General features: G+C 60.8%; 3 protein-coding genes across 5 annotated transcripts; 1 reads left to right on the forward strand and 2 right to left on the reverse strand.

The window, feature by feature from the left end:
* Positions 1–1,757: 1,757 nt before the first annotated feature.
* Positions 1,758–14,872, reverse strand: L1CAM (L1 cell adhesion molecule; the record flags this gene model as incomplete). Its single annotated transcript, XM_080795378.1, has 26 exons — positions 1,758–1,989; positions 2,547–2,619; positions 3,066–3,200; positions 3,613–3,765; positions 3,855–3,974; positions 4,076–4,249; positions 4,344–4,466; positions 4,549–4,750; positions 4,976–5,091; positions 5,562–5,784; positions 5,975–6,045; positions 6,189–6,386; positions 6,624–6,734; positions 6,844–6,968; positions 7,151–7,307; positions 7,397–7,563; positions 7,672–7,783; positions 8,384–8,527; positions 8,656–8,787; positions 8,957–9,141; positions 9,270–9,381; positions 9,630–9,800; positions 9,907–10,029; positions 11,019–11,221; positions 11,448–11,553; positions 14,797–14,872. 26 exons carry the CDS (start codon positions 14,870–14,872, stop codon positions 1,758–1,760), a joined length of 3,744 nt encoding a protein of 1,247 aa, XP_080651504.1.
* A 25,915-nt stretch (positions 14,873–40,787) lies between these two features.
* Positions 40,788–43,411, forward strand: AVPR2 (arginine vasopressin receptor 2). Of its 2 annotated transcripts, none has more exons than XM_080795412.1 (5): positions 40,788–40,934; positions 41,147–41,287; positions 41,387–41,440; positions 41,829–42,710; positions 42,915–43,411. In XM_080795412.1, exons 3-5 carry the CDS (start codon positions 41,416–41,418, stop codon positions 43,118–43,120), a joined length of 1,113 nt encoding a protein of 370 aa, XP_080651538.1. In that variant the 5' UTR covers positions 40,788–40,934; positions 41,147–41,287; positions 41,387–41,415; the 3' UTR covers positions 43,121–43,411. The 2 variants fall into 2 exon arrangements, with proteins under 2 accessions (XP_080651538.1, XP_080651539.1); XM_080795413.1 differs by having other exon boundaries at positions 40,856–40,934; positions 41,126–41,287.
* Positions 43,412–43,605: 194 nt separating this feature from the next.
* Positions 43,606–60,036, reverse strand: ARHGAP4 (Rho GTPase activating protein 4). Of its 2 annotated transcripts, XM_080794699.1 has the most exons (22): positions 59,872–60,036; positions 55,284–55,491; positions 55,042–55,204; positions 54,845–54,907; positions 54,393–54,575; positions 53,565–53,693; positions 53,260–53,481; positions 49,031–49,132; positions 48,735–48,926; positions 48,555–48,639; positions 48,365–48,392; positions 48,021–48,123; positions 47,206–47,266; positions 47,026–47,103; positions 46,800–46,934; positions 46,590–46,695; positions 46,264–46,497; positions 46,104–46,177; positions 45,833–46,016; positions 45,611–45,703; positions 45,225–45,339; positions 43,606–44,148 (listed from the first exon to the last, which is right to left on the reverse strand). In XM_080794699.1, exons 1-22 carry the CDS (start codon positions 59,936–59,938, stop codon positions 43,918–43,920), a joined length of 2,856 nt encoding a protein of 951 aa, XP_080650825.1. In that variant the 5' UTR covers positions 59,939–60,036; the 3' UTR covers positions 43,606–43,917. The 2 variants fall into 2 exon arrangements, with proteins under 2 accessions (XP_080650825.1, XP_080650826.1); XM_080794700.1 differs by lacking the exon at positions 45,225–45,339 and having other exon boundaries at positions 43,608–44,148.
* Positions 60,037–60,948: the final 912 nt, after the last annotated feature.

Below are 60,948 nucleotides of genomic sequence, written 5' to 3' on the forward strand. Positions count from 1 at the left end.
TCAAGGCTCCCCATCCGCTCACTTTCCACCGGCCCCCACCTCGGTGCAAAAGAGGCCGGGAGATGGACCTTCAGCTGAGCGAGACATCTTCTTTGTTATGTCACAAAAAGCCCTGATCCTGGGGACAAGAAGCAGACGTTGACCGCTACGGCTGGAGGTTAAGCCGGGCTGAGTGTGGAGGAGCCTTGAAGGGATTCGCTGTCTACCGGAGCGCGGAACCGGGGCAGGGGCCGGAGGGGCCTGTGCTGGGAGGGCCGGGGTTTTTAGTGACGGCAGCTGGGACAACAGGTTCGTCGGCCCACAGGACTGATCAACGGCGACGGGAAAATGAGACATGCAGAAAAGAGGGCGAGCCCTGAGCGGCCACGACCTGGGAGCCAGGGCCGGGGGAAGGCCGGTGACCTCGACGACCGGCAGCTCAGCCTTGGGGGCCGGGAGGGCCAAGGGCTTGGGTTCAGCGCCAGGGGCTGATCTGGCAGTGGGAAGAGGGCAAATGGGGGAAAGAAATTGTCTTCAGATGCTTTTCGCGCTCAGTTGCAGATGAAACACGGCCGGCCCCTGAGCTGTGTGGAAGGAACCGGACCTCCCCTCGGGGAGCCGGGGGCCGGCCCTGCGGGTCCACTTAAGGCCAGTGTGCCTGGTAAAATGACACAGCTCGTCTTCAGTCACAGGGTTTTATTTTCCTGTCATAATTCTGATATTTATGTACATATATATATATTTCTTTTGTTTTTTTTTTGTAAAGGGCTCATCAACAGACCAAGCAAAGGCATACAGGGAGACCGCAGCTGCCAGGCGGGAGCACAGCAGAGCTGGGACAACCAATCTTTCCTTTTTCCTGTGTGTGTGTGTGTGTGTGTGTGTGTGTTTTTATTTTTCCTAGGATGGGATCATCAAAGCTAATTGCTATAAAACCTAGAAACCACCTAGAGACTCAGACATCTGCCTACACTAGTGGCATATGGGGAAAGGCGAGGGCACAAACTTTCAAGGTCACGGTGTATTTACATTCCCAAGGCTGAGGGGGAGGGGAGGCTGAGGAGGGGCTCTACTCAGACCGGGCGGGGTGGCTAGAGGGTCCTGGGCTGCAGGCAGTGGCAGGGGCAGCGGGGAAACGTGCCTGCCCCACGCCCTGGCAGTGACAGAGGCCACTTGGATGTTGTCTGGTGGGCACCGAAGGCAGCGTGTGTGCAGAGCTCCGGGAAGCCGGCCGCGGGGTGGACGGGCAGCGGGAGGAAGGTGGCGATCAGCTTGATACTGCGAGGTGGGGACTCTGGGCCCTCCAGATGGTCTCCTCCGCCCCCGCGGCCAGCTTGCCCAGCTCCCGTCCTGATTGGAGCAGATGGTGGGGACACCGAGTCCCGTCCCCAACCCCAGCCAGGCTGTCCGAAGAGTGGCCACCCCTACTTCCTCTCTGCCCAGAGGCTGGCAGCACCTGCAGGCTCTTGGTGGGCGGGTGATTGGTCCCCGAGCTGGAACAAAGCAGTGCGTGCCCAAGAAGGGGTGCAGCTGGGTTTTGGCAATAAAGTGGGGACCGGGTAGTCAGAAGGGGTTCAGAGGCAGTGAGCTCCTCTCCTCTGCCCCCAACTTCAAGCCTCCCGCAGGCCCAGGGCCAGGAGGGTGGGGCCGAGGCCTGGAAGGGATTGGATGGAGCCTCAGTCCCAAGGTCAGCACTGGGCTCGGGGGTCTTGGCCTCTGACTCCCCTGTAGCCCGGCCCCAGACTTGGCCCTGCCTGGCCTTGCCTGGCTGGAACGCGCTACTCTAGCGCCCCGGCAGGGTTGATGGGGGAGGCGGCCCCTGAGCTGTCATTGCCTCCTGTGGTCTCCTTCTCCTTCTTGCCGCTGTACTGGCCGATGAAGGAGCCGTCCTCGTTAAACTGGACGTCCACGCTGCCCCCGTAGTCGGCCAGGCTGTCATCGCTGCCCAGGGGCTTGATGTCTCCATTGAGGGATGGCTGGCTGCTGCCAAAGGCCTTCTCCTCATTGTCACTGTGAGGACAGAGGGCGGGAGGGAGTGGGAGGCTGCCCGGGGGAGCCCAGCAGGAGCGGGCAGGTGCTAGCCTGAGGGAGGAGGCCCGGCCGGAGGGCAGGGCCCAGGTTCCACCTGCCTTTCATTTGAGGAAGAAGTCCTCATCCTTGCCCCACGCCCGGGAGGGCAGGTGGGGCGCACACCACCAGAGGGGCGCGATTTGGGCATGCCCAGGATCCAGGGGCCGAGAGGAAGGAAGGGGGTGCTCAGCCTACAGGTGACAGCAGGCCCATAAACTGGGCATCAGTGTGGGGATGGGTTGGGGCATGTCGGCTTCTCCCCGAAACACGGAGCTGCTGGGCCAGAAGGCTGGGGGAAGGCAGAACCCTGGGGTACTGTCCGCGGAACAGCCCCCGCCATCAGGTTGTGCTGCTATCTTCCCACCACCCCCCGTCTTACCTCTCCAGGGACCTGACATCGCCCAGCAGCACAGAGGAGAGAGAGAGACAGGGTGAGATATGAAAGCAAGGGTGGTGCCGGGTGGCCAGCCAGGCCCCGCTCTTGTCCCTGGGCTCACCTGTACTCGCCGAAGGTCTCGTCCTTCATTGGCCGGGCCTCGGAGTCCACCTGGGTGTCCTCCTTATCCTTCACTGGAGACACAGACACCGAGAAGGCCCGGCTTCCTCTCCCACCCCTGCCTGCCTCTGGGCACTGGGCCCCATCCCCAGGCTGGAGACCCTCTGTGCCCCGAGTGCCCCCGTGCTCTCTCGGCAGTGCTCAGAAGCTGGGAAGCCTTCGAGGCAGACCCCTCACCCCACGTGGGCCCGAGCGCCACGTGCTGCCGGTGTGCACAGAAGCTCCTGTGGGGCCCCTTGCCTGTCCCCAGGCAGCCACGCCATCCCGCCAGAGGCTCGGGTGCCCATCACCACCACCAGCGCCGTCCTGGGAGACCTGCGGCCCTACAGCTCCTACCGTCCGGAGGTGCAGGCCTCCCATGGCCGGGGACTGGGGCCCGCCAGCGAGGTGGCCTTCAAGACCCCCAAGGGAGGTGAGCCTGGGCCCCGCCCCCCACCCGGAGGCTGCTGGCCTCACTTACCAGAGTACTTGCCGCCTTTGCTGCGCTTGATAAAGCAGAGGATGAGCAAGACAAGAAGCAGGAGGATGACGGCGCTGATGAAGCCGATGAACCAGCCCTCAGTGGCGAAGCCGGCGGGAGGGAGCCTCACACGGCCTGGGGGGAGGTTCCCAAGACACTGAGCCTGGGCCCCAGCGAGACCCGCGCTCCCAGCCCTCTGTCCTTGGGGACCCGGCAGGGCTGGGGGAAGGCCAGGCCCGCAGACACCCCAGGGCCTGGGGGCAGGGGAGGGGGACAGTGATGACTTGGCGTTGAATCGTGCTTGAAACTGACACTTGACGGGGCGCGGGGCGGGGGGACCCGTTGGGGGCGCGGGGTGGGGAGGAGGACCTTCTGCAAAGATGACTGCCCCGGAAACGGTTAAAAGAGAAGGACAGTGAAAGAGGCCATTTCGGGGGCCCGGACTTCTCAATGCGGGCCAAGCGGCCCCCGGATTCCAGGAGGACAGCAGAGCCACGGCCTGGGGCCTGGGGCAGCGGTGGGCGCGCGGGGCCGACAGAAGCCTCACCGGTGCCGTTGGTCTTCACGGCCATCTTAAGGAGCACCCTCTCCTTGAGCAGGTGGATCTCGTAGTCGGTGTCGGGCTGCAGGTCCCACTGTGTGTAGGAGCTCTGGTTGTAGCTGACATACTGCGGGGGCAGATGGGGGCTCATCTTCTCGTCTGCAGGGGTGAGGGCGGCAGGGATGAGCAGGAGCGCCAGGCAGCAGCCCGGGTTGTGCCAGCCCCGGGGTGCCCCTCTTCGTGCTCACCCCCCAGGGCTTTGAACCAGATCTGGAACCCAAAGTTGCACTGGCCCTCCTTGGGGACCCAGGAGACCACGCTGTAATTCTCGCCGGCCATGGCCGAGATGTTGCCAAAATCCGGGGTCCCTGGGGAGCAAGAGGAGGTTGTGGGTCCTCAAGGCAGCCCAAGGCTGGCCCTCCTGGGGCCTGGCTGCGGGTCGGGGGCCTCCTCAGCCCCTGCCGCTCACCAGATAAGGCCATGGTGCCTCCCTCCCGCACGATGGCCTCCCCGGGGCCCTCCTTGGTGGTGGCCTGCAGCCGGAAGCGGTACCGCAGGTGCGGGCTGAGGTTGGTCAGGTTGTGCGTCCGCAGCTCGGGGTCCGGAAGGTCAAAGGACAGCTGCTCCTTGTCCCCGTCGTCCACTGTGGGGAGAGGCGGGGAGTCGGCCGCGGCTGCTGGCTCTGCCCCCCTCCCCGCGCCCCAAGCCCCCCCCACGCCTGGGCCGCGCCCACGCACGAGGGCGGTAGGAGAGCACGTAGCCGGTGAGCACGCCGTTGCGGCTGAGCGGCGGCTGCCAGCGTAGCAGCAGGCTGGTGTCCGACTGGCACTCCAGGTGCAGCGCCTCGGGGTGGCCTGGCACTGTGGGGCACAGAGAAGAGCGGCAGGGCCTCCCCTGGGGCTGCCAGGGGGAGGACGGGCCGGGGGCGGGGCCCAGGCTCACCTCCCTCGGGGGTCTTGAAGGCCATCTCGCTGGCGGGCCCCAGCCCCCGGCCATTGAAGGCCTGCACCTCCAGGCGGTAGGAGCTGTAGGGCCGCAGGCCTCCCAGGACGGCGCTGGTGGCGTTGGCGGGCACCACCACGTGGCCTCTGTGGACATGCCTCTTGCTGTGCTTCCTCTGACTGCCCTCCCACCAGTATGTCACCTGCGGAGAGCGGCAGGAGACCCCGTAGGGTGGAAGGCGGCGGGTAGCGCCCCTCCTCGGGCCTGCTTCCCACTGCCCTCAATGGGGACCCTTTCGTCCCACCCCAGGGACTCCTGGGAGAGCAGCTGGCAGGTGGCAGGGGCCCACCCCAGTGCTGCTACTCCTGGTGGCCTCATGCGTCACCCGGGGGATCCCGCCGCCCCCACACCTTGAACCCTTCCTTACATTGTATCCTCGGAGGTGGCCCTTGACCTGGGCGGGGTCCACCGGCCACCACCGGACCAGCACGGTGCTAGAGTTGAGGATCTTGACGCCTTCCAGCTCAGGGCTTGCCTGGGGGTCTGCAAGCAGCCGGCGACAGGGATGAGGGCCTGCGGCATCCGGGGGCCAGCCCCGAACCCCCCCGCAGAAGGAAGATGGGTCTGGCTGCTCTATGGGGCGGGTGCCTGGTGTCGGGCTCTCCCGGCAGGCCGTCTATTAGTTGCAAGGGAGGAAGGATCTTGACCAGGTGACCGCAATCAGTGCCTAGTAACGTTCCAGATGCAAGGAAAGGAAAAGCGCAGGACAACTAGACCTCACGGGGGGTCTGGACTGGATCCTGGACTGGGCGGAAGACAGCACGGATGGGTACACCCGGGATGTCGGCTGCCGACTAGCAAAACAGTGTCTCGATGATCAATGATAAACTTCTGTACTTGTGAGGGCACTCTGGTTAGGGAAGAAAATGTCCCTGCTCCTAGGAAATGCTCTATTGAGAGCCCCAGCATGGAGGGAGGGCTGGGGACCTGGCCAGCATTTGCCCAATACTCACAGTCTTCCCCCGAGTAGCCAATGGTAATCTGCGGCTCAGGGCCCTTGCCCTGGCTGTTGACGGCCTGGACTTTGATCTCATAAGGCACAAAGGTGGACGTGTTGGACACAACCAGCAAGGGCTCGCTCACGATCTGTTCCTGCCAAGCACCCCGTGTCCCCTGAGGGCGCCACTGGACACGGTACTGAACCTGGGGGGCATTCCAGTCCATCCATCTAAGGGGCTAGAGAGGGGTGAGCAGAAGCGGAGCTGGTCAGCCAACAGCACCCCCCCCCCACGCGCTGACCCACTCCGGAGCCCAGCCTCATGTCCTGTTGTCTTCTGATCCTTCGCACAGTCGGGGGAGCAGCCGACACCCGCATCCCGCATCCCGGCCTGATGTCCTGGGCATGCTCAGCCCAGGGGCCCCTCACCTTCCAAGTGATGACCATGTTGCTGGTCTCGTTCCCTTCCCCCTTCACGTCCACAGGGTTCTTCTCCGGGGCTAGAAAATAACATGGTAAGACATCAGAGCTGTGGGCTCCCACCGAGGCTGCGAAGGCTTAGGCCCAAGGAAGGAGGGGGCCCTTTGTGGCGCTTGGAAGCCAGGAGCCAGAAGCTCTTCCCCTTGGACCCCAGGTAGCTCACCTGCCTCAGGTGTGACCACGGTCTCGGAGGCCGGGCTGGGCTCTCCAGGCCCGTACTTGTTGATGGCAGTAACTCGGAAGGAGTAGCGCACGTAGGGCGAGAGCTTGAGGGTGGTGGAGGTCTGGTTCCCGGGCACCTTGCCCAGACTGTACCATTCCTGAGGCGCCATCTCCTTGTCTTCAAATTCAATGTCATACTCTGGCAAGAAGTGAACCGGTGACTTGGCGTGGGGTGTATGGGGGAGGGGCAGACAGGGGTATAAGCCCGACTCTCCCTGAATGGGAAAGGGAGTGCCCGAGGCCGGGGAGGAACCCCGAGCCCCACGGAGGGGGGCCCCGTCATGGAGCCGTGGTCCCAGGAGGAGGAGTCCCACCAGGAGGGAAGGCGACCAGGGGCGACCTGGCAGGGGAGAGGGGCCACGCTCAGCCCTCTTACTCTCGATGGGGGCGTTATGGTCCTCGGCGGGTCTCCAAGACAGGCGCACCTGGCTCTGCTCCAGCAGGTGGCGGTCGGACAGCTCCAGCTGGGGCACCGGCCCGGGGCTCCCTGTGGGTCACGGAGAGTGGATCCTCCGGCCCGAAGGCCAGCCGGCCACCCCCTCCCCAGCTGGAGGGGGGCTCCCAGGCCAACAGCCCAGTACCATCCTGGGACTCACCCACTACCAGGAGCTGGGCCCGGCTCTCCACCACGTCCAGCTCGGTGCTGGCCACGCAGCTGTAGTTGCCCTGGTCACTGTAGTCCAGGCTGTGGATGACCAGGCGCCCCTCCTCTATGAAGTACCTGCCGGGGGCAGGGGGCACATGCTTGTCCCTTTGTTCTGCTCCCCTCCCCTCCCTCGCTTGCCAGAACCTCCCTGCTCAAGGCAGGAGCGCTCCCCCGCGGATGAGGCCAGGAGGTCTGGACGTCCTGCTTTCCCCACTCTGCCCCCTTCCACCAGGCCGAGGTTGGGGCCGGGCCCGCACTTGTCACTGTCCCCAGACTCCTGAAGGTTTCGACCGTCCCCTCGCCAAGTGATGGTGTGCTGCAAGGAGGGGTCAAAGAAGGCCTGGCACGTGAAAGTCACTTTTGAGCCTTTCTTCTCGATCGCACTCTGCGGCCCCTGCGTGATCCGAGTGGCATCTGAGGGCAAGGAAGGAAAGCGGGGTCACGTCGGTGGTCTCCGGAGACCCTAACCCTCCCTCCTGGAGGTGTTGCTGATCACATCAGACCTTTGACCTGCAGGTTAGCCACAATGGTCACATTGTTCTGGTCGTTGGCAGCCTGGCAGAAGTAGTGGCCAGTGTCATTGGCCTGGAGGTCCCGGATGCCCAGGGTCCCGTTGGTGTAGGGGAAGAAACGTTCGTCCCGCAGCACGGTCTTCCCTTCCTTGTCCAGCCTGGAGTGAGCAGGGCAGGCCCGGCTCAGAGCCTGGCCGGTTGGGGGCCCTGCCCTCCCTGGGCCAGAAGGTGGCTTGGAGGCACCCCCCTGGGGAGGGGTCACTCACCACTGGACACTGGGCACAGGGGCTCCAAAGGCCTTGCACAGAAGATAGGCGGTGCTGCCCTCGACTGCCATGTAGGTCTCGTTGTCTGGGGTCAGGATCTTGGCAGGAAGCTCTGGGGGAGAAGTAGTTACAGGGGACAGGCAGGGCTCAGGGTAGGGCGAGGGTCTGTAAGTCATCAGCGTAGGCGAGGGCTCAGCAGGCCAGCCTCTCCCGGATGGGCTCAGGGGCCATTCTCAGGTCCCCAAGAGCCCTGCCCGTCTTGCTTCCCTGTACCCAGGCTGAGCCTCTGCCTTCCAGTAGGCCTCAGATATGCCTCCCATCCCAAGCACCCAAGTTTGGCCAATTACATGAGGCCCCCACGAGAGCCCACCTCTTCCTGAAAGCCTTCCTGGCCCATCCCTGCCTTTCCAGAGGCTCTGAGAGAGGAGACACCGGGCTGGCCTCAGAGACACGGCCTCCGCTCAGTGACACGTGGCGGGCCAGCGCACTGTCTGAAGCCACCGTGTCAGCTGTAAATGGCAGCCAGGCCCTGCCCTCCCTCCACAGCGCCGCCCCCACCCCCACCCCACGCTGCTGACGAAGGTGGGAGAGAGATGGGGTGAAGGATCCCGGGGAGGAGAGAGGCAGCCACGGCAAACAAAGCAGCCGTTGGCCGAGTCAGTCTGGTGGCCTCGCCGGGTGGGCCGCGGGGTCAGACAGACGGGTTACTCACGAACGACATAGATGTAGGCATTGGCCAGCAGGAGCCCGTGCCGGTTGCGGGCCTCGCACTGTGTCACCATCGTGTCGCTGGGCTGCACGTGGCTCAGAATCAAGGCCCCACGCTGGATCCGGTACTTCTGGTCCTTAGCCAGCTCTGCATGAGCAGCAGGTGTGCCCGGGGGTCAGGGGCCGAGCCGTGAGGCACGCTGAGGCCCCCCTCACCCTCCCCTCCCACCCCAGGGCTCCCCCGGGCTGCCCGCCCCTGCCCGAGGCCCCGCTCACCCTGCACAGGAATGCCATTGATTCTCCAGGTGACTTCGGGCTGGGGCCTCCCCTGCACCTGGCAGTCTAGGCGGGCGGTCTCGCCGGGCCCGTACAGATGACTCTGCGGCTTGTGCAGCCAGTAGGGGGCAGCTGCGGGGGTGGGGGGAGGGGGAGAGCTGCCCTGAGCCCGCAGCCACCGCCCTGCCCCAGCAACTACCCCCCCCCCGCCCCGCCCGGCCCCGCCACCACCTTGGGCACTGCAGGCTCCTGTCCCTGGAGGTCACCCCAGGAGCTGGTGCGGCCCAGGGAGGCACCTTACCCTCCACAGTGACGTAGTAGGTGTGCCGGGCGCTGCCCAGCGAGTTCTCGGCCAGGCACCGGTACTCGCCGTCGTCCTCCTCCGCCACGTTTAGCAGCTGCAGCGTCTTGTTGTGGTTCTGGTAGGCGACTCGGTCAGCCGGCATGGGGCCACTGGGGCGCAGCCACTTGATGGTGGGCGTAGGGCTGCCCGGGGCCAAGCGGGGCGGGGGGTGGGGGCAGAGCACATCGGAGAGAGCACAAGGCTGCTCAGCCTGGGCCAGAGACAGAGCCCCCCCCATCTGCCCGCCCCCGCCCAGGGCCCCCAGACTCACAAGCCCTCGGCGATGCACTCGAGGACCAGCGGCTGCCCCTGCAGGGCCACCAGGTGGCTGCTGGAGTTGGTGGGGAAGAGCAGGCGCGGCTTCCGGTCGATCATGCTGTTGGCTGGGAGGAGAAAGGAAGCACCCACGAAGTTACCAGGGTAGATGACTCCCCTGCGAGGTCCTGGGTGGGGCCTGTTTCCTCCTCTGTTCTAAAGGGAGGACCCCGTCTCTGGTCTGGCCTCCCAGGACGGGGTCTGGCCAGGGTCCAAGTGGGGGTTGAGCAGTCCTGGCGGAACACTGAAGCCGTCTGGTCTTTGGGCTGGGTCGTGCCTGGGGGCGGGGGCGGGTGTCCGAGTCTTTGGGACTCACTGGCCTTGACCCGGAGGTCAATGGGTTCCTTCTGGATGATGGTCCGGGTGCCGGGGAAGTGGGCGTGGCAGATGTAGTCCGAGTGGTTGTCCGAGGTGAGGACGTTGGCAAAGTAGAGATTGCCGTTCTGACCCATCGTTACCCGCTCATCCTGCTTGATGTGCAAGATCTCTGCGGGGGCGGGCGGGGGGCAAGGAAGCAAAGGTCAGGCCCCCCCCCAGGGAGAGGTACCCGCGGCCACCTTCACCCCAGCCAGCAGCCCCTCGCGGGCACCCACTGCTGTTCATCCAGTAGATTCGGAGCGGCTCGGCGCTGGGCGGAGGGTGGCACGGCAGGACCACCGACTCCCCCTCCTCCACCTCTACAGGCTTCACTGTCTCTTTCGGCCACTTGGGGGCACCTAGAGGGGACAGACGGGCTGGCGCTATGGGTCCCAACTCTCGTCCTGGTCAAGGCAGGGCAGGGCAGGGCAGGGGAAAGGAGGACAGACGCCCCGTGGGAGGGCCTTTCTGGGCTCAAGGCTGAGACCCTCCGCGTGCAGAGGAGAGGCTGGGCAGAAGAGCAGAGGACTGCGAAGGGTTAACCCTTCGCAATTCTCAGCTCCCACCCAGAGGCCTAAGATGGGGGGGAGGCTGTGGTGCAGTGATGGGGGAGGGGAGCTGTGGAAGGATGTGGGAGTCACAGACCCTTCCATCATCCTGACACAGAAACCATGGCAACAGTCGCCAAGGTAACCAGAGGGGTGGAGAGGCGGCAAGCTCAGGGCGGAAGGGATGCAGAGGGAAAACCCCAGGGAGAGGAAGGCACAGATAGGAACAGGGCTGGAGAGCGAGCGCCTCGAGGAGGGAGACAGAGGGCCAGGTCAGAGGTGGCGAGGGAGGCAGCAGGGAGGAGGGAAAGCAGAGGAAAGGGGCAAGACGTGACCCAGCAGCCGCGGAGAATGAGAAGGGACCGCAGAGCTGCAGAGGGGACGGAAGGCCAAGCCCCGGCAGTGATCAGACAGAGCAGACCAGAGCGAGGAACCAGGCAGCTCGACAAGCCTGAGCCTGCGTGCGGGAGGCGGGAGTCGTGCGGGAGGCGGGAGTCGGGAGGAGGGCCCCGGAGGCCAAGGCGCAACAAAGCCCAGAAGCAGAAGCAAAGGCAGGGGAGCCAGAGGTGACCAGAAAGATAGCGGAGAGAGGGACAAAGCACGGAAGGAGGGGGACACTGCTGGAGAGCGGAGGAGGAAGGTGGCTGCGGCTGGCGGGGCCCCCAGTCTCTTCCACACACTAAACTGCCAGCAGGAGGGGCGTGGCTCCCAGCCCGGCCTCCCACGCCAGCTCCCTGAGACCCGTTCGGGGACCCTCTTGTGTGCCCCAGGCCCTCCCAGGCCCCTGCAGCGTCTCGCACCCTCGGCCATGAGCTGGATCTCATGGGACATGGCCGTGCCCAGCTTATTGCTGGCAAAGCAGCGGTAGGTGCCCTGGAACCTCTGGGCAAAGTTGCTGTTGTTGCCCGTGATGGTGAAGGAGCCAGAGTGTGGTGCCTGGTGCACGGTCACCCCCACTTCCTCCTTGGGTTTGAAGTGGACGCCATCCCGAGTCCAGCGGAACCTGCGGGCAGAGAAGGGCTCAGAGGCCTGAGGCCCAGGAACCCAGGAAAGGGGCTGGAACAGGCCAGAGGCCAGGCTGTGAGCAGCCAGGGACCCTGGGGATGGGCCGGGCAGGGCAAGGACCAAGGGTGACGAGAGAGATCTGGGGCGTCTGGGCGCAGAAGTTGGGTGGCCCTGGGAGGCACGAGGACTGCAAGCTGAGGGCTTAGAAGGTGAAGGTCACTCACTGCACTTCAGGGTTGCCGCTAGCCTCACACTTGAGGCTGATGTCATCTGTAGGGAAGACAACCAGGCGCCGTGGAGACTGTTCCGTGATGACAGGTGGTTCCATCACTGGGGACCGGAGAGACAGAGATGTGGCAAGGATGGTGTCTGGCTTCACAGCCTCAACCCCTGTCCCACTGGGAGGGCGGCAGGGTTCGAAACCCTTAGAGTCCCAAGGCCACAGGAGAGGGGTGGGGAAGAATGAGCTAGAGAGCCATGGGCTTGCGCGCCATGAAAAGACGGAGAGAAGGGGACCCGGTGCAAACGCGGGGAAGAGACAGAACGGAGAGAATCGCAGCGCAAAGACCGAGGACAGACATCTAAGAGAGACGTGACGCCACAGACGGAAACCAGGAAGTCCCACGGAGAGAGGGGAGCAGAGAGGACGGAGCGCCGGCAAGAGGTAGGAGGGTGAGCAAGAAAGCCCAGGCCAGGGCAGAGACAGAACAAAGACGGGCCACAGGTGAGACAGCCAGAGAAGTCGGCGCCGCACGCGGGTGCCGCCCGCCCGCGCGGGAAGAGCTGAGCAGACAGAGCATATGCGGGAGGGGGACTTGCAGGCACCACTCTTTGCCCGCCTCCTGGGAAACACTCCCACCCTCCCCCAACTTACCCCGGTATCCTTCATCTAAGGAATCCAGGCAGCAAGGGAGAGAGCAGAGAGAAATGCTGACACTAAGCCCCAGCAGGGGGCTCGATGGCTGATGGGGGGGGAGCAGAAGTAAGCCCACCCCGGCCCCGCAGACCCACCCCCTCGCCTCGAGGAAGGGGAGGGAGTGAACCAGGGCCACGGGTGGTGTAACATGAGGGTTACATGCCAGGCTGGAATTGTAGCAGGTCAAGACCCAGAGGACAGGGCAGGGTCCCCGATCTCGGGTCCCAGGGGCGGGGTCATGGCCACAGGGGGCCAGGCCGCAGCTCTCAAGAGAAATCTGTGCACTTCACAAGTAGTGCCCGTTGGACAGAACCTTGCATCCTTCCCCTGGCAGGGCCTGCGGGACTGACCCCCGTTCCACCCAGGGTGCCTCAGAAGCCGGGGAGGCAGGAAGCCCAGCGTCCCGGGTGCCCTCCCGGGCTCCAGCCCACTTCCCTCCTAATCCAATTAGCACGGCTCAGGCGTTTTCAATTATCCTGGCCCAGCCTCGGGAGCCCAGCCGCCCCTCCCCCCGTGAAACCCTCCCAAAGGCCAGGCTGCCGCCGAGTTTCCGAGTTTCCGTCGCCTGCAGGGCTGATGCCTGCCCCCTCTCTCTCCCCTGCCTTCCTCCCCACCAGCCCCCAAGTTCCCTGGGGCGGGGGGCCGGAGCTTCGGCCTCCCAGCTGCAGGACTCAGCGCCCCATGGGCCTGGGTGGCTGTGAGGAGGGGAGAGGAGGCAGGGAGGCTTCGGGAAGCTTTGTCTCCGCAGAAGGCCTCCGTTAAGGGTCCCCAGAGAGATAGGAGGCTTCCTGGGGACACTGTCCAGGAAGCCCTGAGCTGCGGAGGGGCCAGCGCAGGCAGCCCAAGAGCAAGAGATGGTGACTGGGATGGAGAACAAGATGGGGAAAATGGACTGGACGGAGGAAGCGGGAGAAGAGACAAAGGGGCCCGGAGCTGCAAGGGGGAGCAGGCTATAGCTGAAGGTCCCAAAGGGGAGGCACCCCGCCATCCACCATATTGTACTGGGGTCAATAACCAGCGCTGGCCAGTGCTCAGGGCAGCGCACGTCTGTCTCCTCACTCCTCCCTTTCTCCAAATTCTCCCTGCCCCTCTGCACACAGACACGCCTGGCCAGATGGCCCAGGCAGTGTGGTGGCAGGCGGGCCGGGCTGGTGCCCAGGGTAAGGCCTGAAAAGCAACCAAAAGGAGATGGAGGGGAAGGAGGACAGGTACACGTACGTGAGTGTGCAAAAGTGTGAATCCAGGCAGACCTGTGAATGCTCCTGGGTGTTCTGCCTGCAATGCGTTTGCCCGGCAGTGTGTTTGTACATGGGTGTGTCCCGCCGGAGCACATCTGAAGGCTGTGGGTGTGCGTGCTTGCGTTCCATATCGTACACCTGCCTCCATCTGTGTGGGTGACTCTCTTTGTGTCTAAACCCCTCGTTCGTGTGTGTGTGTGTGTGTGTGTGTATGCGTGCGTGCCTCCCATGTGTCCTCTCAGGGTCTCTGCCCCTTCTGTATATCTGGGCCTGGTTGGATACAGGTGGCTTGTCTGTGTCTACCCACGTGTGCATCTAAGGGGACATCCCCATCGTTTGTCCCCTCTCCACCTCCTCCAGACCCTCGGCTGCCTTCTGCCAATGCCGGGTACCTTCCAAGCCCACCTCCCTCAGCCCCTGTCCCATTCCTGGCACAGACAGTCTTCCCCACTGCCAGCCCCCAGCTCATCTTTCAGTGACACTGGCCTCCTCCAGCTCCAGGCTCAGACAAAGGTAGCAAAGTGAGGGTGAAAGCACTGGAACTACCGAGCAAGGAGCGGGCTCAAGATAAACAGCACAGTAACGCACACCCCACACGCGGCCCCAGCTCACACACACACTCGACCCAACCACGATCAGAGGCTAACAAACACCTGCAGACCTTCACAAACCTGACCAGTAACAGTTATAGCGACACACCAACCTACACATATAGGAAATCAAAATCACACTAAAGAATATCCACATGTTGTCAATCACAACCACACACTTCCGTATACGCAAATACACAGTCTGTGCAACTCACAAGCACACGCAAATACTCATGGTTTGTCACAAACCTCCAGCCACACTTCCCAACACCCACACACCTATCCAGGACACTCAGCAAACGGAAGGTTCCATCAGTCCCACCCCTCGGCCCCACCCATTCATAAGGATCCAGAAAGCTGCTGGGCCTTTGTAAGGTGTCTTGTCCTGTCTCAGTTCACAGACAGGGCCACCAAAGGCCCGAGATGGGATTATTCAAGTCAGAAGGAAGGCAAAACTTGAATCCAGGCTTTTGCACAAGCTAGCCCGTAACCGGGGCCAGGCCCCCTTCTCTTGCCCGCCACAACCCGGGCGGCGGGTGGGGGAGGGCGGGCCAAGGGCGAGCACAGAGGGGGTTGGGCCAGCGCCAAGCCCGCTGTCCGTGGTCCTGAAACCGCCCGCCCCGCCCGCCCCTGTCCCCTATCCATGGTGCTGACACACCCCGCGTCTTCCACCCTGTCCTCTCCAGAGGTCCTGGGGGCCTCCTGCCCATCTGTGCCCAGGAAAGTAGGAGTGAGGGTCCAGAGCCAGCAGAAGGCGAGGAAGCAGAAGATAAAGAGGAGCCCGGCGCGGCGGCGAATGGAGGCGTCAAGGCTCCCTCCGGCTACTCACATTCGTCGGGAATCTGGATGAGCAGGCAGGGGCTGCACAGAAGCAGAGGCCACAAGTACCGCAGCGACACGGCCATCTTCCCGGCGGCGCCGGCAGCTCGGCACGGCACAGCCGGCCGGGCTTGGCTCAGGCTCCGGCCGGAGGGAAGGGGGCTGCTGGGCGGCTTGGGGCGGGATCCGGGGGTGGGGGCACTGGGAGAGGGAAGGAGGGAAAGGAAGGGTGGGGGAGGAGAGAGGAGAGAACGGACGACTTTAGTGACTAACATCTGGGCGAGCCCCGGCTCCTGGCCCCGCCCCCCGCCCCGCCCCCGGCTGGCCGGCTCCCCCATCCCTCCCTCCCCCACACCTTAGAGGGAGAAACCTAGAAGAGTCTTAGCACTGGCTAGGCCTCCAGGTTTCCTTTCATTCCCTTTCTCCTCTGTCTGTGCCTTCCGCACCAGCTACCTCTCCAGCATCAACTTGTTGCCCCAATCAGCTCCCCTGGGCATGCCACAGGCCACTCAATGCATGAGTGTGGATGACGATGGGCACGTAGCCAAATATGCACATTAGTGTTTATGTGGTTGTGTGTGTGCAGGCAGGAGCACATTTGTATACGTCCTCTCTGGGAGGGGAGTGCACTCACGAGTGGGTATGTGTCAATGCATGGGTATAGATAGCTGTGTGCACGCAGGAACACATGTGTCTTCTCATGTGTACCTGTGGGGGATGAATCCTCACATGTGCTCTCTCTGTGTTGCACACAAGCAGGGGTGTGCATGTATGCAGAGAACTCTTGTCAGTCTCACTGCCATGGGTTTCAGAGCCAACTGATCTCTGGGTGCTGTTCAGGTCTAAAACACTGGTGAGGGGGGCAGAGGGATCTTGGGAAGTGGGGACAGGGAAGGGAAGAAAGGGGCCCAGGAAGATGACATTTCACAGAACAGTTTGAGGAAATGGAAGAAGGGGGAAGGAAGCCTGACCTCAAGAAGTGGCAGGAGAAAGGAAAGTAGGAAAGCACCTCTCCTCTGTTCCTCTGTCCCCTGCGAGGCAATAGAAGTGAGTGTGGCCTCTCCCCTTCCAAATGCTGCAAGCCAGGGTTAGGGCAGGGATCAGGGGGAGCTCTGGGACAGTGTTTCTGTCACCTCTCAAGTGTCTGGCAAGCCCAGGTCTTTTTCTGAGTCTTCCGGGCTCAACTGCTAGATGTGTCCACTCAAGCACGAAGTGACAGAAGCCACACCCACATCCCACCTGCATGCAAGAAGCCCTGAAGACGGGAGGTGCAGGCAATGGGGGTTTCTCTGCCAATGACCAGAAGAGGAAACACACTCCCAAGAAGACAGCGAACTTTGACTCCCAACAGGAAGGGGTGTGAGAAAGAGGCAAGTGGAGAAAGTGCAGCAAGGGTAAAAGTAGGCTGCTGTTGACCAAGAGCTTGAGTCTGGAGCTGGGTTCTCGGTGCCCTCCCCAAGACCATACTGGACATCGTCATTGTGCCCAGCGAAGACCTCAACGAAGGGAGACAAAGCCTCATCCAGAAGCTGAAGGGGTGGGTAGGGAGGCCTAGAATAGGTTAGGCATCTAGACTCTGTCAGGAAGCAACTAGCAGCCATACACTGGGTTTTGGTAAGGTGACCCAAGAAGAGTGGTGAATGCAACAGACCGCCTGGGGACTAGGAAGGGCAAATGGATGGTGGTGGAGAGCGGTCAGCTGACTGGGGATGGGGGAGGTGGAGGAGCACCAGGACAGGTCAACATGGATGGGCTGAAGGCCAAGAGGATGACTTGGAGGGCTGAAAGTGGTGACCGCATGGCCAGTTCCCAACTTGCAAGAACTAAGCTGGGGCCCAGAAAGGAAGAGCAACAGCAGACCTTCCCCCACAAAGCCAGTACTAGCAGGGTGGCCCCTGGGCAGGCTTGGCCTCCACTTCAAGGCCTGTAGGAAACAGTAGGAGACTCAGATCAGAGGGCAGGCGATCAAACAACCACCTTGGGAGCTCTGAACGCTCTAGTCTTCAGAGGCGGGGGGAGGGAAACCATCGAGGGCAAGCTCCAAGAAGGGCCCTCTTGCGCGGAGGAGACCTGAGTGCTCCCTTTGCTGGAATGATGACCACTGTCATGGCAGCCCCTGTGTGTCCTCAAAATCCAGGCTCCCAGAACGGGGCTCAGCAGATACACCCCAGGTGCACATGCACGGCCAATACAAGCCCCTGCTCCCCACTCCCCAGTCCCAGTGCCCCACGGTCTCCTGGTATTTGCCACCCAGCTTGCCACCTTCCCGGGCACTCAGACAGGCAGGAGCCAGAAGGTTGAGGCTCCCTGACAGCAGGGAGGGGGCTCTGCCTCCTCCACTCCCACTGCTGCCGGGTCTCTGATCTCTCATCATTCCTCAGGCAATTACAGAGCAGGCGGCTCAGGTTGTCAGCTCAGCAGGCCCCCCAACCCCCATCAGCACCTCCAGGGGCAGGGAGGCAAAGAGAGTGTTCCACAAGCTGGTGTACAGATGGAGCCAAGGCCATGTCTGCGAGGGGTGGGGACGGGCTGGGGAAGACTGAAGGGTGACAGACAGGGTGAGAAAGAGGCAGGAGGGAGCAGGAGAGGCTGAGAAGTGGGGCTGGGGGAGGGAGGACAGGGAATGGGAGACAAAGGATGCTGGACCACCACTGCAGTAACCAAGACGGAGAAATCCAGCAAGGAGACTGGCACCGGGGAAAGGGAGGGAGAAAAGGAGTACAAAGGGTGAGAGATGGCTGCGGAAAGCTCTCATGGGAAGTGGTCCAAAGAGCGAGAAGAGTGAGTGCTGTGCGTGTGCACTTGGCCTAGTGGTGCCTCCTCGGGCGTTCCTGTCCCTTGGGGGGTGTGCCAGGCAAGGCACTGAGATGGAGGAGGGAGATGGGCCTGAGGAGGGGGGCTTCCTGGGCTGGGAGACCAGGCTGGACTGACAGGCAGGGCAGAGAAGCTGTTGAGCCAGGACCACAGGGACAAAGCCCAGGGTAACAAGCAGAGCAGCAGGTCCCCGGCCACTTGTGGCACTGGGGCTAGGAGACAGTTGTAAGACGCGATGAATGAGCCACTGCCGGCTGCCCCCCCGAAGGTGGGGATCCCCAAAACGGGGAGAGAGAAGCACTCAGAGGACCCCACTGGGGTCCTTCCAAGACTTCCAAGAAGTCCTCCGCTTCTGCCAGTGGAGAGTGAGCAGCCACCTGGCTAGGGGAAGGGGCCCGCGTGTCCGCAGACGGGCCTGCACTTCGCGCTGGGGGGATGCACAACAAAGGCAGGCTGCTCCTGAGTGGGTCCGGCTGCGAACCCCTCCCCCGCCCCCCCTCCCAGGCAAGAAGAAAGGGCGTGGCAGGCACCGAGGTAGCTGGTCTGGTCCACTGGAGCCGGCAGACAGACAGACAGGCTCAGGACTCCGGAGGAGCTCTGCCCCTTGCCGCTCCCTAGCTAGATTGTGCCCCCTGAGTCCCTGGGTCCCCTGAGGAGTCCTCTCCTCCGGCCTCCTGTCCTCTGACTGGCAGGAGGACTTGGAAGGTCATGGAATGATGCTGAGACCTGGGGTTTCTGCTCTCCTCCCTACACACACACACACACACAGACGCACACGCACGTCATGAACCTTCGAGGGTGCCCAGGTCCTGTGTAGAGCTCTCCCTGCTCCTCCCATCTGATAAAAATGCACCTGCTCAAGGGACAAGCAGCGAGAGGGCCTTCCAGCTCACGGTCTGCTGAGAATGGCAGCGTCCCATGACCTCGCAGGCCCGAGCAGGGGCAGGGCTGGGGGCTCAATGCCCCAGGTGTGTGAGACGGTCTGAACGTGGGTAGTGGGTCCGCGCACTCCTAGGCCTGGGGCACGGCCACATGCGGGCGCCACGCCTGGGCTCTCTCCCCAGCAGGGCTGGTGGGGGCCTTCAAGCCTATCCACATGTACAGGAGGGCGTGGGTGTCACCTGGTCCCGGCGCACGGTGTTCCTTTAAGGCTCCTCCTCACCCTCCCCCCGCAGGCTGTGGCGGGCAGGTTTCCATGGAGATGGAGCCCAACTCCCTCCACCGGCAGCGGAGAGGAGAGCCTGCCGCAGCCAAATGGGTTATTTCGATAATACATAAAGGAGGCTGCTGGGTGGGAGCCCCCACAGGTATCTGGGGGCTGGGGGTCTGAAAGGATTGCCACCTTGTCCTCTGTGGCCCCCCACCCCGCCCCTCCCTGAGGCGCTCCCCAGAGGGAGCCCTCAAGCCCGGAGGCTGCAGTCGCCAAGGCAACGAGACCTCACCTGTAAAGGACCAGTCTCCTTAAAGGGTGAGGAAGGGGTGGGACAGACGTTAACCCTTCGAGGGAGAGCAGGGGGAAGGGACAGTCTCCACTGGGGAGGGGAGGGGAGGAGCTCACCATTTGAGGCCCGAACAGTTTTCCCACCCCTCACGTGTGTGTCTCAGTCAGATGCCCCATTTTATTAAATAAATTCATGGAAACCACTCACCACACCCCAGGGACTTCTAAGCACGTTTACGTGCATTACTCAATTAATCCTTAAAATCCCCCCCACCGGAGGAGGTGCTATATCATGATCCCAACTTCACAGATGAGGAAACTGAGGCTCACAGAGCCAGCATGGACCAACGCTCACCAGGGCGGAGATTCCCAAAGCCACTAAACACTACTGGGGGGAGGGCCGGGGGGGCGGTCAGCTCGCCTCTCAGGCACCCGGCGGCCCAGCATGGGTACCTGCTTGCGTTCCCAGAGGGCCAGGGCCCTGGACAGGGATGGCCTCCAAGCCGTCCTGCCCCCTAGGGAAGGGCTTATTTGCTAGGCAGATGGCAGGCAAATGTGGGGGGCAGGGAAGGCAATCTTGGGAGGAGGCCACATGGAAGGAGGATGTGACCTATATCACGCCTCAGCACAGAGCAGAAACCATCCCCTTCCTGGGCCTTCGGCTTTACATGACCCCTGCCATCCAAGGATGCCGTCCAAGAGAAGGCAAATTCCTTTCCTTACCAGGCTTGGGGACAGCTGTGTGGGAGGGGAAACTGAGGCCCAGTGGAGCAGGGGCCAAGACTCTAGCCTCCCAGACCCCTAGAGTGCCAGTGCCATAGCCGAATTTCCCATGCACAGTTGGGGAAACTGATGCCCACGGCCTAAAATCTGCCCCCCTTTCCCCCCTCTAAGCCTTTCCTTCAGTTCTGGAAAGCTGGGGACAAGACCACAAACACCCCTAAGAAATAAACCTGGCTCTAGAAGGGGCTCGGGAGCCAGGCTGGAGGGCACAATGTACATCCCATCGCGATGGGCTGGCAGGGCCCGCCTCTAGAACCCCAGGGAAGAGAAGGCAGCCGAGCGGGCAGGCAGCGCAGGGAAGGTGCCTGGCAAAGAGGAGAGGCAAGAAGCCTCAGCTTGCTGCTAGATCTGCCAGTCCCGGGACACCTGGCCCAAGGAGGGGCATGGGGGATGGGCAGGAGTTGCCTTAAAAGGGCTCAGAGATGGCCAGGCCCCTCCAGCCCCCTCAGGGCCCCCCACCCCCAAAGGGCTACAGAGCAGAGGGGCACAGGAAGCCTGGGGTGGACAATGGGGCCTCTGTTGTCCCCAGGGCCTCAGCATTCCTAAGGCATGAACACAGGAGGCCAGGGGAGGGGTCAGAGGGCACCCCCCACACACGACAGGAAGCCCCATGCTGCGCGGGTCACGCAGCAAGGCACCCCAGCCCCCGCGACCACCACCATCAGTCCCGCCCCTTCCCAGCAGAGGCCCACGGGGAATCTGAGGGGACCCATTCGGGCACGGAAGGATCTGGGTGCCCACGCTCTCTCACGAACACAGACAAATGCGCACGCATGCAACCAGATGTAGGATCCCCGCTCATGCAAAGAGGAAGGCCGGGCGAACGCCGGGAGCCCCGGCTTCCCTCTCCAAATGCTCTAGACCTGAAGGCCGAGGGAGGCGCCGCCGGGAACCCATCTCCTGCGTTCGAGCTCCTCATTCAGGCTGACATCGAGACGGACAGGCTCAGAAGGCCCCCCTTGGCTGCATGCACAAAGCCCAGGACGCTGTCACCTCCTCCTCCGCCCAACCCAAGGCTGACGAAGCCAGCCCTGATGGGTTCAGGGCCAGAGGACAGTGGCTGGGTGCTCCCTCCGCAGCTTCGGGACCTGAGGAGAACACGGAGGCCCAGGCAAGCTCCTGAGGCCCTGGGTGGGGGGCACCGGACAAAGAAAAGCTTCAGGAAAGGCCAGCAGTCCAGACCCTTCCCCTGCAGAGGGACCGCGGCCTCCTCTCTGGCCGCGGGCTTTGGGACGCCACCAAGATCCTGTTGACATCGGGAAAGAAGGCCGACTGGCCTTGCTAACTGCTTGTCCCCCAGTCCTCCGGCTGGTGGCCAGCAGGCGCCTCCTGTCCACCGTCCAGGTCGGATGAAGCTACTACAGGCAGTCTGGGCCCAACCCCAAGGCAAGGAGCCCACCGGAGGAGCGCTGGGGGCCGCCGGGCAGTCACCCAGGTGCTGAGGCTCAGAGCTGGGGCCAAGCTCAGGGAGATCAGGAACGGGGCAGGGGAGGGGCGGGGAGAGCAGCCAGACAAAAGGGGAAGCAAAGAGAGCGAGCCCAGGGCACCGAGGGGGAAGGGTGGGACAGGCAGAGGCAGGGGGAGGGTAGGAGCACAGCAGTGCACTCCCCACAGCAAAACTCAACTGGGGGGGGGGAGGCGACACTTTCTGGAAGGTGGGGCATGGGGAGCTGGGTGGCTGGCAAGGGGAGAGCAAGGGGGCGGGCCAGGGGAAGCAGAAGAAGGGAGGCGTTCAGGATGGGCCGGGTCAGAGCAGGCAGGAGGGCGAAAGACTGGAAGGCAGAGCCTGCCGCAGGCCCGTCCCAGCAGGTCCCCGCCCAGGGGCCCATACACAGCCGTCCAGATCCAGAACGATCTTGTGGGAGGAGCAGGCAGGGCAAAGGCAGGGCCTGATCAGACCCCCTGCGTCCCCCATTGTGTGACTCACAGGCTGGGGCGGCCCTAGAACTGCACTCTGCGCAGTCTCCCCACCTCCCACCTGCCGAGGGGAGCCTGGCAGAGCAGGACAGTCGGCTGAGACGTCCACCTTGGTTGCCCTCTGCACCGGACCCCCATCTCTACTCCATTCTCCCCTAGCGCAAGCCCTCCCCAAGCTCAGGACAACCCTAGAAGCCCATCCCCCTCACCTCAGAACTGTTCAATCTTTTGCCCAAGAGGTGGGTCCAGGGAAAGCTCCCTTCGCCTTTGCCCCGTTCTCGGGGAGCTGGCCTGGCACTGCTGAGTCCTGGCCGGGCCCCTCTGCAAGGCCACGTGGACCTCGCCGCCCACAATGGCGCCCCGAGCCCTTCTTTCCAGGGGCAGCAATTTAGAGTGGCACCGGAGACGGTCTCGAAAGGGACCTTGGAGGTGAACGAGTCTGCACCTTCATGTGACAGCCAAGAGGGCAGAGGCTCGGAGCAGGGAAGGAGCTGGGACGCCCAAGTCACTGGGCTGGGGAAGGGCAGGTGTGGCACGTGGGGCCGCCTCCTCCATCCCCCCGCCCCCGCAGGCTTTGCCCAAGTGTGTGCCATGGAAGGCATCCGCCCCAGCAGCAGAAAGAGGCTCACTGGAGAACAGCCCCCTGGAGGAGACCTCGGATGAGGCCCTTTCTCACTCCTTGCTTCCCTTTTCCCTTCAGAGACTCACAAAGGAGAAGAGAAAACCAATTCTTTGCCTCCGAGGACAAAGGCAGCGCTGGTCTGGTTCGCTACGGGCTCTTCCATCAGCAGCACGAAGCCTGGCCCAAGTGGGCACTTGGCAGTGGGCAGCCGCCCAAAAAATGACGGCCCACACCACGGGCCGCTGGGCTCCTGGGCAGGGAAGAGCTCATCACGGTGCAGAAAGGGGCCCCTGCTGCCTCGGGGCACTGTGCACCCACTGGGTGCTCTGCGGGGGTCTGGGGCCCAGGCACTGGGGGAGGAGCCTCTGGGGAGACTGAGGCTGGGGTGTGCTGAGCGGTGATCAGATCACCGGCAACCCTTAATTTCTTTTGTTCTTTTCTGGATATTTCAAGTGTACCATGGTAAGCCTCGTTACTTCCGGGATTGCACACGCACAGACACAAAATAAGTGTGAAGGGAAAGATGACGATAAGAACGCAGCAAAGAGAAACGACTAGGAGCCAGAGGACATTCCTGGTCTCAGCCCCGACACCAGCTTGCCTTCCGGCCACAGAGAGCCAGGAGCCCCTGCAGCTCGGGGGAGCCTGGGGGCGCACGAGTGGGTGTTGCCTGGCTGCGGTGTCAGGCGAGAGGCTGGGCCAGACTGAGTCCCACCACCTGCGGCAAGGAGCAGCTCAGGAGTAAAAGCCCCCAGACAGGGCCCTGCCCCAGCACCCCCGTAAGGGACAAGAAAGATGAGGTTTAGCGGCTCTTGGTGGGAAGAAAGGCTGACTGGCTTATTCACTGCCAGGGCCCACGTGAGTCAGCAGAGATGACACGGGGCTCCCCAGAAGCCCCTACCCTCTGGGTGGAGTTAACTGGAAGCAGGGCGCCTCCTTAGAGGGGGGGCATCAGGCCTCCAGCGTCTTAGGGCTGGCAGATGGCCCCGGGACTGACTCCCTAAGACAGGCAATGATGCGCGGGGCTCCAGACCCCCGCAGGGGGCAGCACGTTGTACTTGCTCTTTGCGCCCCCCCCCCTCGCCAACCAAGAGATTCCAAAGTCTGCCCTGCCCTAGGGAGGGGGGAAGAGGAATTGCAGGCCCCTCCCATCACAGAGACCCGGCATCGGGCAGAAGACCTGCGGTGGGCAGGGCCAGAGCCCTGAGCATCTCGATTTCCAGAATCCCTGGCCCTGAGCCGCTGCGACCCTCCCTCCCTCACCTCTACCCCATAGACCCACATTCTACGCCCCGTGCACTGCCGCACACCCCAGGCGCCCAGGCTGACTGCACACACTGCACCTTTCTCGGCCGCAAGAGCCTTCAGAAACTGAGGCTCCAGACACACCCCGCGCCTCCGCAGGAGCCCCTGGTCCTGGTGCAGGCTTGCAGGGGAGCCCCGGGGAGTCCAGACTGGGGTTCGGAAAGAAGAGGGAGGAGAACAAAGCCCCCCTTCACTCCCCCCCAGCCTTGGGGCGGAGGGCCTGGCAGCGCCCGGCCCTGCCCCCACCCCTCCCCCCAGGGCAGGGGCAGCCTAGGCCAACCCCTACCACGCAGCGGCGGGCTTGTCAGCCAAACGGAGCCCTCGAGTGGGGAAGAGGGGCAGCCACGCCCAAGGCCACACCCCACGGCGGCCAAGGTGGGGGTCACTAGGTCCCCAACGCGCCCCCTTTCTCTCACACGCGCACACCCCTAGGGATGTGCCAACTTCAGCCCCTACCTGCCCGCACAGGCCCTGCCTGACTCCCCGCGTCGTGTCCCTTTCCCGATCGGCATCTTGGGCGTCGCCCAGGTACCCGTCACCTGTCGGGCTCCGGCTCCCGGTCTCCTTCCCCGCCCCCCGCCCGGCTCCCGTCCGCGGGGCCCGGAGCCCGGGGCCTGGCCTGGGTGGGGCTGCAGTCACCCCGCCCGCAACTGCGGGCTTGGCCTTGCGGCGCCCCTACCTCTCGTTCCCCCACCCGGGGCAGGGCTGAGCCAGGGGGCCGGGGGCGTCGCAGCCGCAGCCGGGGCGCGAGGGCAGGCCTGCCCGGCTTACCTGCGCTGCGGCTGCCGCTCGGGCCGCCCGCCCAGCCTCCGCGCACGCCGGCTTCGGACCCGCTGCCCGAGCGCGTCTGCGATGCCGATGCTGCGGCGGCAGCGGCGGCGGGGCGGGGCGGGCGTGCGCGCAGGGGAGGGGGAGGGGAGCGCAGGGGAGGCGGGGGAGGAGGGAGTGAGATCACCTCCCCCGCCGCCCGCCCCGCCCCGCCGCGCCCTCTCCCCTCTGCTCCGCGGACCCGGGCTGCGGATCCCGGCGCCGGCCAGGAGCCCCTTGTGGCCCCCCGCGGGAGCTCAGTACGACCCCCGCCGCCAGATCTCGCCAGACCTGCGCCCGCAGCCCCGTAGTCTCTGGCCCCTGAGCGCCCCGCACCGCGGCGCCCTCGGCTGCAGCGTTGGCTCCGGGCGGGAATCGGGGGGCGAGGGTGCCCCCGGGGCGCGGGGCTGGGATGTGGAGAGAGGAGTGGGGTGGGGAAACATCCCCCAGCCCTCCCACGGTCCTCGAGGGCGCTGGCGAGCGAAGAGCACCCACACGCAACGCGGTCGGCCGCGCCCTGGTCGTGGGGTGTTTGGACGCTCCCCAGCCAGGGGCAGAATTCCCCAGTCCCTGGGGTCTTCCCCGAATCCCTCCCATCCTAGGCACCCGGTCCGGTAGGGCGCGGGCCTCGATTTCAGCCCACCAAAGACGCTCCAGGGGTGCGAGGAGGTCACGGAGAGGGAGCCCCTGGAGCCGCCACTCTCAATTCCTACATCTTCCTCCAACTCCCTGCCAGCGTTCCCAGGCCCGCGTTTTATTTCTTTGTCATGAGGCTCGGCCCCTTCTCGACCTTTCCCAGAGGCCCCCCTCTCTCCGGCAGCCCTAGCCCTCCCCAGCGCCCCGCCTAGGGCCCCCGCCAGTGACCTCCAATGGGAGGCGGAGGGCACGGCGATTCCGGAGTAAGCCGAGCCGGCCGCAGGGCAAGGAAGGCCCGGGGCCCAGATGGCAGATTGCAGCATTGAGCGTGCCTGTTGCCCAGTGAAGCATTCTGGGGCCTTCAGCTCAGCCTCTCGAGACCCTCCAAGCCATGCAGGAGGCCCACGTGGGAGGGCCCCTGGCATCCCTGCCTGGGGTTCCCACGCCACTGACGGTAGTGCCAGCCTCCAGCACCCCTGGACGGGGAGGCTTGGGGTCCTGCCCTCAGTGAGGGTCTGGACGCAGTGTTTCTGGGCTCGTTGGAAGGAGACTCTGCGAGGAGAAGAGGCTCTTGAGTGAACAGGGAGGGCTGGAGAACCGGAAGAGCCAAGGGACCCCCGTGCCGCCCTCCAGGGCTGCCGGTGCCCCCCCACCCCACACCTCGTTTGGTTCTAGTAGATCCGGAGTGGGAGTGCAGCGCTCTTGTGTCACCGGTCCAGCCCCTTCGGGAGCAGGACAGAGGCCGAGCCAGGCACAAGGCCAGTGCGCCCAGAGCTCCCTATGGGGGGCGTCCGCTCAAGGCGGAGGCGCTGAGAGGCTCTCTGCTTCCTGCCTGCTCTGATTCCTCCTCTGATAGGCCTGGTCTCTCTCCTCTCCAGCCACCTCTGCCTGCCCACTCTCCCTCCAGCCCCAACTGCACAAACCCTTTCCTCCTTTTCGGGAATATAGGCTTTGATGTCGACACTGCGACGGCAACGACAGGAGTGAAGGAAGAGGACAGAGCCCAGAGAGCGTGCTCTCCCCAGCGCATACGGATGGGTTCGGCGCCAGGGACCACGACAGCATTCATTCCCATCGCGACGCCGAATCTCGGGCCTGCCCTGGTTCTGAGCTCAGGGTCGTGTATAAGCAACCTGGGGAGGTCGGTCATTATTAGCCCGTATTACAGGGGAGGAGACGAAAGTCGCAAGAGTTCAAGGGATGTGTCCAGGGAGCGTAACCAGAAGGGGTTACGTGGGCGCCATGGTTGCCTCCACGTCACAGATGAGGAAACTGAGGTTCGGGCAGGTCAAGCGACTTACCCAAGGTCACCCAGGAGGCAAACGGCAGAGCAGGGATTTGCGCTGGCTTCTATTGCATGGAAAAGCCCTTCCTCCCACTTCCGTGGGCTGACATGGAGGGGGCCGACGGCAGTGAGGGCAGGAAGAAGAGAGGATCCTGAACAGGAAGCGAGCCGCGTGCTCACTGGGGACACTGGGAGGCCCTGGGTCTCTCCCACTCACCTCCCAGTCAGTGGCCAGAGCTCCTCACAGCCATCTCGGGCGCAGTAAACTGGCCCCGGGGAAGGCCCCCAGAGTCTGTTCAGACCCCACCCCACCCCCACAAGGCAAAGGCCATGTCAGGAGTCACTGGCTTCAGCTGAGCGCGAGCATACGGGGTTCCGCATCGGCGCTCTCCCGTTTCTGTGCCGACCGAGGAGTGAGATCGCTGGGTTACTGGGCGCCTTTTTCTGCCACTGGTTTTTACCTGTGGGGTTGAGTTGACCGTGTCGGTGGTGTTTGCGACGTGTTTGGATTCGTTCTCGCCGGCTTATTCAGTGCTTTCTATCTGACCTGCTTTCCAGACTGCTCTCTCTGCCCCCACCAGCTATCAGCGAAAGTTCAAGGCAGGATGCAAAGGGGGTGCTGTAAGCCCGAGAAAGGGGGTCACAGACACAGCCCCTGCAGAGGCCCCGAGGGGAGTCTTCGGTGGGGGGGGCGCAGCTCTAAACCAGTCTCCCTAAGGACCAGCTACCTCTGCCACCATCAGCCAGGTGGGGGGACAGGTGGCCCCAGGGTAAGTGTGGGTTAGGGTTGTCAAGAAGACACCGCCGCTGGCCTGAGTCAGGGATCAGCGAGCTGGGACCAGGAAGTCAGGGCTGTCGGAAGAGGAGGCCCAGCGCAGGAGCGTGGATGCTGGAGCCCCGTGTTTCCTTGTCCTTTAAACCGAGCGGAAGAAGAGCTCGGCAAAGCGAAAGGATGGTCTCCCCTTCCTTCAGCCTTCCACGTTTCAGGTGAGTGCGCCTAACTGGCAAAATCCAACTTGTTTCCCAGAGCCTGGCTGGCCCTGCGCAGTCTGGGAAGTAATGCGCTTGGGCAGGTAACTCAAAGGCACATTAAAAGGAGGTCCCAGGGATGGCTGGGTGGCTGTAGGCGAAGCGTCTGCCTTGGGCTCAGGGCATGATCCCGGGGTCCTGGGATCGAGCCCCGCATCGTGGTCCCTGTTTGGCAGGGAGCCTGCTCCTCCCTCTCCCTCTCCTCCTGCCCGTCCCCCTGCTTGTGCTGTCTCTCTGACAAATGGATAAATAAAATAAAAAAAAATTTAACAAAGGAGGTCCCAGCCATTTCCTGTGATATTGGTCGTCATTTAGATAGATTGAACTTCTGTTCTTTTTCATTTTCTTTTCTGTTTTGAAGCGCTGTATGAATTTTTCAGTAGCTACTCTAGCTGTTTTCATGTGCATTCTTAATAAAGCCCAAAGTCCATCAATATCTCTGCTCTGGTGGTTCTAACCGGTGGCCGCAAAGTCTTTGACGTTCCCTGCGTAGAGAGGTGGTGCCGCCTTTCCTCCTCCTGAGTGTGGGCTGTGCTTGATGACTCATTTTTTTAAAGATTTATTTATTTATTTATTTATTGGGGGGTGGGGCCAGAGAGAGAGATCTCCAGCAGACTCCCGGAGGAGCGCAGAGCCTGACGCGGGCCTCCATCTCACGACCCTGAGACCATGACCTGAACCAAAATCAAGTCGGACGCTTGACCGACTGAGCCACCGGGCGCCCCTGGAGCACTCATTTCTAATGAACAGAATGAAACAAGTGGCCGCGGGCCACTTTGGGGAGTCATAAATTGTCCTGCTCCTTCCTCCTTGTTCTCTTTCCCGGATTGTTCTGTGTGGGACAAGTCAGTGGCTGTGCTGCGAGGGGCACTCAACGGCCCCACGACCAGGGTCCTTTAAAGCTCTTCTCCCTGGGCCTGGCCACCCTCTGTTCCTCCCCAATGGCTCACCACCTTCCCCTCACCCACACAGCATTCCCACCTTTCAGTTTCCTGACCTTCTTATCTCCTAAGACCTTGACCTCACCTCAGCCTCCCCCTCTAACCGTTATGCCTTATAGACCTCATCATCCGCAGAATCACTCTGCCATATTAAGTTCCAAATGCCAGCTCTGTTGGCGTGACTTCCGATCTGTTCCTTCCTGTTCTCCAACTTCCTCCCTTCTCCCAGCCCTGCATTCGGGTTTCTCAAGAGCTTTCCAGTCCGTCGACCCCCGTACCTGACCTACCGGATCCCACAGGACCTCTTTGTCTCCCACGTGCCCCCTGTGCCTTCGACAGGCCCCAGTTTCTCCATTCATGGGGGGAAATGAGGAATGTCATTTGCATTAGTCAGGGACCGCCAGTGAGACAGAACCGACGGGGTGTGTGTGTGTGTGCGACGCCTCCAGATCTAGGGAGCAAGCTGGGGAAAGTTCCAGTCCGACGCCAGGAGAAGGGCGGTGTTGCAGCTGAAACAGTCATGCCCAAGAGTTCCCTCTCACTCAGCCTCTTTCTTCTCTTCGGGTCCTCAGTGGGCCGCACGAGGCCCGCCCACTCTGGGGGCCAAGGATGCGGCAGGCTCTGTGGTACGCAGCGTGGCCATCTGTCGTGGGCTGAATGTTGCCGACTCCCCCCAGTCCTGTGTTGAAGCCCTAACCCTCATATTTGGAGAAGGGGCCTCTAAGGAAGTAATTAAGGTTAAATGAGGTCATAAGGGTGGGGCCTTGATCCAATAGGGTTAGTGTCCTTGGAAGAAGAGACAGCAGAGACTTCTCTCTGTCTCCGTCTCTCTCGTCACTAAAGGAGGACACAGCAAGGGGACGACAACCTATAAGCCCAGAAAAGGACTTTCACCAGGAAACCGACCTGATCAGAACTCGATCTGGGACTACCTCCCTCCAGGACTGTGAAAAATTGAACGTCTGTTGTTCACGCCACACAGTCCATGGGATTTTGCCGGCTAAGACCTGGCCTGTGTGTCAGTCACTGAGTAGAGATGTGAGCACAGACGGGAGCCATGGCTTGGTAGGCGTTTGGCTTGGCCCGTCCAGTGTAAGCGTGCCTAAACCACCTCTTCTCTTGGGTTTCCTGCAACCCCCCAGGCTCTGAACAGAGCTGTCCGTTCGACGCGTGCAGTCCTCCCCCCCCAGGCTGCAGACAGTGGCGGCAGAGAGAGGCGCGTCTCCAGGGCTGAGACAGCAGCAGTGGGGACATGGCTGCAAATCTATGTACGAGGCAGCTCGACCCCTCCATGCTGTCCCCCATCCCAGCCGAAGAGCAAGTTCCTTCTCGGGAGATGGGGAAACGAAGAGTGCTTTGGCTGGGCAACACCGGGGACAGCTGGGGGGGCACCACGCTGGGGACAGGAGGACGAGACAGATGAACGCTTACCTACCCGCCACGCAGCCCTCTGGCCCCCCGCCCTCATTCGTTCAAGAGCCCGCAGCCAGCCCCACGTTCACCAGCTGGGGGCTGGAGCAGAGTCGCCAACAAATGGCCATCCGCCTGCTTTTTCCAGCGCAGGAAGAGGAGGACGGAGGTGGCCGACAGGCTGGCTGAAGGAGGGTCGCCGCGATCCAACACGTATGGCCTCAAGCTGTCTGCGCGGGGCATGGACTTGGCTCGGTTCCACGAGGACAGATCGCGGTGCCCCATCTGCCGGGCCCGGATGCCCGACAAGTCCTCAACATGCGAGCCTGCAGGCCCCTCAGCAGGCCACTGTCGCAGCTGCCGGAGGACGGGGTGAGGAGTTGGCTTCAGAGGTCACGGTGGCCAGAGCCCCGAGTGTACGGGCTGCTCCAGCCCCAGCCCCCAGCCCACTTGGAGATGCTTGCGGATTCTGAATTCTGTCCCCACTGCAGACCCAGTAGAGACAGTGATACCAGGATTCTCCACTAACATGGCGCAGGCGCATCGCCCCACCACGAAGGCTAGAGTGGACCAGCCCGCTGTTTCCAACCCACGTTCTTTTTTTTTTTTTAAGATTTTATTTATTTATTTGACAGAGAGAGAGAGAGAGAGACAGTGAGAGGGAACACAAGCTGGGGGAGTGGGAGAGGGAGAAGCAGGCTTCCCGTGGAGCAGGGAACCTAACATGGGGCTCGATCCCAGGACCCTGGGATCATGACCTGAGCCGAAGGCAGATGCTTAATGACCAAGCCACCTGGGCGCGCCATCCAACCGACATTCTTAAGTATGAGACGACAAGCAAGGATCAGGAAGCATCGGAGGGAGCCTCACGTGCAAGCATGAAAGACGGAGATCAGAATGAAGAGGAAAACAATTTACGGGAAATGGGACCATGAGGGAAGGATTTTCTTAAAATTCCTTGAGGAGGGGCACGCAGGTGGCTCGGTGGGTGAAGTGTCTATCTTCTGCTTGGGTCTTGGTCCTGGGGTCCTGGGGTTGAGCCCTGAATCATCCCTGCTCTGCGGGGAGCCAGCTTCTCTGTCTCCCTCTGCCCCTGCTTGTGCTTGTGCTCTCTCTGTCAAATAAGTAAGTAAATAAATAAATCTTTAAAAAAATTCCCTGAGGAGTTTTCTTAAAAACTCCTTCATTTCCTAAGGGAGATAATAGACGAATATTCACGAAAGAAGAACAGGGTGCTCTAAAAAGGAAGAGTCAAAGAACCAATGAGAGCTGTCTGTGGCGGGGTAAATTAGAAAGACACCACCACTTCCATCCCTAGCTCTTAGAAGCGGGAAAACTACAAAAGCACAGATTTTTTTTTCTTTTGAGCCCATGAAGGAGCTAAAATTGCCCTAAAAAGTGGGCCCACATCTGTAAAACAGCAGGCCTTTCCCAGGAAAAAGAGCCGTTGTTACCTTTATCGGTGGCGACGGCGGCAACAGCAGGAGAAAACAGGAGCTATGAACACATTGTTAAAGGTCACATATGGAATGGCATGGCATTTTGAATCCCGAGGGGTCTCAGACACAAAGAGCTCGCATTCACCCACCAACTCTTCTCTGCGGACGTCGCCAGGAAAGCCTGGAGGCGGTGTAGGTGGCCTGACGTATTTTCTCTGCCGTATCGCTGTGCTGGCGGCGCCGAAGTGCGGATGCAGGAGAACTGACAGGTCCTGTCGATGACAAAGAAGGCACAAGTCCGCCAATTACAGGGGACAATGGTCAAGCTCGACCTGCTTTTTAAAAAGATTTTAAGTAATCCCTACACCCAATGTGGGGCTCAAACCCACAACGCCAAGATCAAGGGTCACGTGCTCCACTCACTGAGCGTCAGATGCCCCCAATTCTACCTTTTGACGGCAAAATGGCGACGTTCCAGAACAGCAGAACGAGAGATGCTGTTGGGGCTACCTTTGAAAACCAGTCCGCCACATGCAGCAGTCAAAAGGCAGCCACTGTCAGGCTAGATAAAATTGCTACGTGTTATTTACAGGAAGCGGCCTTTCAGCATGAAGACACCAACAAGCTGAAAGTGAAAGCCTGGAAAAAAGCTGTATCACACACACTCAGCACACGAGAGCTGCTCTGACAGTATTAGTATCAGAACGGAATTTAAGACAAAGGGTATTAAGAGAGATGAAGAAGGACAAACAAAGAGACAATCATTTTTTAAAGATTTATTTATTTATTTATTCGACAGACAGAGATCCCAAGTAGGCAGAGAGGCAGGCGGAGAGAGAGGGAGAAGCAGGCTCCCCGCCGAGCAGAGAGCCCGAGCGATTCGGGGCTCGATCCAGGGACCCTGGGATCATGACCTGAGCCCAAGACAGAGGCTTTAACCCACTGAGCCACCCAGGTGCTCCACCCTTTTCCTTTTCTAATATAAGCAGTGAATGTCAAATGTTCCTTTAATCACTTGTTTAGTTTTAAATTCCCAAATTTTTATATTTTATGTTTTTGTTTTATTCAATTAAATAAGATTTTTTTCCAATAGATGATATTTAACTTGTGATTTCTCCCTTGATTCATGGTTTATTTAAAAGCACATTTTTTCATTTCCAAATATTTGAAAATTTCCTAGATACTCTTTTGTTATTGATTTCTGACTCAACATCACTGTGGTCAGAAATCCTACTTCAGGGGCGCCTGAGTGGCTCAGTGGGTTAAGCATCTGCCTTCAGCTCAGGTCATGATCCCAGGGTCCTGGGATTGAGCCCTGCATCGGGCTCTCTGCTCAGCAGGGAGCCTGCTTCCTCCTCTCTCTGCCTACTTGTGATCTCTGTCTGTCAAATAAATAAATAAAATCTTAAAAAAAAAAAGAAATCCTACTTCACAGATTTTTAGTCTTTGTAATTTACTGAAATTTCAATTTATTGAACTACTGCCCAGAATGTAGTCTGTGTTGGTGAATGTTACATCCACACTTGAGAAGAACGTGTATTTTCTTGTTATTTTCTAGATGTGCAAATATCAATTAGGTCACTTTTGTTGATAATGTTGTTCAAATCTTACTGATTTCTTTTTTCCCTCTCTGTGTTATCAATTATAGAGAAAGGGATGTTATAGTCTCCAACTATGTTTGGAGATTTGTCTGTTTCTAGAAACTTTGTTGCTGTAAATTTTTGTCTCATATTTTTTTAAAGATTTTTATTTATTTATTTGACACAGAGAGAGAGATCACAAGTAGGCAGAGAGGCAGGCAGAGAGAGAGGGGGAAGCAGGCTCCCCACCAAGCAGAGAGCCCGATGCAGGGCTTGATCCCAGGACCCCGAGACCACGACCCGAGCTGAAGGCAGAGGCTTAACCCGCTGAGCCACCCAGGTGTCCCCTATTCATTTACTTTTAAAGACTAGTTGAGGCACCTGGGTGGCTCAGTGGGTTAAAGCCTCTGTCTTGGGCTCAGGTCATGATCCCAGGGTCCTGGGATCGAGCCCCGAATCGCTCGGGCTCTCTGCTCGGCGGGGAGCCTGCTTCTCCCTCTCTCTCTGCCTGCGTCTCCGCCTACTTGTGATCTCTCTCTCTGTCAAATAAATAAATAAAATCTTAAAAAAAAAAAGAGAGAGAGGGAGAGGGGCACCTGGGTGGCTCAGATAGTTAAGCTTCTGCCTTTGGCTCAGGTCATGACCTCAGGGTCCGGGGACAGAGTCCTGAAAGGGGGAAAAAAAAAAAAAATCCCTGCTCAGCAGGGAGCCTGCCACGCCCCCTGCTCCTGTTCAGTGAGCTCTCTGTCTCTCTGCCTGATAAATAAATAAATAAATCTTTCAAAAAAGATGAAAGAGAGAAAACAAAGAGAAAAAGTGAAAGAGAAGCTATCAGTACAAATACTACAAATATCAAAATGATAGTAAGGGAAACTTATGCCAATACATTACAATACAAGGTAGACGAGATGGATGGTTTCCGTGAAAGAGACAAGCTATCCAATTCTTCCAGGAAGACATAGATAACCCGAATAATCCTACATCTATTTAGGGAGTTGAATTTGTAGCTAAAAACATTTCCACAAAGAAAACTCCAGGCCTATGTCTTCACTAAGGAATTCTACCAAATGTTATGGAAGAAAGAACAGCACTTCCACACAAACTGTTCCAGAAAACAGAGGGAACAGTTCCCATCTCATCTTACCACAATGAAAGACATTGCACAAAGAGGAAACTACAGACTGGTATGCCTCTGAATACACATAATGCAAACATACTAACCAAAATCCTAGAAAATCACCTCCAGCAACATATAAAAAGATAACACATCATGACCAAGTAGCAATGCCAGTTTGTTTCGACATTTGAAAATCAGCCAAGGTAATTAACCATATTAACAGAGCAACAACAAAAAAGAGAAACCACATGATCATCTCGATAGATGCAGGAGAAACACTTGTGAAAAAAGGTCTCAGTATGGTAGGAATAGAGGGAAACTTCCTCATCCTGGTAAAGGGCATCTGTGAAAACCCCACAGTTAACATCTTATTTAGTGGTGACAGAGTACTGCTTTTCCCTTTTGATCAGGGACAAAGCAAGGCTATCTTTTATCCCTTTTACTCATTGTTACACTGGAGGGCCTAGCTAGTGTGATAAGGCAAGAAAAAGAAATAAAAGGCACATAGATTAGAAAGAAATGTGTTTTTATTTGACATAGTATTATTACCTATGTAAAAAAAATCCTAAGAAATCCACAAAAACCAGCGGAACTAATGGGTAGGTTTAGCAAGGTCACAGATAAACAGTCAATATACAATATCAATAGTATATCTATATACTGGCAACAGACAATCAAGTCACGACATTTGTTTATTTGACAGAGAGAAATCACGAGTAGGCAGAGAGGCAGGCGGAGAGAGGGGGAAGCAGACTCCCCACTGAGCAGAGAGCCCGATGCGGGGCTCAATCCCAGGATCCTGGGATCACAACCTGAGCCGAAGGCAGAGGCTTTAACCCACTGAGCCACCCAGGCACCCCAAGTCACGACATTTGAAAGCACCATTGGTTGGGGCACTGGAATGGCTCAGGCAGTTGAGCGGCTGATTGTTGATTTCAACTGTGGTCATGGCCTCAGGGTGATGAGTTCGAGATCCACGTTGAGCTCCAGGCTCAGCACAGGGCCCACTTCTCCCTCTACCTGCCCCAAACCCCACTCATGCACTCCCTCCTTCTCTCTCTTTCAAATAAATAAATAAATAAATAAATAAATAAAATCCTTAAAAAAAAAGAAATTAAAAAGCATGTGTTTTCACTATATTTTCAGTTCCTCATTTCCTTACAAGATTCCTGTGTCTTGCAAAACTTACATAAATGTGTGTGCCTAAAAACCAAACCAAACCAAACAAACCAAAAAAAAACAAAAACAAAAACAAAAACAAAAACCGAAAAGTACCCTCAGCAAAAGCATCCAAGATATGAAATCCTTTAAAAAAAAAAAAAAAAAAAAAAAAAAGATATGAAATCCTTGTGGATAACTTAATAACATATGGAAACCCTGCAAGCCAAAAAACGTAAAATGCTACAAAGAGAAATTAAGGGAACGTAAACAAATGGAGCGGAATACCGTATTCGAGGGTTGAAGGACCCCTCATTATTAAGATCTATCTCTAGACAGATTCAGATCCGTGTCTCCAGATTCAAACGTAAGGGCAATTAAAGTGCTGGCAGGAGGGGTGCATGGGCGGCTCAGTGGGTTAAGCATCAGACTCTTGATCCTGGCTCAGGTCATGATCTCAGGGTTGTGAGACCAAGCCCCATGTCCGGCTCCACGCTCAGCACGGAGTCTGCTCAAGATTCTCTCCTTCTCCCTCCCTCCTGTCCCTCCCTTGCACTCGAGCTCTCTTTCTCTCTCCCTCTCTAAAATAAATAGAAATCTTTAAAATCCTGGCAGGATTTTTTTTCCTTCGGCAGAAACTGACAAGCTGATTTTAAGTTTTAGGTGAAGATGCAATTTACCTAGACTAACCAAAATGATTTTGAGAAAGAACAAAGTTGAAGAAGTTATACTATCTCATTTCAGACTTACTATAAATCTATAGTAATCGAGACAGTGTAACACTGGTGTAAGGACAGGTGTACAGATCAACGGAATGGAAGCGAGAGTCCAGAAACAGACCCGCACATGTGACCCATTTGTGGCAAAGTTGCCACAGTAATTCAGTGAGGAAAGGACAGTTGTTTGACTACTCGGCGTGGGGACTTCTGGATATCCACATGCAAAAGAATGAACGTAAACTTTTAACCTATAACACACACAAAATTTAACTTGAGGTTGGGGTGCCTCTCGGGGCTCAGTCAGTTAAATGTCTGCCTTGGGCTCGGGTCATGATCCCAGGGTCCTGGGATCGAGGCCCGAGTCAGGCTCCCTGCTCAGCGGGGAGTGTGCTTCTCCCTCCCCCTCTGACTCTCTCCTTGTTTGTGTTCTTTCACTCTGTCTCTCAAATAAATAAGTAAATAAAATCTTTAAAAATTTTTAAGTTGTAATTAATCACAGGCCTAAATGTTAGAGCTAGAAATATAAACCTTGTAGAATAAATCATAGAAGAATATCTCTTTTTTAAAGATTTTATTTATGTGACAGACAGAGACACAGCGAGAGAGAGAACACAAGCAGGGGGAGTGGAAGAGGGAGAAGCAGGCTCCCTGCTGAGCAGGGTGCCCGATGCGGGGCTCGATCCCAGGATCCTGGGATCATGACCTGAGTCGAAGGCAGAGGCTTAACCCACTGAGCCACCCAGGCGCCCCCCCCCCCAGTTTTATTTTTTAATGTTTTTCATGTAATCTGTACATCCAGTGTGAGGCTTAAACTGACAACCCTAAGGTCAAGAGTCATATGCTCTACAGACTACGCTGCCAGGTGCCCCAAAAGTTTGCTTTTTAACAGAGATTGTTACGGGTGCCTGGTTGGCTAGGTTGGCAGAACACGTGACTCTGAATCTCAGGCTGGTGAGTTCGAGCCCCACGTTGGGGGTAGAAATGACTTAAAAGAGACCGTTAACACAATGAAAACGCAAGCCACATACTGGGGAAAATATTTGCGACACACAGCTTTCAAAGAAGTATCCAAAATATATTAAAAGTGAAAAAAACTCTCACAACTCAGTAATGAGGAAAACTTTTTTAAAAGTTGACAAAAGACTTGACAAAAAGAATGTAAGAAAGTGGCAAATAGGGGCGCCTGGGTGGCTCAGTGGGTTAGAGCTTCTGCCTTCAGCTCGGGTCATGATCCCAGGGTCCTGGGATCGAGCCCCGTATCTCTGCTCAGCGGGGAGCCTGCTTCCCCCTCTCTCTCTGCCTGCTCGGGATCTCTCTCTCTGTCAAATAAAAAAACCATTTTTTTTAAATTTAAGAAAGTGACAAATAAATACCTGAGAAGGTTCTGACCATCATCCGTCACAAGGAAAATGCCAGATAAGACCCCAGTAAAATCCTGCTGAAACGGTTCAGACTAAAGAGGCAACGGCCCGCACAGAGGCGGAGCAGTAGGCCGCAGGTTCTCAGCGTCGAGGGCGTCCTCCGGAGGAACGGGGTCCTGCGCACTATTCGTGACAGCTTCAAACTGGCAACAGCCCCATGTTCACCACCTAGCAGCGGAGTCGATCCTCTGCGGCCCAGCCAGCAGAGCCCCACTTGGCACAAAAGAGGAGCAAAGTCCTAACACATACAACAGATGGGCCCAGGCACGAGATACTACATACTCTACAATTCTATTTATATAAAATTCTAGAAAAGACAAATTTATAGCAATAGGAAAGATCGTGGTTGCCAGGCTCCAGCTGCCCTCTGCCCCCTCCCAGGTCGCCAGCCCAGAAGAGGGGTGCTCCCGTGCCTGCTGGGGACCCTGCCCCTCCCCGCCTTCGGGGCTCCTAATCCAAGCGCCACTCTCCTTCCTCCCGAAACGGGCAAGCAGGCTTTGTCTGACTTTGAAAATTACTGTTCCCTTGAATTTGGACCTCAGGTGAGTGGACACCGTGTCTTGCTCTCACCCTCGAGCCATGAGTGTCCCGCGTGTTTTTATTAAATGCGTTTTTGCCCCATTGGGTCCCAACGTCTGCCCCAGGGCTCTTTCACACCGTCCGAGGCTCTCGGAGGTGCCTGGTTGCCGTCAGGCTCCCCCCAGCCCGCTCCTCGCCCGTCAGTCCGGCTGGTGTGAGTGCACGCTCGGGCCGCTGTGCCAGGCTGGCCATCTGCAAGGAGGCTGTGCCCATCTCTCCTCCCGGCCTCCTGGGCAGACACTCTCCTGGCTCCCTCGTTCCTTCTCGATGGGCTGCGCTGCCTCCTCTTCCTCTCTCATCCCTGAAAGCTCCTTCAAGGGTTTATTCAGGGCCCGAGAAATGTCTTTCGTCTCTGATCCATTAACGTGCTAACAGGGTCCCACCATTTCTCCCCTGGGCGGTGGCTGCCCCGCATCCAGCCCTCTCAGCTGGAGTGGCACATGACCCTGCAGTCCTTGGGGCAGGGCCCGGGTCCTTCCACCTCTGCACACAGGCCACAGGGCCGTCAGCACGGGCCATTTGTAGAGCAAAGTGTTCTGCCAGCTCTGGTCCCTTGCCCTGGTGGCTGGCGCCTGGGAGGCCCAGTGCCCCGGCCTGAGGCCTTCCGTCCTCTTCTACTCAGACACCGGGCTGCGGGACACACAGGCCCACACCTTGGCTACCCAAAGAATCCTTTCTGCAAATGGAATCCTGGAGGCATGGTGGGGGGAGGGGGTGTCTGCTCAGTCCCGCTACGGGGCCCGAGGCCCACCGAGGCCAACTGGCCTGCCCCGTGACCAAGCCCTTCTCCACCCTTTCACAACCAGCTTCTCAGTGCTCCCTGGGGTGAGTGCCACCCCCCCCAAACACCTCTCAGGGATCCCTCCTCTCTCCCCTCCACAGCCCCTGCCTGCCTGCCTGTCTCAGGGACAAGTGGCCCCCAGGTCAGTGCCTTCCTCTCAGTCCATGAGCGGCCTGGGGAGGGGGGTGCTGGGGCAGGGGTCTGCGTGGGGCCTGTCGCCTCTGATCAGCCCCTGGCTGCAGGAGGGGGTGCTCAGCCAGTGTGGCCCAGTGTCTCCCCCAGGCCAGTGCCCATGTGGCACCTGTGCCTGTGCCACGAGCTCCCCAGCCTTAGGAGCTCTCGGCGAAGGATCCAGACTCTCTCTGGCATGCCCTCGGGTCTTGGTGGCTTCTCAGTTCCTCCTGAAGTTCCCCAGCATCTGTTCTGGCTAGCAGGGGCAAGCCGTGTGCCCGGTCTCCCTCTAAGGTCTGGTCTGGATGTGGATACACACCTGTTGCCTCTTGGAGCCAGGAGAGGACCACTGGGCAGGGGAGAGGACTTCCCCAAGATCTTTACCCCGGGTTCAACGACAGGAAACATGGAGGACAGGGAGCAGAGAGGGCGAGGAAAGTGGCCTCGGGGCTCAGCTGGGGGGAGGGGGGCCTGCTAGGCCCTGCGGGCAGAGAAGGTAGACCCTTCCATGGGCTTCGGGTCTTTGCCCCTCCTGTCGCCATTGTCAGCCTTCCGGGGGTGGCTTCCCATTTGACAGAGACAGAAGCTGAGGCCTGAATTCCTGGGTCTCCTGGGGTGAGGGAGGCCCCATCCCACCTTGGAGGCGAGGCCCCGGCACAGGGGAGATGGGCATGACAGAGGATGCTGGGTGTGATGTGACTTTTTACCATTGGCTCATAGCTCTCCCGTGAAAAATCCGTCCTAGCATCCTGCCCAGAACTCCTGCTTTCTACCATTTTTCTCGCTCTGGACAGCAGCAGAAAAGTTGTTTGTGGGCTTCTGGGTTCATAACGGCGGTGCGGCTACAGGGAAGAAAGCGAGAATGTTCTTGTTCTTAGGGGGTGGGGCTGAAGGGGTCCGACATGGGTGTCAGCATTCTGCAACCTGCGCCCACATGGTCCAGCCCCCCCCACCCCCCGCCCCCACCAGGCTCTCTGGCCAGGAAGGGGAGGCCTCAGTCGGGGCTATACTTGTGCCTGGTCAGCGCGAAGCCGTCAGAGAAGACGGACAAACAGGAAAACAGAGCCAGCTGGGCCCGGAGCCTGGCCCTAGGAGCCGGGCAGGCCGCTGCCTTGGGCTGGGCTGTGCGGACCTCGGCAGAGGAGGGCGGGGATTTGTGGCAAGAGCAGGAAAGGACTGGGAAGAGGGCTCCTGGGACAGGGCAGAAAGGATGGACTGCGGGGGCTGGGGGTGCGGGGCGCTGAGGAGACGAAGGAGCAAGAGCCCAGCCCCTGGAGGGGAAGCCCCAGCCTCAGAGGGACGCGAGCGGGTCAAGTACGCCTTTGCGGGCATGTGGCTGTTGCGCGCATGTGTGTGTGTGAGACGAGACAGAAACACAGACAGAGACGGAGAGACAGAGATCTGAAGCTGCCCCCTCCCCCTAGGACAGGTAGCTGCAGGTGGGGGAGGAGGAAGAGGGCGGGGAGGAAGCCGGCCCGCTTGGGGCACAGAAGCCCCGGCTGAACCCGCCCCACCCCCTCCCTTCCTGTCCTTCATCTCCGGAGGCCCTAACTGAGGACGGGAGGCAGGGCGGGTACCTCGCAGGCCCAGGAGGAGCCCACACTCCTGAGCTCTCACCCCTTCCTCGCCGGGGCCCAAGAGGGACAGAGAGAACCTGGCGTGAGAAAGGAGTCAAGCTCTGCCATGAAAAAGCGGGGTGCCCTTCAGTCAGCCCCACCCATCTCTGGCCTCAGTTTCCCCACTTATAAAATGGAGCCGCTGAGCTAACTGGTCCCCCAGAGTCCTGCTGGACCTGATCTTCAGAGGGAGGTGGGCCCTGTGGGGCACAGGCGCAGGCCGGGGGTCGGGGGTCGGGGTAGAGCCTGCTTGATGGTCACAGCCAGACCAAGCTGGGGACCCACCTAGGAGGGCTCAGGCCCTCAGGAGTGGGGGGAAAGGAGTCCCGGGGACAGACCTGGGAGGGCCGGGACAGGAAGGGCAGCACAGGAGGCCAGGAGCCTACTTCCCGGTGCCACAGGCAGGAGGCCAGGAGAGGCACGTGGGGGAGGGGAGGGAGAGGAAGTCCCCTCCTGGGCAGGTCACTCCCAGAGGCCGGGCTGGGGCGGGGCAGGAGATGGAGAGCAGATCTGAGCTCCTGGGCCACCTTCGCGTCGGCCACTGCCCAGCTGCCCGGAGCCCAGAGAGCCCAGCCAGGTAAGGGGCTTCGAGGGGTCCCAGGGACAAGCTGGCCTCTCCCGCCCAGCCCCTGCCCTCCCATGGCCGCCTCTCCCGGACTCCCTCAGGGTGTGGGGGGGAAGGGGTGTCTGTACGGCTGCCTCAGGTCCTGTGGGCTGCCGGGGTGGGTCCTAGGAGGTGGGTCCTGGGATGCGTTCGTCCCTCTGCAGGCCTGCTCCTTTCTGTCTCAGCTGGCTCGGTACGGGGAGGAGCACAGCGGGCCCGGGGGTCTGTGGCTGACTCAGTGTGGCCAGACGTCACCAACCTGGATCTGACTAGGGCTGTACCCCCACGTCCCCACTGCTGGAACACGCGCACACACACGCACACAGGTACCGTGTCACCTGACCCTTCTCGGGGCCCCTGTCTAGACACAGGACGCAGCTGACCCCTCTGATGGGAGGCTGAGCTCAATACCATGTTTCCTCCAGGCGATCGAGACACCTGCCCTGGCCCCACCATGCCCACGGCGTCTACCACCTCTGGTAAGGTTCCTGCCCCTGGGCCCCCACCCATCCCCCCACCTACCCCTCCATCCGCATGAGCCAGGCAGGCTGAGTGGGGTTGGATGAAGCAGAGAACCCCTCTTTCTGGGATCCCCCCCTCTCCTCTCCAGGCTGCTGGTGTGGGCAGGGGAGGGCACGGCCCTACGTGCTCCCTGGGGGCTGGGGCTGCCCTTCCCTCCTTACCACATGAGGCGGGAGTGGCATCTGCTGGGAGTCGGGAAGTGGGAGGCTGGAGGGAAGCAGAAGGCCCAGGCTGGTGGCCGCTCGAGCCCCTGGCTCTGCCTGGCCAGCTGGAATGTCCTTGGGCCCAGGGCCCCCCGTGCAGTACACCCCCTAACTCGGCCCTCTTCCTCCACCCCTTGCCCAGCTGTGCCCTGGACCCTCTCTGCCCCTGTTCCACCTGGCAACGGCAGCGAGGGGCTGCTGGACACGCGGAACCTGCTGCTCGCCCAGGCGGAGCTTGCCCTGCTCTCCACGGTCTTCGTGGCTGTGGCCCTGAGCAACGGCTTGGTGCTGGGGGTCCTAGCACGCCGGGGCCGGCGGGGTCGCTGGGCACCCATGCATGTCTTCATCGGCCACTTGTGCCTGGCCGACCTGGCCGTGGCTCTGTTCCAAGTACTGCCCCAGCTGGTATGGGATGCCACGGACCGCTTCCGTGGGCCCGACGCCCTGTGCCGGGCCGTCAAGTACCTGCAGATGGTGGGCATGTACGCCTCGTCCTACATGATCCTGGCCATGACACTGGACCGCCACCGTGCCATCTGCCGCCCCATGTTGGCCTACCGCCACGGAGGTGGGACTCACTGGAACCGGCCGGTGCTGGTGGCCTGGGCCTTCTCGCTCATTCTCAGCCTGCCCCAGCTTTTCATCTTTGCCCAGCGTGACGTGGGTAACGGCAGCGGGGTCCATGACTGCTGGGCCCACTTTGTGGAGCCCTGGGGCCTCCGAGCCTATGTCACCTGGATCGCTCTGATGGTGTTCGTGGCCCCGGCCCTGGGCATCGCTGCCTGCCAGGTGCTCATCTTCCGGGAGATCCATGCGAGCCTGCTGCTGGGGCCAGCAGAGAGGGCCGGGGGTTGCCGGGGAGGGCACCGGACAGGCAGTCCCAGCGAGGGGGCCCGGGTGTCAGCAGCCATGGCCAAGACCGTGCGGATGACACTGGTGATTGTGATCGTGTACGTGCTGTGCTGGGCGCCTTTCTTCCTCGTGCAGCTGTGGGCGGCGTGGGACCCGCAGGCGCCCGTGGAAGGTGGGTGCGGCCACGGCTAGGACTGTGGGGGACGGCTCAGGCCTGGCCGCAGAGGCACCCGCGCCCCCACGGACGCTGTGGGCCTTGGGCTCGGGAGCACCCGCGGGGCTCACGCAGATCGCTCCTCCCCCGCGAGCAGGCGGGGTCGCCGCACCCCCGCCCGGGCACCCTCAGTCCCAGCCCGGACTCTCCCGCCCCCCACAGAGGCCCCCTTCGTGCTGCTGATGTTGCTGGCCAGCCTGAACAGCTGCACCAACCCCTGGATCTACGCCTTCTTCAGCAGCAGCGTCTCCTCGGAGCTGCGGAGCCTGCTCTGCGGGGCCCGGAGTCGGGCCCCACCCAGCCCGGGGCCCCAGGAGGAGTCCTGTGCCACCGCCAGCTCCTTCCTGGCCAGGGACACTTCCTCCTGAGAAGTCAGGGGGCGCCTTCCTTCTAGAGGCTCGGTGAAACCCCGCTGCCCACCTAGGGCTGGCCCTGGGAAGGCCTGGCGTGGGGCGGGCTCGGGCCACAGCAGGGGGGGGGGTTCCTCCCCACCAGGGGACCGCCCCTGAGATGGAGGTCCGGGCGCCCCCCACAAGGAAAGGGGGCGGGGCCGGAGGACCTTCCTCTCCCCGCCACCGCTCCCCTCTTCCCGGCCTCTCTAGCTCCCCTCAGCCCTCCCCTCTCACTCGCTCCCTAATAAACGTTCCAGTTCTTTTCGCACCGGTGACTCTCCTTGGATCAGAGTAACATGGGCTGTGGGGCAGCGCGGAAAGACGTTCTCGGGCTCCCCCCGCCAGACACCAGACCTGGCGTGTGGGTCACCCCCGATGCCAGGCCCCGGCCAGGACGAGTCTGCGCTGAGTGCCCGCCGCCCGCCGCCCACCCCGGCGCCCAGACAGAGAACTGGCTCGCGTGGGGAGTCAGTGCACAGGCCTTTATGAATGGCAGCCGCCGCCTGCCAGCCCCCACCGGCACTGCACTCCGGGCGAGGCAGACGCAGGCCCTGGCGCCCACCAAGCAGCTCGTGGACAAGCCCTCACCGAAAAGCCACGGAGGGGCCCGCCCCCAGCCTCCTCCCTCCTCGGCCTCCCCAGGGGCCCGAGCCGGGCCTGGAGCAGGCGGGGCCACCTCTGGGCAGCTGGACCCTCCTCTGCGAAGGGCCGGAGGGCCCAGGGCGGGAGCCCCAGCACTGGCTGCACGGAGCCGGGGAGAAGCTGGCAGCACCTCAGTGCTTAAGGGGCGACTCCGGGCTCTGGGGACGGGACGCCGAGGGGGACGCCAGGACCCCGGAACCCCGGGAGAGGACTTTGTTCTTGCCGAGGCGGCCGCAGGCCGGAGGCTTCAGGCTGCAGGGCCCGGGGCCAGGGGAGCAGGTGGCCGCCGGCCCAAGGCCTTGGCGGGCGGAGGTCTTTCCCAAGAGCTCCTTAAACACGGAGTCCATGGTCTGGGCCACGGCCTAAAGGGGAGAAGAGAGAGCGAGGACATCTGGTGAGGGCCTCCCCTAACGTAGCCAGCTCTTTCTCCCATCCCCGGTCAGGGGCTCGCCCCCCCGAGCCAGGAGCGGGGGGGGCCTTCCTCCCTCTGCCGCCCAAGCGTCCACTCAAACTCTTTCTCATTCCGAAACCAAAGCCCTTGGCCACCTTCCTGTCACCACACCCCTCCTCTCCGTTGGCCCCCAAGCTGCCGCCCCTCCCTCCCTGTCTGGTTTCCCTCCTGCCACTCTCGGTGTGATTGTCACAGCCTCCTCTGGGGACAGCAATATATCCCCCCCCCTTCTCATACCTACTCTCGCCATGGCTGGGATCACAGCCGCACCTCGGCCCCAGGGACCACCAGCATGCCGGAGCCTCTCCGGTGGGTGTCCCCCTGCAACCCCCCCCCGGCCCTGCCTGCCACCTGCCTCCCCTCCCCCTCGCCTCTCCCTCCCCCACCCACCACCAGACCCCTGCTTCCCTGGCATGAGAGTCCGTGTGGCCTAGGTCAGCCCCTGGTCCCCCGACCCCTAGGCCCAGCCGCTGGGCCACAGCTGGCGCGCCGCGTGCTCTCGGGCTCTTTCATCCAGTTCCCACTATCCCGAGGGCTTCCACTCGCCGGGAGCCCGAAAGCACATGTGCTAGGCCCGTGGGAGCAGCGAGCCGGGTCTCCCCCGGCTACCCCCCGGCCGGGGCCATGTCCAGCACCCATTCTCTCCCTAGCCAGCTACCCACTCCATCTGTCCGTCTCCTCAGCCTGTCCCTTTTGTCCTCCTTGGCCACCGAGTGCCTGCCTGGCACTCCCGCTTGCCACTTCCTGCATGAGCCCCCAGGTCCCCCTCCACTCTGCTTTGGGGATCATCCTTCCCTCTGGGCTCACACCCCTGCCGGCCTGTCCCTCCCCGGGCTGGGCCCCGCCAGCTGGTCTGAGGCCAGGAAGGGCAGACTTGAACCTCAGGAAGAAAGAGTTTGGTTCCTAAGGGGGAGGTAGAGACCCCCCCCCAAGAGAAGTACCCCCCCCATCCCCACTATCTGCCACACACCCACTCCTGGCTCTCACCTTGTCTACCTCCACATATCGCTCCGGGGAGGTAGGGACCAAACAGTGGCGTCTGTGCCCAGAGGGACCCCCGGGGGTGCCCAGTGGGGCCTCGGGTGGGGTGCATGGCTCTGGCCTGCAGGGTACAGACAGGGCGTGGCCAAGGGAGGAGGGACAGTGAGGCTGGCCCAGCGGGTCCATTCTGTCCTTTGGTGTCCCTCACGGACAACTGTCCCCCAGCCGAGACCCTCTCCACGTGGCCTAAGCCAGACCCCAGCCCCTTCTGACTCGGCCCCACACCTTTGCCTGGCACGGGCCTGGCTCCCTAGCAGCAGTGCTCAGGCCGAGGTGGGTGAGTGGGGCCACCGAAACGACTCTTCCCGAGGGACCATCCTTCCCTCACTCACCGATGGATGGACTCCATGGCCAGGAGGACCTCTGGACTGCTCACCGGCTCCCCTGCGGCCTGCGGCCCCTGGGCCGCCGTGTGCTTCTCTGCACTAGGGTCAGAGAGACGGCCCGCAGAAAGTGCTCATTCCCGGGGCAGGCTCTGGGGGCCAGCGGGCTCTCAGGGCTGGCCCGAAGTGGTCTAGGCTGCCCTAGGCCTAGGGAAGCTGGGACTCACTCACCTCCCGGGCAGCGTGATGTACTTGTGCGGGATGAGTCCCCGGGCGCCCGCACACTCGCCCCGCCACCAGTCGCCCGAGGCCCGCTCGTGCAGCCGCAGCACGTCTCCACGCTGAAAGCTTAGCTCCTGGGCTGTGCGGCCCGTGTAGGCAAAGCAGGCCACGGCCTCCACGACCCCCTCCAGGTCTGCGGAGAAAAGGGGGGTGGAGCTGGGAGGCGGAGGGCACACCCAGGGGGGTCAGGGATCCGCACCTCCTCCTCCCCCCTCCTCACCATCCTCCTGGGCCGCGGTCCCGGCTTCCAGCTCCGGCTCGTTCTCCCCAGCCAGGCCCTCCAGCTGGGCATCCCTGAGGTCAGAGCGAGGCATCTGCGTGGATGAGGGGGATCCCCTCTGCCGCACCGTCCCCCCAGGCCCTGCACACAGAGAGCATACCCCAGACAGCTGGAGGAGGGCGGTGCCATGCACTTCTCATAGATCGGGCCCGGCAGCGTGGCCAGGGGCGGGAAAACCCGCGACGGCTGCACGATGAGGGTCTGCACCAGCTGGTTCACGCGGCCCTGCAAGGCTACTGGGTCCTGCCCGGCGGGCACCGGCAGCAGCGTCGGCCCGAAGCACACGGCCAGGTTGTAGGGGTCCATCATGTTCTCGTCGCTGTACTGCGCCAGGCTGGGGGCACACGCGGGTCACAGGCAGCGAGCGCCCCGCCGGCTGTGCCCCGCGCCCCCCACAGCCCTCCTTGTCCCCCAGAGCACACTCACTGGTTGAGGAAGGTGAAGAGGTAGCGCAGGACGACCAGCACCGGCGCGGGCAGCTGGGTCAGGAGGCGGCCCGCGTGGTCCACCCGCTCAGCCACAGCCTCCAGCTCTGCAGCCCAGGCCGCGCCCGGGGGAGAGAAGCGCGGGAGTGAGGCCCTGGCCACAGGGCAGTGGCCCCCGCCCCCGCCAGGACGCCTCACGCCTGAGCCTCACCTGCCGAGGCCAGCAGCTCTCCGAATAGGTCCGGAGGGAAGAGTGGGGGGTCCAGGCTCCGGAAGTAGAGCTTCAGGACCCCTGCCACCGCGTCCAGGTCGTGGGGTGTGCAGCCTTCCACCAGTGGGTCCTCCCCTAGGGGTGACGCAGGGCGCAGGAGGCCGATGGCACCAGCTCCGGCTGTCGCCCCTCCGCCCGCCCCTACCCCGTCCGGCCGGTCCCCTACCTCTCTCGAAAGCGTCACGGATCTCTGAGACCCGGGGCTGGGCACCTGACACCCGGAAGATGCCCTCGTGCTGCAGCCCTGGGGGAGGAGGAGAGCCGGTGGGTGCCGGCCGGGTCCCCTCCCCAGCGCCTGGGGGGTTGGGTGCTGGGCGGGCAGCAGGGAGGCCCGGGTCTTGCTTACCATTCAGGTTGATGAAGCGGACACAGCTCTCCACCACCAGCGGCACGGGCTGGCCTGAGCTCTGGGGACAGAGAGGGGGCTCACACTACGGTCCCTCCTTGTCACTGGCTCCCTTGTATCTTCTCTAAACAAGCCACGATGGTTATTGGCAATGCGGCCTGCCACGTGGTTTGTGAGACTCGCCCCAACCAACCTCGAGTCCACTGACACTGCCAAACTCTTAAATGAACCACCCGCAGCGCGTGGGCACATCGCAAAAACGCTCCCGCTGTTTCTTCTTTTCAGACCCTTCTCGCTTCCCTCGCTCCGCCGCCTAGGACTCCCAGGGGCGCGCCAGCCAGAGCTTTATGGGATTCCTCCTCACGCGCTCCTGCCTGAGGCTTTCTGTCGAGGCCTGGGTTGTTTTTTTTTATTTGATTTTAAATGTTTTATTTACTTATTTGTGAAAGAGAGAGATGGGCAGAGAGCGAGAGAGCGCGCGCACACAAGCGGGAGGCTGGGAGAGGGAGAAGCAGACTCCCTGCCGAGCAGGGAGCCCGACGTGGGCCCCGATCCCAGGACCCCAAGACCGTGACCCGAACCAAAGGCAGCGCTTCACCCACTGAGCCCCACGGGTGCCCCTCGGTAGACGCCTGGTGCTAAGTGAAGGATGTTCCCTGCAGTCGGGGCAGGCCTGACAGAGGCCCGTGCAGGAGGGGTTGGTCGACCAGTTGTCGACAATGGAGGCCACTGGGGTCATGGGCAGCTGGGCTGGAGGGAAGCCAAAAGGCAGGGCGGGGCCTGCACTTGGCTGGAGCGTGAGCCGGAGCCAGTACCTGGATAAACTTCTCCATGTCCCCCCCGAAGAGCTTCTGGTTATACTGGGAGCTGGGGCGGGGGCGGCGGCTCTTCTGCTGTTTTCTCTGTGTGTACTGGGCCCTGTAGCGGACGGCAGCTGGCTCTGAGGGGAGGGGTACGGAGAAGAGGACGCCCCCCACCCCTGCCGGAGCCCAGCCAAGCAGGGCCCTGGAGCCCACGAGTCGGTCTAGAACCCACTGGGCCACAGAACGATGAGCAGCAGAGCTGGGCCCCAAGGAGAGGGTACATGGGGCCATGGCGGCTTGGTCCCTGTAGAAGCCACCCCTGAGAACACACGGGCCCGCACGCAGCGGGAACTCACCAAGACACGTCCTGCTCATCCTTGTCACCTGGGGGTAGAAAACAGTGGTGCGCTTTGCAGGTCCGAAAGAAAGGCTGGCAGAGAGGAACGTGGGCTGGGTGGGGGCCCCAGGCAGGAGAGCTGAGGGCAGGAGCCACTGCGGGCCCAGGGGGTGGGGAGGGAGCAGCCCAGGACCAGAAGGGGGGCCCACCTCGCTGAATGGCCTCCTGCAGCTTCTCATGCTTGGCCTGCAGCTTGGCGAGGACGCTTCGCCCGCTCAGGTACTCCTGCAGTTTCTGGGGAGCCCGAAGAAGAGTCCGAAATTGGAATCCCAGCTCTGGGCCCTCCCTGCGGCCCGCCCCTGCCCCCCCCACCGCTGTCCCCTCCCCACCGTGATGTAGAAGGTCTCGGTCTCCTGCTGCTGGCCCCGCCTGCGGCCGGCCTGCCGCACCCCCGCATCTGAGCTGGTGGACTTGAGGGACTCGGTGGAGGGGCTGGCTTGGAGGGAGTCGAGCGCGTCCCCGTCTTCCGCCGCCGCCGCCTCCAGCAGGACCTGCAGCGTGGCCTTCAGGGTCTTGCTCACCTGGGGCACAAGCGAGGGACAGAAGGAAGGGGCAGGGGAGGCCATGGCCACTTGGCTCCGTGTCTCCAGGTCCCGGTCCCCACCCCGAGCCGAGGCATTCCTACCTCCTCCGTCTCGATGGTCTGTCGGTCCAGGCGGCTCTGGATATTCTGGGCTCTGGGCAGAATCTCGTCCCGCAGCTCCATCTCCAGCCGGATCTCAGCCACCTGTGCGGGGCGGTGTGCGGGGCACTGAGGGCTGAGCCTGGGGCCATGAAGCTCAGGCGTGGCGCTGGGCTGGGCAGTGGGCACCGAGGCCTCTGGGCCTGAGGACAGCATGCGCGTTTCCGCTGCCGCAGCAGCTGCCGTCCAGGAGCCCTGGTCCTTGACACGTAACATACCCGGTTCTCCCCGAGAGGAACGGGCTCATCCACGCCCGCGCACACCAGCGTACAGACACTCACAGCAGTGCTACTCCTAACGGCCCCAAGACAGAAGCGAGCCCAATGCCTATCAGATGAGGGGGTGTGGGGAATGGGGGAGGGGTGGGGAGTGACTGCTTCTGGGGTCCAGGGTTTCTTTTGGGGGGTGAACGTGTTTGGCAATGAGAGAGTGGTGATGGTTGCGTAACTCGGCGAAGATTCTAAAACCTGTGGAATTGTATGCTTTAAATGGGCAGATTATATGGTACACCTCAATAAAGGAGCTGATCATTTTTTAAAAATGTGGTCAGGAGGGCTGGGGTGTGAGACAGAAGACGGAGAGCCTAGCTAGAAAAATGCCTCATTCTGATCAGGCAGAAATAGGTTCCCTGTAGCAAAATGTGAGCCTTCGAGCCGCTTGCCCTGTGGGCAGAGTGGGGGGTGGGGGGAGACCGGCTTTAGGAAGTGAGGAAGAGGAATGCCTCTCCTTCGAACGTTAACCACTTTGAGAACTCTGACACTGACATCAAGTTCAAATGGAGAGCTAAGACTTTGCTGAACGGCCCTGCTCTCTGTCCTCTGCAAGCCCCACCGGAAAGGGGTGCAGGAAGGCCTAGGTCATGGGGATGCCGGGGGGTGGGGTGCAGCGAGGCCGGCAGTGGAGATGCCATAGAAGTGAAAGATTTGCACACTTGCGTGCACAGCAGCCCAAAGCAGGAAGCAACCCAAGTGTCCACCAACGGATGAATGGAGAAGCAAATGCACTCTGTCCATACAAGGCCATGATTTTCCGCCTTAGAATGGAAGAGCCTGTCACAGGCTGCGACATCCAGGAGCCTGGAGGACACTAGGCCGAGCACCACTAGCAAATGACAAGAGACAAATACAGTATGAGTCCACTCGCGACAGTGAGCTAGATTCAGAGAGAAAGAAAGTAGGACGGGGGGTGCTGGGGGGCTGTGGGGAGGGGGAGCAAGTGTCTCCCGCGGACAGAGTTTTAGTTTGGGAAGATGTGACATGTGCTTAACGTCACTGAACATCACACTTAAAAATGGTTAAATTGGGGCATCCGGCTGGCTCAGTCAGTAGAGCGTGCAACTCTTGGTCTCAGGGTCTGAGTTCAAGCCCCACACTGGCTACAAAATTTTTAAGAAGTCCTTATATGAAATGGTAAATCTCATGTGTGTTTGACCAGAATTGTAAAAAAAAGAAAGAAAGAAAAGTCTCTCCAAGTTCTAGGAGACATTAACATTAGAAGACTCTCCCCCCAGACCCATACGGTTAGCAGAAAACTAGAGATTCGGCCTCTGGAAAGGATAAATCAGAGGGATTCTGGACTTAGGGACACTAGTCACAGCTAAAGAAGGGGACAAAACTTCCTACCGATGAGAAAGAAGCAAGCAGCCACTGCCATCTGGAGCCGCCCAGATGGGACATGCTGTTATCCTACCGAACATAAGGAGTGTCACAGAGCATCAGCATCAGACAAGGTCACTCTGTGACCAGGAGGGCTGACAACAAAAACAAGAACACCTTATAATCACATCCGAGTGGAGACAAAAACAAGAATTTTGTCCAAGTCACAGAAATATGCAAACCTCCCTCTGTTCAGGCTAATAAGAATGTCTGCTGCTTTAGCCTCCCTGCACCCCCCACCCCCCACCTCCTGCCTTCTAGATAAGATTCCCGAAGACATCCAATCAGAGTTGCCCTGGCTTCCCGACAGTATCTAGGCCAGAGCCAGAGCCAAGTCCCTCCCCCAAATCCCACTAGTCCTTCCTAGCACCCTCTTACCAGGACGCCCCAAGCTCCCCACCATGGGTGTCTCCCTCAAAGCAATGGTCTGAGTCCCTGACGGAAAAGCTCCCCCACCCCGTTGATGAGCTCTGCTCATGCACATCCGCTATCTCATCTAATCTACCTGTCAGCCTCCTCTTAAATATGACCTCATGAGGGACGCCTGGGTGGCTTAGTCGTTAAGCATCTGCCTTCGGCTCAGGTCGTGATCTCAGGGTCCTGGGATTGAGGCCCACATCGGGCTCCCTGCTTGGCAGGAAGCCTGCTTTTCCCTCTCCCACTCCCCCTGCTTGTGTTCCTTCTCTTTCTGTGTCTCTCTCTGTCAAATAAATAAATAAAATCTTATAAAAAAAATATGACCTCATGACCAAGAATCGCCAGCCATTTGAGGGAGAAAGACGAAAGTGAGCTCTTTTCTTTTTTTTTTTTTTTTTTTTTTTAAAGATTTTATTTATTTATTTGACAGACAGAGATCACAAGTAGGCAGAGAGGCAGGCAGAGAGAGTGGAAGGGAAGCAGGCTCCCCGCTGAGCAGAGAGCCCGACACGGGGCTCAATCCCAGGACCCTGAGATCATGACCCGAGCCGAAGGCAGAGGCTTTAACCCACTGAGCCACCCAGGTGCCCCGCTCTTTTCTTTTTTTAACTGTAAGAAAACAGAGAAAATGCAGAGAGCCGAGAAAAACATCAAGAAAACAAAAAATGAACATTTCAGAATGATTTCAGGAAATATGATGTCCACAAAACAAGGAGAAGGGGTTATTTTAAATAGGAATTTGGAAAACAGAATAGAACGCTTCAAAACAAAAACTACGAAAGTAAATTTTAAAAAATTTCAATGAGGGATTGAAAGAGATAGTTGAAGAAATCTCTAAGACAGCAGAACTAAAAGAATAGAGGTGGGAAAAGAGGAAAGAGAACGGTTACGAAAATTAGAGAATCAACCCACAAGGTCCAACATCCAATTACAGGAATTCCTGAAAGTGAGAGAAAAGAAAATCAGGGGTGGAGGAAGCGATCAAAGGAACAATATAAGCCCCAAATGTAAGGCCACAGTACTCTAAACCCACAGTGCCCACTGGTGGTCCAGTCCCGTGAAGGAAAAAGGATCCTTAAGGATCAGACTGCGTCGCCTTTCACAGTTGAAGAGAAACTGATCGTCAACGCCAGATTCTATATCCAGCTAAATTAGCAACCAATTTCAAGGCTAGAATACGGGCATTTTCAGACAAGCGAAGTCCCAGACTGCCTGGGAGAGGAGGGGGAGGAGGGAGAGGACCCGGTGGCAGGGTGGCCTGTGAGGCCCGTCGGCTGTGGAAGGAAGTTCAATGCGAACACCGCGAGGCAAGCACCAGAAACTGCAGCTACGAGATGAGTGGGAAGTGGCTGTTCCTGGGGAGTGGAACCAGGAACAGAAAGGGTGAGTCACAGAACTGCCATGGGCCATTGTAAGCCTCGAGCACCATTTGACTTTTTCAACTACGACTTGGATCAGAATACCGATTAAAAAGCCAAAAGCTCGCGTGCCCGGGTGGCTCCATGGGTTAAGCCTCTGTCTTCGGCTCAGGTCACGATCTCAGGGTCCTGGGATCGAGCCCCATATCTCTGCTCAGCGGGGAGCCTGCTTCCCCCCTCTCTCTCTGCCTGCCTCTCTGCCTGCTTGTCATCTCTCTAAAAGCCCCGCGGAACCCCTGTCATCCACAATGCCCGTCTGGACAAACCGGGGAAAAACGCAGCTCAGGGACAAGTGAAGAGACGCTACATTCCACTGCTTGTGTGGTTTATCCGCCTTCAGCTTGGCATTATGAAGTGTCTAAAACATGCAGAGCATTTGGGCAAAGACTACACGGACAGCTGGATGCCCACGGACTACCTGGTATCCAGCCGGAGATATTTTTGCTGTGTGTGCCGTGGCGGGGAGGCGCGCGTTCGTTGGCTGAGGCTTCAAACGCACGCGGCAAAACTTCCAGAGAGCCCGTTTGCCTCGCGGCCATTGAATGACGGGCCAAAAAATCAGCCGCGTCTGGCAGCTCTGACTCCTTAGCAAAGTGGGGTTCGTTTGCCTCAAGCACTTTACAGTGAAGACCAGAGAACGCAAAGCCCTTCGCGTCCCTGCCTGGGGGACGGTGACCCTCACCTCATCTCCCTCGTGGGGGTGGTAGTCAAAACGCTGTGGCGGACAGAAGGCGACCGCATGCACCTCCAGCACCTTGGTCTTGTCCCCTGAAGGGTCTAGGGCCTCCACGGCCTCTTCCAGGCTGCCCAAGCCCTGCATGTGGGAGACTTGGGCGCGGCTCTCGGCTGCCACGTAACTCCGGAGCAGCTGCGCCAGGGCTACGTGGAAGCCTGTGTCGCAGCACTGGGGAGGAGGCAAGCACGCGGCTCGGGCGGGTCCCCCGGGCTTGGGCCCCCGCCCCCCCAGCCCCCCACCGCAGTACTCACATCCATGAGGTCCAGGACATCATGTAAGTAGTAGTTGCGGACAGCGGCGTTGACACTGGCCAGGCTGAGCAGGTACTCGTTGCGCGCCTTGGTGCACTTGAGTTTGTGCTCCAAGAACTTGGCCTGACGCTGCTCAAGACCGCGCAAGTACAGCAGGGTCACCGACTCGGCCAGCCGGCCGACCCCTGCCTCAGGCCTTCCGCGGAATCTCCACCTCCACCCCCCGCCATGCGGACATCTGCACCGGGATGTCCCCCAGGCCGCCCAAGATACGTGGCCCAGAAATCCCAATGTCCTCCCTTGCCCCTCTCTGCCCCACCCTGCCACGCAGAAACCCTCCCATCGCGGGCCAGTGACCCCTGTTCTGCCTCAGCTCCTCTGGGCTTGGCACCTCCCTGGCCTCTCGGGGACCACCCCGAACTCTCCGTGCACACTCCCCAGTCACCCATCCTATGTGTCTTCTCGCCTCTCTGAGACCTGGCAGCACTAGGTGAGGCAGGGGTGGGCGGGGCAAAGGCTTCTCGCCTTGGCAGCACCAAACCTCTCTTCACTCCAGCTGGGTGGGGCAGAGGCGGGAGCACGGGGAAGACGGTTCTCTTGCCCCCCACAACCCCCACCGCATCTACCAGTCCCACTACAGGGAGCCCTTGAAAGCCAGCAGAGCGGCCTAGGCCCGGCCTTACCAGACGGCGGTGACTCTCCTCTCCCCGGCCCTGCTTTCTCCCTCCGTGCACCACCTCCCAGCAGGCCCCAGCGAGGGCCAGGGATTCCAAGGACAAAGCCTTGAACCAGAGCCTTCGAAGACAGACAGGAGCCCTCCAGGCCCACCTTTTCCACCAGCCGCCCTCCCTTCTTGAGGGAGCTCTTGCGGAGGGGCCCTGCGTCAGTGGCCGCGGCGGGGGCGCCGGTGGCGCTCCGGCCTGCCCGCTTCTCCTCCTGCCGCTCAGCTTCCCGGAGCTTCGCCTCGGCGTTCATGCTCTCCGTGTGGTACAGCTGGTACGTCTTCTTGGCCTGCGGGGAGGACCGGGGCCGGGCTGCCCTGCTGAAGGCCACGGCCACAGCCAGCCCTCTCCCTCCTCCTCCCAGCCCGTGGGGAATTCAGATCTGATAGCTACCCGATCCCACGGAGGCACTTAGCCCCACCGCCCTGTGCCCAGGAACGGGGACAAGGGGCTGTGCTTGCAGTCCCCCAAAGCCGGGACCCTGCTGGGCCCGGGACCCTCTTCCTTGAGCGGCGCCTGGAGGCCCCCTCCCCGGGCCTCCCTCCAGCCCGGGCTCACCGTCTGCAGCTCCGACACCACCTCCAGCAGCTCCTCCTGCAGCTGCTGCTCCAGATCCTTGCTCTGAGGGTGGAGGGGCCGAGCGTGAGGGTCCTCGGAGCTCCGCCGGACACCGCCCCCTGCCGCCCCCCCGCCCCCCTCCCCCCCGCCGAGGCTGGGACCACCCGCACCTCCCGGGCCCAGGGCAAAGGCCTCACCTTTTTGACCAGGCGCCCCACATCCTCGGCGATGTGACTCAGGCGCTGGGCCAGGGGCCCGGCCAGCACCTCGCCCAGGGTGGCGCTCTCCCGGCTCTGCTGCCGCGTCTGCTGCAGCAACACGGCCCAGCAGTGCACCGGAGACAAGAGCGACGGCTCCTTCCTGGGGCAGAGGGGGGCGCTCAGACCGGGCACGGGGCCTGGGGCTCGGCCGCGGCCCCTCCTGCCCCGCGAGGACCTACCGGAAGCTCTGGTGCTCCCGGCTGCTGCCCCCAAGGCGGCCGCCGCGGCCGGAGAAGCGCTCGGCCAGCTTGTCCAAGCCCCGGGAGTACTCCAGCTCCACCTCGGCGCGCCGCCGCAGGAACTCGGCCAGCTCCTGCAGCAGCTCCCGCCGCAGCTCGCCCTGCAGCTCCAGGCAGCGCAGCTGCTCGCCCAGCTGCCAGCGCATCTCTGCGGGGGGGGGGGGGGACCGCAGCTCAGGCCGGGGCGTGGGGGGGATGGGGACGACGCCCCACCACCCCGGGGTAGGGGGAGAAGGAGGCTGGGCCCCGGGGAAAGGGACCTCTGGGCCAAGGCTAAAGGGAAGCGGGTTAGGCTGCTCTGGGGAGAGAGGGAGCCTGGGCGCCCCGGGAGGGTGGGGGTCCTTCGGGATGGTGGGAACACAGAGTGGCCCAGCCCCCACCTCGCCCTGGCCCCAGCCAGGTGCCTTTCAGTTGGGCTTCCCATCGCTCCCTGGTGCTTGGAAAGCCCCTGAGCTGTTTGCCCAGCCACTTCCTGCCTTCCGGGTGCCCAGGACCCCAGGCCGAGTAGCCTCTGCTGAAACACCCAGACACACGGGTCTGCGGGTCTGCGTAGGGGCAAGGCTGCCGTGGCATTCTGCCGAAGCTGCGGTGAACTTGTGGCCTTAGTGGCCAGGAACCCTGCCCTTGGCCCCCCAGGGGGAAAGGGCGGCCCTACGGGGAGGGCCAAGGGCCAGAGCAAGCTGGCTGGAGCTGACAAGTGAAGGGGCTGGGAGAGCTGGCCTGTTTTCTGCCCCCTGGTTTCCACTCGCCATCACCCACCCACAGGGCACCCCCACCCACACCTCCCCGCAGAGAGCCACACCCCGGGCCCTCGCGCTGCTGGCTTTTGACACCTTATCGCTGGCTTTATTTGGCAACACTGCTTTCCCCATGAAAGCGAAGAACCGCCTGGATGACAAGCTTAAGTAACCTGCTACAAACGTTTTTGCACCCCCCCACCGGCAGGGTGCCCAAGTGGGCACCAGGGAGCCCTGCCAATAACACTGGGCTTCTGGCCGACAGGTGGCCCGCTTACTCATCTCCACCGACACACCCAGGGAGGGACAGCAGTGGATGTCTCCTGTCTGTAGACTGTGCTGGGCATGTTCGAGATAAGGACATATAGAGGCAAAGAGGGTTGACCAAGTGCTTCCCCTCATGATGATGGGATGGGAATGGCGGTACAGATGGCAAGGGGACAGGGTTATCTGGGTGGCTCAGTCAGGTAAGCGTCGGACTTCAACAGCTCGGGTCCTGATCTCAGGGAATCTGTGCTCAGCGGGAAGCCTGCTTGTCCCTGTCCCTCTGCTCCTCGCCCCACTCATGCTCTCTCTAGCTCCCAAATAAAAAAACAATATTTAAAAAAAAAAAAACAAGCGGATCACAAGTGGGCAGGTATAGACTAGAATGTCCAGGAGCAAGGGGCTGGGGAGGCAAACAGCAAGGTGATGTCAGAGCTGGAGGTGGGGCGGGAGGAGTTCTCTTCGGAGCCGGTGGTCTGGAGGTGAAGGAAGCGACAGGGGCTGTGCCACCATTTGGGAAGAGTGTTTAGGCCAAGAAAACGGTGAAGGCTGTTGGAGCCAGCGTGGCGGCAGGGGAAAAAGCGGAGACGTGTGAGAGGCCCGTGGTGAGGCAAGGCCGTCGGGCTGGCCCCAAGGGAGAGAGAAGCCACGGCACCCAAACCATGTGGGGAGGTCAGGCAGAGGTCAGGCGACAGACAGAAAGTGCCTGGCCCAGAACCAGTCCAGACAGAAGATAGTGAGGGCTCAGACCCGGGAGCGGGCCTGGGAGGCGGTGAGGAGGGCCAGGACCCAGGGTCCACTGGAAGAACCCCACTGTGAACAGCTCAGTGATGGGACCAATGGCACTTCTGTCCTGCCGGTGACTTCCGGGGGGCTGTGGGCACGGGGCAGCCCCCAGGGGCGGTGCGTGCCCAGCGTCCTCATCACCTCCTCCAATCTCCCTCTGGAGAATGTCCCCTTCCTGTTCTCGGCCCCTGGATCCCTCTCCCAGATGCGGCTGCAAGCAAGGTCCTCCAGCCCCTGGCCCCAGCCCCCCACCCCCAGCACGGGGCCGTGGTCGCGCTGTCGCTGGAATTACTAAACAGGAGCGCTCTCCTTCCAGCGCGGGGTCAAGCTGGGCAAAAAGAAACCAGAGGTGGGGGGTGCTTCCTGACACTGAGACCAGCGGGGAGTAGGGCAGAGCTGGGTGAGACAGAGTCTCCTTGTACATCTGAGGCCGGGCTCGGCGGCCGGCTCTCGGCTCCACGGGCCAGGTGGACGGGCTGCACGCCGCTTGCAATCTGGATGTTCTTCGGCCAATCAGGGTAACATTTGGGGCCAAAAGCACATCTCATTTCATCCTAAGAAACACGTGAGATGTCCCAGCTCACCTCACCCTCCTCTGCTGTTTGCCCTGCCCTCGCAGAGCCAGCTTTCCCCGGAGACCAGCTGCAACTGAACACAGCTGAGTAGGACAGCCGTGCGTCGGCGGGAACCTGCACCGCACCATGGCTGGTGTCTAGAAGATCCGTGACTGGGGCTTGGCCCCCAGCCTCCAGGCTGTCACTTTCCGGCTCTCAGATCTCAGCGCGAACATGCTCATTGCCAAGCCTTCCCTGACCTCCCCGCTAACCAGGTCTGGCCCTCCTCCCGCCCCCTTTCTGGACCGCTGTGCCTTCCCTCTACAGTGGTTGCCGTCCTATTCGAACGTGATTGTGGTAGGGGTTGTTTGCCGTGTGTCTCCCCCGCAGGACCTGTGGGCCCCCCAAGGGCAGTGGCAGGTTCTCTTGCCCAGCACCATATTCCCGGGGCCTGGGACAGAAGACACGCATGTGAAACATCTGTCCGAAGGAAGGATGGGGTCCACACATGCTTGCATCGCCAAGCCGGGGCCTGGGCCCCAGCAACACTTCCTGCGAGCGAGGCCTACGGTCTCACTTCTGCTGACAAATAGAGCAAAAGAGAAGATGGCCACAGAAACCACGACTACGCTGACCTTTCAGAATTTAGGGTGTCAAGACCGCGATCTGGGGTTTTAGTATGGTGACAAGTTCTGGGGGGGGGGGGGGGAGGAAGTGGAAGGTAAAGGCACTGGAGACCCAGAGCAGGCAAGGGACAGGCTGTAGGGACAGCCCGGCCCACAGTCCCAATGTCTCAGTGCGAGTTAACTGGTCTGTATTTGCTGACTGTCCTTCAGCTTCCTGACATTCGGGGGAAGCAGGATGGGGGTCATTATCTCCACCTGAGAAACGAGGAAGGCAAGGCGGGTCTCACCCTGCACAAAGTCACTTCAAGCTGGCTCGGCCATCAGGCCACCTTTCCCAGACGGGGGGGTGCGGCGGGAAGGACTCAGGCATACTTTTTGGTGTAAATTGTTCACATTGGATAGTTATGGTAGAACCTGCATCTCAGGGCGCCGCTCAGTCGGTTAAGGGTCTGCCTTTGGCTCAGGTCATGATCCCCGGGTCCTGGGATCGAGCCCCGCATCCAGCTCCCTGCTTGGTGGGGAGCCTGCTTCTCCCTCTCCCACTCCCCCTGCTTGTGTTCTCTCTGTTGTCTGTCTGTCTCTCTCTCTCTCTCTCTCTCTCTCTGTCAAATAAATAAATAAATAAAATCTTAAAAAAAAATAAAAAGAATCTGCATCTCTGGGTGGAAAGGAACTTCAAGGATCATTTCCTTCTCCCTCCCAAGGGTTTTTATTGCCGTGTGACTGTGTGCAAGGCACTTCTCCCAGAGTTTCGGTTTCCTTCACCGGTAAAACGGGTCAATTAAGAGTGATATATGGGGGTCACACATCTGAAGACTCGGGGAAACATTATGGTCCCAGCTGCTGGCACTTGGACCACCCTGGGTAAGACAGGCAGAAGGGGTCCACTAAGAATCTGAAAGCTGATTTGCACGTGATTTGCACAAGTGTTTTTCAGAACCCAAGGAGGTCGACCCTCAGAAGGTATCCAAGCTGGCCCTGCCAAAGCTCTACGGCTGACACCCACCCACCGGGCCGGCATGACCCAGAGGCAGCGGCCCCCACGTCCAAAAGAGAGCACAGGAACTGCTTCCAGGCACTCACACTCCCCTACCTGGACCTCCTCGGCAAAACAAAGGTGCTCGATTTCACTCTGGCTAGAATGCCACTTTCTGGGGGCCCCTGGGGGCCCCCTTCCCTCACTCGGGCTCTTGGGGTAGATGCAGGGAGAACCAAGGAGGGCAGAGCAACCAAAGGAGGGGAGGGAGGACGCAAGGGGAAACGGTCCGCAGCTGATTCCGAAGGGGCTCAGCTGAGACCGAAGGGGCTCGGAGAAGCGGGCAAAGGGCTTGGGGTCGGGGTCGGGGTCGGGGTCGGGGTCGGGGGGTCGGGGGTCGGCGCGGGCTCCCTCCCTCAAGCCCCTCCGGAGGTCGCTGGGGGTGGGGTGGGGGAGGGGAGGAGCAGCGGGGCCCTGGGCCAGCAGCGGGCCTTTTCCGGCTCCCTCACGACCTCGGGGGCGGGGGGGGGGCGGGGGGGGGAGCTCGGCAGGCCCCCGGGCCGGGAGCGCCCAACGCCCTCTCACCTTTCACTTGCGCCTCGTACTCGGCCTGCAGCCCCCGCTCCCGGCGCAGCTTCCCGTGCGCGGCCATGGCTTCCGGGCGGCCGCGCCGTCGAGCCCCACTTCTCCCACGCGGCCGCGAGCGGGCCCGGCGCGGGGACCTGGGGCTCTGCAGCCCGCACCCCCGCCGGCCCCGCCCCGCCCCGCCCCCAGCGCGGCTCGGGGGGGAGGGGCGGGCCCCGGCCCGGCACTGGCCCGGGAGGGCTTTCAGGCGGGGTCCCCCGGCGGCCGGACCCTGCCGCCCCCTCCTGCTGGGCGCTCGGCACACACCCGGGCCGCCTGTGCCCCGCGCTCAGCGGCCAAGCCGCCAGGGCCTGTGTGAGAGCCTCGACGTGGCCCTCAAGCTGGCACCCTCCCGCTGCCCGCTGCCGTTGTCCCACCACCACACCCCCCCGCCCCCCCGCAGAAGGTCGTCGGGTCACCACTGCCAAACCCCACCCTTCACAGCATGGCCTTGAGTCCTGAAAGCCAGTAGGCAGTGATACTATGGCTGCTCCGGGCCCTGGACTCCCCTGGGTCGCCTGCTACCCCCTCGACCCCCAGGACATCAGATGGAACCCACACATCCCCAGTCACAGCCCTGAGAGATAAGCACACAAGGAGACTGGAGAGCCCGGTGGGAAGTTCCCGGGGAAGGGCGGGGTCGGGGGTGGCGAAGGAAAGTCAGCGCCATTGCTCCCTCAGGCCCCCTCCTTGCAGGGAGAGCAGGGTTTGGCTAAGGTTCCCCTTCTGCTCAACCCCATAGGGAGGAACAAGCCTCATTTCCCCATAGGTAGTTACCACTTCCTACCACTTCCTGCTGCCGGAAGAGACTCTTCTGCCTTCTTTCCGCTGTCGCTTGCACCTGCCCTTAGGCTTGGGGCTGGGGGTTCAGCCTTCCTCTTCCCCCCTCAGTGTAAGGTCTTAACAAGCCTGGGGACAAATCTTGGGGCCTCCCTTATCCAGGAGTGCTGGATCTCCCTCTACCAGCCTCTACCAACCCGGAGCCAAAAGGCAATGGATTTTCTCCGTTGAACTGAGAAGGCAAGCTGCGCGCGGCCA

The sequence above is a fragment of the Martes martes genome, assembly GCF_963455335.1.
Source record: "Martes martes genome assembly, chromosome: X".
In the NCBI taxonomy this organism is placed as follows: Eukaryota; Metazoa; Chordata; class Mammalia; order Carnivora; family Mustelidae; genus Martes; species Martes martes.

Bases quoted from the DNA above. Each gene is read 5' to 3' on its own strand.
- AVPR2 (XM_080795412.1), top strand. From the start codon at position 41,416: ATGCCCACGGCGTCTACCACCTCTG. The intron at 41,441-41,828 runs GTAAGGTTCCTG...CCCCTTGCCCAG, and splicing joins CACGGCGTCTACCACCTCTG to CTGTGCCCTGGACCCTCTCT. The intron at 42,711-42,914 runs GTGGGTGCGGCC...CGCCCCCCACAG, and splicing joins CCCGCAGGCGCCCGTGGAAG to AGGCCCCCTTCGTGCTGCTG.
- ARHGAP4 (XM_080794699.1), bottom strand. From the start codon at position 59,938: ATGGCCGCGCACGGGAAGCTGCGCCGGGAGCGGGGGCTGCAGGCCGAG. The intron at 53,694-54,392 runs GTGGGCCTGGAG...GGTCTTGAGCAG, and splicing joins GAGGGCGGCTGGTGGAAAAG to CGTCAGGCCAAGTTCTTGGA. The intron at 46,696-46,799 runs GTGAGGCTCAGG...CCTGGGCTGCAG, and splicing joins AGAGCTGCTGGCCTCGGCAG to AGCTGGAGGCTGTGGCTGAG.